The 72,089-nt window shown below is 37.4% G+C and overlaps 3 protein-coding genes across 3 annotated transcripts; 1 reads left to right on the top strand and 2 right to left on the bottom strand.

The window, feature by feature from the left end:
- Nucleotides 1-20,311: 20,311 nt before the first annotated feature.
- Nucleotides 20,312-24,918, bottom strand: cd302 (CD302 molecule). Its single transcript, XM_079253868.1, has 6 exons — nt 24,764-24,918; nt 23,258-23,383; nt 23,044-23,154; nt 22,321-22,503; nt 22,121-22,141; nt 20,312-22,017 (listed from the first exon to the last, which is right to left on the bottom strand). Exons 1-6 carry the CDS (start codon nt 24,852-24,854, stop codon nt 21,815-21,817), a joined length of 735 nt encoding a protein of 244 aa, XP_079109994.1. The 5' UTR covers nt 24,855-24,918; the 3' UTR covers nt 20,312-21,814.
- Nucleotides 24,919-28,128: 3,210 nt separating this feature from the next.
- Nucleotides 28,129-43,119, bottom strand: rbms1b (RNA binding motif, single stranded interacting protein 1b). The gene is made up of 13 exons (XM_079254403.1): nt 42,852-43,119; nt 40,621-40,799; nt 38,753-38,811; nt 37,042-37,133; nt 33,901-34,058; nt 32,784-32,863; nt 32,130-32,245; nt 31,486-31,535; nt 31,297-31,384; nt 31,025-31,075; nt 30,564-30,674; nt 30,354-30,434; nt 28,129-30,233 (listed from the first exon to the last, which is right to left on the bottom strand). The coding sequence occupies exons 1-13, from the start codon at nt 42,900-42,902 to the stop codon at nt 30,162-30,164; spliced, it is 1,188 nt and encodes a 395-aa protein (XP_079110529.1). The 5' UTR covers nt 42,903-43,119; the 3' UTR covers nt 28,129-30,161.
- Nucleotides 43,120-53,614: 10,495 nt separating this feature from the next.
- tank (TRAF family member-associated NFKB activator) lies at nt 53,615-60,355 on the top strand. Its single transcript, XM_079253879.1, has 8 exons — nt 53,615-53,754; nt 54,687-54,828; nt 55,027-55,135; nt 55,298-55,368; nt 56,301-56,359; nt 56,471-56,589; nt 58,046-58,443; nt 59,035-60,355. Exons 2-8 carry the CDS (start codon nt 54,730-54,732, stop codon nt 59,203-59,205), a joined length of 1,026 nt encoding a protein of 341 aa, XP_079110005.1. The 5' UTR covers nt 53,615-53,754; nt 54,687-54,729; the 3' UTR covers nt 59,206-60,355.
- Nucleotides 60,356-72,089: the final 11,734 nt, after the last annotated feature.

Here is a 72,089-nt window from a genome sequence, read left to right as displayed (position 1 = left end):
TTTCTATCTGGATGTGAAGCCAAGTTGTTGTTTTTTGTTTTTTTTTTACCATTATTAAAACCTAAAACTGGTTTCTTTTGCTTTGATGGGCAAAATGAAGCAAAAGAAAAAAGAAAAGAAAAAAATGTGTAAGTTTTTTGTTGTTTTGTTTTTTTGTTTTTTTTTTTAAATGTTATTGTCTACCAGATGTGCCCCAAAACTAAACCATTGAAATACAGATTTTGTAAAAACTTATTTCTCTGTGATTTAGTACATCACATTTTGAGTCAAGCCTAGAAACTACAGATCTCAAACAGGAAGTGAGAAAACGCTCTTATACCATATACTACACACACAAATTAATGACAACATTCAAGGTAAGACAAATGATTGTCTAAAAAAAAGATACACAAACGAATTCTCAAATTCCCTTCATTGCAGAAATGCCCCAGTTCCGCATGTCACCAACTAAATAACACGGTAAAGAGACGGCCTAACAGACTGCTACTCCAGCTTGCTATTAAATGGTTAAATGCTTTGTTACAAAGGTTATCAGAAACTGAGGTGTTGAATAGAAATGTGCTGCACAGTTTTGTCAAGAGTTCTTTGTTTTTTCACACCAGGATGTGACTGGGTTTGCATCATTGTAATTTAGGAACAGGGAGAGGTTATAAATTAAATAGGACATTTCATTATTTCAAACATGCTCATTTTTGAGGGATGAGATGCAGTACAATAGCTCTGAGATGAGGTAGAGGCGACAAGGGCTTACTTTAATAATGAGGGGGAAAAAATTAAATTCACTGAACAGTTAATTCTAAGCTTATGATTTATGCCACAGCAGCTTCAATAGATGTGGGAGAGTCACTTGGGATATTAAGACTATTTTTATTTTGATGAACATGCAGAGAGAGAGCGAGAGAGAAACTAATTTCATATCTGCCTCTTAGCAATCTTAACACAATCCTTGTTGCTAAATCAATATTACCATAACCTGCTTTTGGCTCTTCAGACAATTAACAGCAATATTGTACCAAACATCAGTATCCTAACTAATAGATGGACCATTAACAGCTTGATAAATTATCTCATGGCATTATGTATGGATGGCACACAACTTTGCCAAGTCATTTGATGTCTTTAAAATAACAAGCTGGTTAAATGACAGGGTTTGGCATCATCCTCTCTGTGGTGAAAACACAAAACTTCAGCAGCGTATGATAACAACACAGCATGATTTGGTGGGCAATGCCTGTTTATGACAACAGGTTGGTTCATGATTGTCTGTAATGGATGTGACTGATGGACTTTATGGACAAGCAACTTATAGTTTCACAGCACACAACCACTGTGAGGCCTTTAAAAAATGCATACAAAGTTGGAAGATCTGTTAGTATAAATCAGAGCACTTTTACTTCCTAATTTGTATTGTTGCTGAAGCAAAACTGAAAATATAGACAAAATCTAAGAGACCCAGAAAATCTTCAGATAAAAATGCATTCATGCTGGTCAGAGAAGCGAAGTAAATCCCGACCATGTGATTACAAAGGAGCTGTCAGAAGCTTTAGCTGACAAGTTAAATAGCAGCACCATATTCTGTAGTTCTGATACACAAATTGCCTGTGAAACAGCTTCCACACAAACACGTCTCCACACAAACACAGTTATAAAACCTTTAACTACACAAGGAAGAATACTGGCCAAGAAAACCAATTTTTCTATATGTGGTCAGTGTATATACAATACTTAGTGTCTTAAAAAGGTATTTTTTAATGTGTAATATGACCATAATTGACTTTATGATTGCAATTATGTATATGTATAGTTTGGTCCAAAATAACCAGCAATGTGGCGACTGGCTGAGATGCATCATCACAACTGCATGTTTGTTTTCACACCAACAACCTTAATAAAATACGCTTCTGGTAATTACAATAAATGGTTTGTGTAATCTATGGTTGACACAGCCTTAAAAACCTGAAGAGCTGCCCAGCTGCAGCCTCAGAACAGTTGCATTGAGAGTCCTGAATCAATAACTTAAATTCATTATCCATCACCATCAACTGTTTTTTTTAATCTGTCACACTCAAAATATTGTTGCTGATATGATGAGGTCAGTTTGATATTTGACAAAGTAGCTGGAGCAGTAGAGTGGTGTGTGCGTGAAATAGAAAGATACTAAACAACTCAAAACTAGTAAATATACAACTTTATTGCCTCGAACTTGAGGTTCCATTACATTTTATACGTACAGGTAAAACACTAAGCTGCCAAGCCTCTGGATGACTTTTCATTTAAATATATCTCTTAATTCAAGTTAATACCTTAACCTTAATCCTGTAAGTGATAATGTGCTATTATTCACCTGGAAATCCTATTCTTCTAAAATGTTTGAACTTACAGTTTTCTTCCATCACAAATCCTCTACGGATACATGTCACTCCAGCACCGCTCTGGTCATATGTAAGCACTGTCAGGCCCTTTGATAAAAGTCAAAAAGCAACTGGCATGACCCTCACTTCCCTACTATTTCATCACCACGCCGTGACCCATGTCTGATAACGGCCAGACTAATACTGATACAAATGCTTTTAACTTAATGATAAGTTAAGATAAGTTAAGACCAATGTTTCTTTAACAGAGCAGCTATATGAGGATGATTTGAGTCAGGTTTCCGCGCATGCATCATAGGGGTCATGACAGATGGTATTGGTGTGATACCACCGGTCTTGTATCATAACAATCTTAAAGACGTATTACATAACTTTCTGACCTTAAAACTCTGTGTCCTGGACACGTTCAATGACACGGTGACATCTATTTTGTGACGTGCATATAAATAACTAGCTGTTTTGGACATGCAATGTCGCTGATTCAGCAAAGAAATGCAAGAAGATTAAAAGAAATAAAGGGAAAAAAACAAGAGTCATTGTAAGATCGTCATTTGCTGACTGGAGAGAGCTAAGACGTCAGGTAGGATGCAAGATGGATGCTGAATTAGCCGTCGGTAGTGGCACGTGTGACGGGAAAATGGCTAAAGTTCTGTATGCCTTTCAATTGATGAGATTTAAAACTGTAATCTGGATTAAAATACAAAAAAGGAATACCATTGTCGAAGACTTGATGGCAACAGTTAAGAGGTGTGTGAATCTTAAAAGGATGCACTCCTGAGTGGTTTCTTAAGTTAAAAAAAAAAAAGACATTTACTGTGTACATTCCTGGGCCTGGAACTGCCTCGGAGCATATGGGGGGGGCTGAGATACAAGAGTTCACAACTTTCATTTCCAGCCCAACATTACACTGTTTAGCATTATGGCACAAATCACACACTGGGAACTAGACAACAGGACTGTGCACCTTCACAAATATAGTAGGGAAAAGAAAAAAACTGTACCATGATAGATACAACATGATACTGAAAAAGAGTAAGGGAAAAAAAAGTGCATGAGTTAGAAACAGGGAAAATCTAAACATCAGTGTCGCTTTCATGGCTGGAAAGTTAAATGAGGGGAAAAAAAATAGGCTGCAATACAGATATGCAAATATATTTGTTCTTTTAGGTAAGTAAGCATTGCTTATCTGTTATTCTGCTTGGCTTTAGATAAAATTGCTGATATATCGGTCTGGAATCATGAAAGGAACACAACTGTGATAATTCATCCGAAAGCTGTAAATGACTGCTAACATTAAAAAAAGATAAAATATATCTACATACCAAAGACATTTATGTTTGAGCTGTACATATAAGTCTCTGTGTGCTGGTTGCTGATTTACTTCCAAATATGTTTTCCAATTTAAAAATGCTTTGCTTGGTTGTCTGCAAAATTCAGTCTTGGGCATCTGCAACCCTTCAAAAGGCTCTCTGATAACTTGCAATGCATGCAACCAAAATATGATATGAATCAATCTGTATTTGTTATAATATCACATATACTTGTCATTCAAAGCCTTCAAAAATTGGAATGTGAAGAAAAGAGAAAAACAGTTGTATTGCATGCTGACTATTCTTGTCATTGTGAAAAATGTGTTTGTTCTTCACACACATCATAGTTTATAAAAATACACATTAGTTTAGAGCGTTCATCAAATATGGATGCACATTGGACAGACTGAAGCAAACCTCAGTATTCTATATTAGAAACACAAAATATTCTAACAACAGAAAAAAAAACTTGGAATAAATTATGATCAATGTGAAGTCAAAGTGTCATTTCAAAAACTAATCTGCATCTCCAGTGGAAAGATAATACTTCTTTTCCCCACATATGTCACTCAAATCCAGATAAATCCTCCTGACTATTCAGTCTACATAAATTTAATGTGCATTTTACTGCAGAAAGACAGTCTGTGCATAACAATGAGACCTGCTAATGAAATCAAGCATCAAGCTGAAACACATACATATTAAACTGGTGCTTCAATGTCGTTTGCTTTTTTTTTTTTTTTTTTTGCATCTGCATTTACCCTCATTTTTCAGGTTCATCCAATATTTTATTCTGATTTGTTTACACTCAAGAACATTAAGCACATATTGCAGTTTTAGATTTTAGATTCTCCATGTGTGTTGTGTGTGATGAGCTATTACCAAATTAGCATAATTTGCATAAGTATAGTAATTGTTATGAACATTTCCACCTCAGCAAATGATTTATTTGGAGTCAAACAATGCTAATGAAACTGCCTTGCCAAATGAAACGTATCTATTCTCCTGATAAATCTCTTGCATGAATGTTATTTAATCCTGCTGAGTGTGAGCTGATAATTCAATTCAATTCAACTTTATTTATATAGCGTCAAATCACGGCAATGCCATCTCAAGACGCTTTACAGACAGAGGGGAAAACATAATGAAGGCCAATTCATAATAGCCTATATAAGGAAACCAACAGATAATGTTGTTTGTTACCTAAAGCCTTAGGCTGCAAGTCTGAGGAAACCAAATATCTTTATGCATTAAAACAGCCAATATGCTGTGAAAAAAGACAATTTGTTTTTATCTTAAAGATATGAAATATACATATGTTTAAGGTTAGAGATTCAATTCCATAGGGGGAAAGCAGTGATCATGACTTATGGTTAAGATCAGATCATATCAAAATGGTTTATATTGGTTTTATACAGCGAAAGTAAAACCTGGTTGGGCCTGGCAGTACTTCAAAAATGTATGTGGTTTTTGATAAAAAATGCTTTTTTTTCCCAAATAAAAACAATGAACCAGCCTAGTGACAAGGAAAAAAAAAAAAAAATGCATAAAACAAGCACACACACGCACACACACATACACACACTTGTGCTTTTTTTCCCCTGAAGCCTAATACCAGTTTTTTTTTCTTTTTTATCAACTCTATGTATCTATATGCTGTATGTATGTATAACTATATGCTAATATTAAGGCCCAATTTTAAAACATGCATTAATTAATTTTCCATACTTCGTAAATTGTGGAAGTGAAATATCCAGTTGTGTTTTGGGGATGTCTGAGAGCAGCAGAAGGTCACCGCTGCAAGCCGAGCTGATGGGGAAAATGGCGTTGATGTTCCCCAGATGCCATTTTTCTTCCCTGACAAAGACTCCATCTGCCACCAAGCCATTTGAAGCCTCCGAGTTAGAATATCAATGATTTCCTATTATTCTACAACTCAGCATTCACCTTGACGCCACCTCTAAACCTGTGTGAGTGCTGACACCACAGATCCTCTCTGAGGCCCTCGAGGGTGCCAACAGAACTCTCATCCACTTAAGTGGCATTCATGCTGCTCGAGAACGGTAAGCTTTTATGAGCACTGATAATAACAGTGTTTTAAATATTTGTATGGATGCAGGGTTTCAGAACTTCTGATTTATTCTCAGACAAACAGATGTGTAAAATCAGTTATCAAATTAACCACAATGAAATGGACGATGCCACACACAGCCTCGCTTTATAATTTTGTTATTAACATTGAACTACAGAAATTGTCATTTGTGATCTTGCAGAGCTTCAATAAAGTTTGAAAACCTCTGTTGCCTAAGAAACACATCATGTCAGAGATTAATAAACAAGCAGGCAACAAGTCATGATTAGCCAAAACAATTAATTATTTCCAATTTCCAACTGCACACCATCATAGACCAACATATTTTACAACAGACATTAGAGTTTGTCCCAAGACAGAATCCAGGCTTGACAACACAGTGGTACCAAAACAAAGTTTGGACTGATAGCTGATAGGGTATCCTCCTGGTAGGTTTCTCTGTGGTCACTGTAGTCCTCAACACATCAAGGTTAAACACTCTGCTGCTGAAAGTTGGAAAAGGGTTTTATCAGCTTGTTTTAGAAAGTTTACCTGCATTTAAAAATGCTATTCAAATACGCTGTTTATGTTCTAAAAACACTAAGAGTACCCTTTAAAAGAACTGGGGACTAAAACTGGGGCTAATTGTGCTAAAAATCAAATAATCCTGTTCACATATCCCTTACAGAGAATCTTGTTTAAAATGAATAGTTGGACAAAAATGGCAGACAATAAACTACACTAAACCATGTGAGAGACCTCTTGTACACCAGTGAACACCAGTGATTTTATTATAAAGGTTCACTCTCCTCTAACCACATTTTTAAAATTCCTTTCTTAAAGTTTCAGCTGCACCTCGTCTGTATTTTGTGGCTCAAATAAAGCATAGATGAAAGTCAAATTCAAAGGCCTTGCCCAAACATTCAGAAATTCGCTAAATAGTCTGTCTACAAATGAAAATATTTAATACAAGCAGTTCTAGGTCTCTAGCAATTGCTAAAATAATAGATCAGCTTGACGTCTTTTTTTTATTTAACACAATATTTTACCTATCACACAAGTTGTGAGAGAAACTGGAAAACAAGAAGAGAAACCTGAAAAAAATCAGTTTTTGTCTTTCTGCAACATTGTCACCTTAAACAGTGAGAGGAAATTTAAGCACTTACACTTTGCTCCAGATATTTGCTCAAAATGCTGTACTACACGTAGCTGTGTGGCACCGTCACCGTCATGCTGTTCTTGTTCAATAATGGTCAAATAACAAAGATCTCTGTAGCTGTAAAAAAGAGGTCCAGGTTGACCATATTTAAGTAGTTATTTGGACATTAACATATACATGATACTATTTCAAAGCCTTCATTTTACATGTGTGACCTTCCTGGTTGATCGGCAAAATGTTGCAGTTTGGAGCATTCTTGCCCAAATGTAGGTAAACAGATGGATATTGAGAACTGCTGTAATAAATCCTCACAGGCCTCCATTACATACAGATGAAAGGAAGAGTGCTCAGCTTTAGATGACGATGGGATTCCTGTGGAGAGGCTCGCTTTGCCTTTGCCATTTTAACTCAACTTGTCGGCATCGCTGCAGATGATCCGTGTCTTTGCAGGGTCAGAAACATAAAGAGTCTGAGTTGTTTCCTCCACATCAAGGGTGGTCGTGTACAAGTCATCAATGTAATGACACGGTTTCAGCAATCTTTATTTAAAAGATAAGTGAGCAGTTGTCTCACATTTAAGTGCATTTATATAGAAGGTGTTGGATAAGAAAAATAATTGGATATATGTAAATACACATACTTCCAAAAAATGTGACGCTGATCATTTTGATCAGCAAATACAATGAGATGATCATAACTAGGGCTACACGATTATGACCAAAATAATAATCACCATTATTTTGATTAATATTGTTATCACAATTATTAATCATAGGATCATTCATTGTGTCTGGGGAAAAAAATGTATTTTTTTTGCACCACTTGTAAACAACGTACCTGGCAACTCTACACACATACATGCATATATATATATATATACATGCATATATATATATATATATATATATATATATGCTTTTTGTGCAATTAAAGCAGGTTATTTGATATTTAACGAGCAACTTTGACCGTGGCAGGGCAGGTTGTGCACGCGACAGGGTTTGTGTATTTTAATGCCACATGTTATAAAAATGTTTGTATTTTTCACCACATCAATCAGCTGTTTAATCAAAATAGTCAATGTTACCTGCAACAGGAAAAATGCGGAAATGGCCTCTCACCACTTCATGCTTTTCCGTGTTAACCACGCCCACCTCAAATGTCCAGCCAATCCAACGATACTCAACTGGCTGCTGGTAAAAGGTGTGCATGCTTGGTAGTTAGGCAGCTTACTGAAGCCGTAACCACGTGTTTGCCCCCCTGGTGGTTGGCAGACTACTGGTTGAGAACCTGAGTGATCAGAGATGCATGCAGCAGAACTTGCATTTTTAATGTAAATATCGTTGACGATCAGGTTTATTTAATTGTGGCCACCAAAATCGTGATCACAATCAAAATCTGATTAATTGTGCAGCCCTAATCAAAACGATTACTTAGTGTGGGTACATTCATCTTTTAAGCTTCCAAGTACTGAATTTATAAAAAGAAAATTGTTCCCAGATAGTTTTATATAATATGGTGTCACCTACGTTACTTTACAGTGTATTACAAAGACTATTTGCCTTTCAAGACAGAAAATTAAGTGTTTAACAGTATGTCACCACGCAATGCAGTCAAATAACAAAATACAGCACAGTCTCTGATGGCGTAGCTACTGACTCAATCCACTCCTTTTGCCTTAAGGCTGCAATTAAATTTTTAACAGCATCTAAGATACATGTGTATAAAGCCACTACAAGTAAAGTAGGCTAAAATAAAATCTAAGACAAAACAGTAGCCTCAAGCCCAAAAATGTACCCTTCTTAGCTCACAGTTTTTCATCTTAAAACACTCCAAAGTCTCTTTGTCTCTTCCCCAGGTGATTTGAATGGGCGCTAAAGCTATAACACTAATTTGTAGAAAGATGTAAATTAATTTGATGCATGCAAAAAAAAAAAAAAAAAAAAGCATCTGTAGTGCAGCATGAACTCATTTTGTAAAGCAGGACTTTGTGAATCACAACCTAATTGGATATTGTTAATCCTATACCTAAATAATACTTGGTAAAAGGACATGTTAGACATAGTGCAGCATGTTTTTCATTGGTTAGTTTTTCCTATTTAAAAAAGTAGACTGATTCTTTTTTTCTTTTTTTTTAAGAAAAATGTACTACACAGAATAAAGGCAAGTGCAACCAAAAAGCTTACTCTCCGAATTTATTGTTCATTCCAAGTAGCAACCTCCGGCGGTTAAAAGTGAAGCCTATGCGGAAGTGCATAAAACTGCAGTTCCCCCTTCTTCTGTTAGGGGCTGGCTGCAAAACAGAGCAAATCCTCATAGACTCGCAGTTAAAAAGACCAACTTTACAGCAGAAATTAACATGTTTACAACCTGGTTCAAAAATCCTTTTTTGGTTTAATAGGTCATGTTTACCTTCATGACATTTGTGGGGGGAGTGAATTTTTTTCTAACTCGCCTGTTTTAAAGTAATTTAATCTTGAAATTTGGCATAATTAGGGGCGTGTCCTTTTGATTGACAGTTACTGATCTCCCGCTTCAAGTAAGAAGAACGTAGAACAATCGCGGCTTTTTAGCCGGTTAACAACGTCACTTAGCTTTAGCCCCCTTACCTCCATTAGCTCGTTAGCTCCTGTTATCTCTGGGTTAGCTCTTAGCTAACAGTAAGCTCGGCGTTCGCTCGATGTCAATCATCCGCCATGACGCTCACGGCTCCCCTCTCAGCTCCACCTCTTTGCCCATATTTGTATTTTTCAGGCGAGACGACGCGCATGACGCTACCAAGATTGCGACGGGAAGAACCGCCCACTGAGCTTCAATTCAGCTCTACAGAAACCAATGGGTGAAGTCACAGAGGCTCCGTCCATCTCTTTGCATACAGTCTATGGTTCATTCCACAAAGTTACTGCTCCCCACCCAGACACATTATTTGCTGAATGATATTTAATGTCTTGCTAATTCAGCATTGGCCTCCCTCAAAGCTGATTCAAATGCAACTCCTGAGGACGCTTAATAAAATGCGTTAAACCATACAGCAACTCTAATCATTTCTGAACAGGCAACATTTTTATAATATTAATTCATTGCCATTTTATTTGAAATGTAAGGAAATTAAGCTAATGCTAGCTTTACGAAATTTTATCAGCATTCTTACTTCTGTGGCGCAGTCAGTGTTTCAAGACTTAATACAGATTTTTCGGCAGATTTTTAACTGGTGGCACCCCCAACAAAGGCAAATTCCGCATCCATCTTGAATCCTGTCTCATCTCTGAGCTCCCTCCACCCAGTAAAAACCAGTCTAGAGTTGATTTATCTCATCTCTTGGTCTGTCACTTCCTCCTATTCTTTTCACCAAAACTAAAAATTCATAAAATGAAGCAGTGGATTTTTTTTTCTTTATCAATTGCATTTATGGAAAAATTAGATTAATAGAAATTATGCAGTCAAAAGAAAACTTGTTGATTTCACTTAATAACAATGCATTTTCTGTTCCAAATTGTGTTTCTAAATTGACAAAGACTCTTCTAGGCATTAAAAGCATTAAGCAGGTCTACTCCATATTAGAGAAGAGATTAGTAATTAACACTTTGCAGACCTACAGAATTCTTCATTAAAATTTACCTTCATTTAAAATTTGAATGTTTCAGGTCAATTAATGAAAAATGTCCTTCCTTGATAAAGCATCCGTCATTGTATCAGTAGAATTGTAATTATCTGAGGGTATCTTTGTTGCAGGGTAATGAGCCATCTGCATGCTCTTTACATTATCAATTTATAACAGCCTAAACTAAATCTACATTAAACAAGTGCAATTAGATAAGTAAAATAGCACATCTAACGTTTTCATAAAAGTATGTTACTCTTTCTAATGCCCTAAGTATGCAAAAAAATGTGAAAAAATTAAAAGTAACTGGCATTATAAAAATGTTTAACTGTATTATGACTGAAAACTGGTCATGTACAGTATGCACAGCAACAATAGGCAGAAATTCAATTTGTGACATTGTCGCTGCATCAGCACCTCTAGCACAGATTAAATGGGAAGTGTTTGTGGCAGCAGTGACCAGATTTTAAATGCACATTTATCAAACAAAAAAAAAAAACAAAAAAAAAAAAAAAACATTCATAAATAAATAGCAAATAGCTGCTGAAATAGCCTTTGCGTGAAATTGGAATGGTTTACACCAACAACTGGACAAAGGGTCTGCATGTATTAATCCGTATTAGTGCGCCCATCTGATTCAGAATTATGAATATGGAGTCAAATAATTAATTCTCAGCTGCCTTATAATATCAAATCCAAAGGATACAAATATACATACAAACAAGAAAGCCACAAGCATTTTAAGCTTCAACCTCATTAAAACAGCAGGCAGAATTCAATCTCAGAAGCATCAATGCTTTAAATAAAGCACTGCGACAAGCATCTCCAGGCGGAGAGAAAATAGACCAGGAAGATGAGTGAAAAAGAGTAATTTCCCTGACATATTCCTAATAATCCACCTCCCCTGTGCAACTCCCCTCCAGCTCACCCAATCATAAAGTGTCAACACTGACCTACAAAAAGGAACTCCCGTCAAGCCTTACATGTTTAAAAACATCAATCACAGCAGACAAAGAGGGTGCATCGAATTATACAGCATTAACCTTCAGGGCTTGCATATAAAGAGCAAAGATTTATTTATGCTTGTGTGTTAAGAGCCTTTGCACTGTTCCTTACAGAAAGCTGGCTGCCAAATTGATGAACCTGCAGCTCAGCCCTCAGCACGAGACCAACATCTTTGATTAATGAGTGCAAACTTGTGGAAAGGGTAAGGACAGGAGAGACAGGGTGAAAATGGGTGAAACGCAATTATTAGCTGACCCTTCTTTCATCTGGCTTTTCTAAAAGGCCAAAGCAACATAAGAGGCCACTGTCTTAAATTGCAAGAGTGCCTACAGAGAGGAATAACAGAATGTGTCTTTTGATGCTCACTTAAAAATCTCACGCCAATTAAACAGATTAACACATTTATATATATAAAAAAAAAAAAAATCTGACATGCTTAACACAGCAGAAAAGTTAAGGAAAAGAAACACACACACACACACACATATATATATATTTCCATGTTGTTTTTGTTCCCTAAGTATTGAAGGCTCAAACTGGAAGCGCGCAACACTTTTGTGTCTGCAGAGCCTTTCAAGGACGTGTGCACTGAATAAATATGAGGAAAATTAAGTGACCTTCTACCTGTGTTTTGATTCATTGGCAGTTACTGGATGCATGCACAACGCATAAAGGCTGTGATCTGATTTATTTCGCTGCCCTAGCTACTGAAGCCACTTCAATTATGAACTTTACCAGTACTAATGTTTGCTGCCATTTCACTGACACTGGGTGTGTTAATGTCACACGCTGCCTTATTATCACCAAGTCCATTTGTAAAGAAAAATCACCTTGGTACAGCAACACAAAAACGGCTGCCAAAGCACAACAAATGGCATTAAATAAGACTGTGTCCTCAAAATAAGCTGAGCACATCATGTCAAATTTTTTCCACATATGAATAGTATTGTAAAGTCTCTCATGGCAAAGTCTGAAAGCTCCTAATATGCATTCAACTCATTTATTTTAAAGAGAATCAATATAAAATACCAGGAACAAAAACAATGTCACAAGTTCCAAAGTTAAAAGCAAAAGGTTTGAATAATTAATGGTAAAATTATTTAAAGCACCTGCAAGAACATCAACTGTAAAAAAGGATTACTAAGTCTTTAACTTACCCAAGAGAAGTTTAAATATTTGTCTGATTTAAAAAAAAACATTTCTTAATATTCTGTTTAATTTTTAGTCCTTAAAATAGCTCAGTCTCTGTAAGTGAAGATGTGAACATGCAGAGCAACCCCACTTCTGTTTTTCCACACAGAGACGGGAGCATTTGGGTTCCTACAAGTCCATCACTCTGTTGGAGGTACAATCAAAGAATCCATTAATGTCAATGTTGCAAAGTGAATTGATTAATAGGTTTACTTAAGAGATCTGCATAAGTCATAGACCATCATGTCATTTCAACTTGTTTGTAGATGAGCCGTATGAAGGATAAATAGGTACGGTTGGACTGATCCACTATTTTCACTTTCGATTAGAAAAACAAATATCTGTAGTTAAGTATCAGCTGATACAGATCTGTTACTGATCCAAATGCGAACTAGGTCATCCTACAGCCATCCTCTAAATCTAAGGTTGTAAAATTGTCAGAGTCTCCATATACAAGGAGGATAAACTGTGACAAAGCAACTACATGCCCAATATGAGGCTCTTTCGCCAAGATAATCCCAAACTCTGATTTTTAATCTGGCAATTAGTAGGGCTGCTCGATTATGACAAAAATTATAATCACGATTATTTTGACTGAAATTGAGATCTCGATTATTTAATACAATCATCAAGTATTTTTAAACAATGCTGCGCGTCGTGGTGTTCTCAACTCGGTGTCGCACATTATAACTGTCTAAGGCACGGTTCCGAGCTGTTTAATCCGCTTTTACAGTTTATATAGGAACTATTTTACGTTGGCCTCGATCTACGTTTTATGCCAAACAACTGCTGTTAGGCTACAGCGCGTTTTTCTCATTCACCTGTAAAAGACAGTCGATTTGAACCAGCTGATTAATGCGTTGCTTTGGTAACGCCCCCTAACAGAGGGATACTACAGTGTTTAACCCGCCAAACTATGTATACAAAAATAATGCAGCCAGTTCTCACTGACAATGGTATAAACTATGTTGTAGTGAACTTCCACAACCTACTGCAGTTATTCTACATTGACCTGCAGCCAGAGCCGACTGAGACTGGCCGCCTGGGAGAGCTTTAGGACGGGGAGAGACTCCCGCCGCTCATTTGTTACTGTAACTGCAGAACAATATGTGCCTTCAAGTCAATCACTAAGACACCAGAAAAGTCTCTAATAACTCCAGTAAAAGTTGCTAGATTTGTCGCTAGTCGCTTTTAACAAAAAAAGTTGCCAGATTTAGCGAGAAACTCGCCAAGTTGGCAACAGTGGCTGAATGAAACCAAAGCGGCTGTGGGGGGAGTTAACAGCACAGAGCTGCAATGCCAGTGATGCTCAATTTGCTGGGAACAGGTAGTGGTTTTTCCTGGGATTTGGTTAGAGGGTTGTGCTGCAGTGAACTCTTTCTAGTTGGGAGGTGGAAGAGAAGATTTCCTCACTCCAAGTCTCCTGCAGAAGTTGCTAAAAGAATTGTTTGGGTCGTGGACGTTCTATTCCCTTGGGGAACCCAATCAGCCAAACATTGCAGCTTCTGTGTCCCCCCTCTCAGTCATTATGGTCCTTTCCCACCTCCTAAGCCACGCCTAACAACCGTCTTCCTGGTTTGTAGGTGGTTGGTTAAGTCTTTTTCAGAGGAGTTATGAACAGTGAACCCAACTCTTAAGGGCTTAAATGACTAAACTAAACAAGACATAAAAAAAGATATATTCTACCAGGAAGAAAAACCAGGATGGAGTACCTCAATAAGGCAGTTGTAGCAAGAGATGGAGTCCGGACCATCTTGAGTCCATGTATGAATAAAAAGTCAATATATTTTTTTAGTTTATGTGTTAATGTGTAAAGCAAAAATAATGTCTTAATTCCAAAAATTTATTTTATTACACTGGTGTTATTTCTGTAGCTTGAACACTTTTATGAATAGTGATTGTAAGTACATACACAAAGAATCAGCCTGATACAGATACTGGTATCAGTGCATTCCTAGTTACTGGTGAGGAAGAGTGAGACGGAAACAAATCAGTATTCCAGTATGTGCTGCTGGTGATAATGTCATTATTAAAATAATTAATCATTTAACTAACCTGCTTTTTTTTTTTTTTTTGTACGCAACATCCAAACAGACTAAAAACAAACCTAATCAGATCTAATTTATACTGTGAGAGATATAACAAAATCAAAGCTTAGTTAAGGTTTTTTTTACAGTGCAGCACATGTTAACAACTGGATATCAACACAGGCTGTTTTGAACATCTATTATGGCTCATTGTTCAACAAAGGGACATCAGAGGGATATTAACAGAAGAAGAGAAAGGGAGAAAGGGACAGAACACGAGATAAGACTAGAGTTACCATCAGACTGAGGTGAAGTGATGCATTTGTATGCAAGTTTGTAGGTGTTTAGAAATAAATTAGGCAAATGTCTTTGCATTAAGGTGAAAATAAATAACCCAGTTTAAGAACTGCACAGAGAAAAATCAGGACAATGTTAAAATCTCTGACTTCTGCCTTCAAGGTTCAACATTGTTTTTGAAACAATTCCAACAGCTATTTAACAAGACTAATGTGTGAAATGCAAAGAAAGAAAAATGACCTAAAGTTTAAACAACTTCAAAATCCACAGTGATATCATAACACCACTCCTCTCTAACTAATCTAAACCAAAATCAGTGTGGTATTTGTCAGTACCAAAGGTTTATAATTAAAGAAAAAACACACAGTTATATAAATAGTCCAATTTCAAAAGCAACTAAGTGACTGACACTTTTTGGGCATTTAACAGCGCAAAGCCCTGAAGTTAGTGTCATGGTCTCAAACTGCATCTGAACATTTTAATTTTCTTCCAAAAGGAGGCAAAAAAAACTGCCTACAAGCAAGCTTCAATACTGATGACAAATGATCTAAAAACAACATAAAGCTTAACATTCAAGCTCACAGTTGATAGGTAATTCAATGTTGCCATAACAGGGCTTAAAATCACCTCAAGCAATATGACACACTAGAACAAGCACGCTGAGGGCAGAAAATCTCGTGGTCTGACACACCATCTCTCTAACATGAACCTGCAAAATAAACCAACTGGCAACAAAGACAGATCTAGTCTGCAAGATGAAAGGACAAAATATCACAAAGAATTGCCAATCATATTGTAAAACCCAGACAACAACCCCAAACAGTCCTATTTCTACATTATGTAAAATAAGTGTCAACTAGAGGCTGTGGTTGGACACATTCACAACAACAACAACAATAATAATAATAAATTATTAAAATAAGAAAAAAAACTGTCAAGCTCCCCTTGCCTGGTTGAATGTTAATGCTAACAGACACTAAAGCCTCTGTCATCTAAGCTTTTTTTTTTTTTTAAAGTAGCTTCTATTTCAACAAATATTTTTTGACGCCATATCAAAATCTTAATGAGCATTTTTTCATACTTGTCATAAGAAAACATGAGAAAGAAGTACTCACTGATGAACAAAATATGCCAAGGAAATAAGTCTCAGATTGCTAATGGGAGCACAAAATATGATGGGTCACAGATATGAGTATAACACCTGTCATGTTAGATAACTGTCCAAGTAACAGCATTCTTTTTGTATTGACAGGTATAATCTAAACAGTCTTATCAACCAAATTAACGTAGCAATACTCTTTCCACGTTAAGCTTTCTCTGTCGGAATATTTTTCTTTAACTTTTCTTGAACACTGCGTTAAACTCATGGCCAATGTGTGGAGTATAAAGCTTAAAAGGATGTTACTGGTTTGGTTAGCCAAATGTTAGCGTTAGCCATTAGCCCAGGCGAAATGCATTTTAAACCAACACATCACTTTAAACGTGAGTAAGTAACGCCACAGCGCAGGTCGCAAACTCACCTTTCCGCTGAATATCCCGGTATTCCTTTAGAAAAGCGAAAAGGCTGAAGCGTGTACTTTACTTCCCAGTTTTTCCGCTGTTTTAGCGACCAGTAAAGAAGAGATGAGTGGTCAGTAATTGGGTCCGACTGGGAGGGTGACTGTGCGTGTCGGTCTCTGATCCCAGATTGAAGAGACTCCCACTCTCCTCCGTGACACCCGAGCAACTGGAGTGCAGTGACGTCAGCGCTACCATGCAAACTTCTGATCTCAGATCAGTAACCAAGTGGACAATCTGTCAACATCGACACTTTTCTCATCAAATGTGCAACGCTGCAAAACAGTGATGTCGAGCAGCCGCAAGTGTTGAAATAATATTCCCAAAATTTGGGATGCTGCACATCTTCTCAAAGAATATCACAACACGTTTGACTCTGATGACAACTAACTCTTTTTTTTTGTTGATTGACAGATACTTTCAAACCCTAAAGTAGACAACATCACTGACTTGGTTCAAGCATGTTATTTTACTAAAAAAAAATAATTAAAAAAAAAAAAAAAACTATGAGGAAAACTTAAGGTTTACATGTGTGCACTTATTTATGCATTTGTCAATAGATCAATATGTAAACCAACAACAAATGTAAGTCAGAAAAAATGTAAGAAGAAGCTATGAGCTTTTACTCAGGCTTTAGAATTAATCATCGTTTTATTTCTGCACCCTTATATGACATTTAACCAAATGGATACAGTAATTAAAGCAGATGTGAATTAAAATGCATGAGTGGAAAAAATGTAATCTCTTGTGCTCATTGATTTTCCTCCCTTTTAATTATATTGAATTACTGCACACACAGAAGCCACTGAAGTGACTGAGTTGGACGTCTATAATCGCATCGTAAGGGAGAATTCAATGATTTGACGAATATGACACTGAAGCTGCAATATACCTGAGATTTTTATTGTTGAGCTGAATCCTAAGAAGAGATCAGGGCAGTGTCATGTAAAATCAAAACGTCAGCCCCCCGTTTGGTCATTTGTGTGTTGCTGAAATGTAAGCAGCACGCTGGGGGAAGGGCAAATGGCCTGCCCCCTTTATAGAGGTTTTTTAAAAGTGCCATGATTACAAAGTATAATGAGATACCAGAGACTAGAGACAGATTCTGTAGCGAATGACAGAAAAGAAATTAGGCTTGTGTGTTTATTTTGTTTTTATCAGACGGCTCAGGATGCCCCAGCCCCAGGAATTGAACCTACTGCCACTCCTTTTCTCTGCCTGACACATTTAAATACAGATTTTAATCATGTCAGAGCACTTTGCACTGATCCCTTTAAAAACAAAAGCTTTCCAGCTCTGGCAAGGTATTTGATTTAGAAAATTGCAGAATCATCTCTTAAGTTTGCAGCTACAGCATGTGTGCACGTGATTCACTGCAAGTGCTCACAAAAAAGTGCCTCATGTGTTTGCTCTTAATGCAAGATCACAAGCGTGCACTCAGGACTGCACTGTTATCTTAAACCGAATAAAGAGGTGAACTTCTTCAGCAACAACTTCGGATAAAATGAAACAAACAGAAAAAAAAAAAAAACAGTGAATATTATGTGTTGTGACAAGCTTAAGCTTAAAAATGTAAACATGAAGTATGATATATGACATCAGCTATATAAGGTGAAAAAGAGTGACATGTTGAAGCTACAGTGCATCTATAATGACTTGCCATATATAATCTGTTTTCATAGTAACTTTGTTTTCCTGTTTTTAGAGCATGCTCCTGGATACTTAAAAGGGAAGAAACAAGATTTCATGAAGCTGCATGCTAGAGGTAGCTGTTTTATATTTTTGCAGGGGACATGGGAACATGAAAAGACAATGAGCTCAAATAGAAACAAGTGACATTAAGGAAAATTGAGAGAAAAGGAGCCAAGTAAAAGCTCGAGTACAACACACTACTAACAATAGTTAGGTCTATTTTGCTCCAAGATAAAGTTTTCTTGCAAATAATTTGTTAATTTGCGTCTGATGAATTTGCGAGCCAGTTTTATTCCATCAGCCATATGTGATTTATCATATCATGCATACCAATGTCCATTTTAATTAGTTATTCTGGGTCAGAATCAGCCTTTTCCTGCTGCACGCAGTGGTGTGGCAGATGTGTGAATGGAATTCATTTGCTGTTATTGGAGTGAAAATAGACCATTACAGCCTTTGTAATGAGACAACAGTCCCTCTGTGATAATAAAATACACATGTCCCAGTTACACTGAAAAGAGGTTGCAGAAGGTGTCAGAATGAATGGCATCATTTAAAAAAAAAGTAGGTAATTTAGATTCAAAGGGTTAGTTGTGAAAAACTTCCAAACCTTTACACCAAGACATAAAAAAAGGTTGACCGTAAAAATACTCCCTTTTCTCTGCTTTACTGTTAATTGACAGACTTGAAAACTTCCCAGTACCATTAACACCCATCTGTGTGAGCTCATTCACTGACCTTGAATCAGATCATTTTCAACCTAAACAATTTCATTTAAACAGATAAAAAAAAAGTTGTGTGCTTTATTCAAGGACTGTAATATGAGACATCGTTTTGCCCTTGTTCTGCTGATAAACAACTTGATAAATGTTAAAACAATATCTGACTATTACTGTTTTATAAAGGTCAAGGTGTAAGGACATTACAACCAACTATGCAGCTGATAGTTGTGTTGTTAGGGGAATCATTCTGGCCGTCAATCACTGCAAAACTGACAGTAGTTTGTGTTTTGTTGTGGGATTGTTTTTCCCATCATATACAAGTCAGGAAATTTACCCGCAGGATTTCCTCTAGAAGACCAGCATCGTTTCCATTGTGGTTTATTATCTGATGTCTCTTGTGTTTGAATAGTTGCAACAGAAATATTTTCTCTGAGTGACATCCTTCCATTGGGAATGTTTTTTTGAGGGAATTTGTTCCATAAAAATGTCCTTTTGTGGATTATTTTCTGACGGCAAGTAATAATTCTTGATGTCTATATATCACATTGAATTATGGAAGGAAACGACTCCATCTCTGCATCGAATAAACAAAATCAGACTTGATGTAAATGTGTTTCAGTGTCCCATCTGGTGGCCGAAGATAGAAATTACCTTGAACGCTTCAGAGGGAAATGAGGTTATTGTTAGATCTCTATTGATGTGCTACATGCCTAAACGCTGGTCCACATCCGCATTTAAGAATTCATCACAAGATGCTTCGAACATCAAAAGAATGTCTACTCAAAGAGGCATCTGCAGCCTAGATTTGAAGCAAATTTGTCAGATGACAGAGTTCTTGGAAGTCTAAAATTGGATGTGGTTGAAAGGACGATAAAAAATAAAAAAATAAAAAAAATATCCTGCTGACTTCTGTCAGTTTCATTTCATCTTGTCTCACGCTGAGATGTCAAAAGAGCCACTGGACTTCTAGAAGGAGCGACACTTTTCAAATGACAGTGATTTAGATTTCCTTTCAGCTCTAATTAATCTCCGTCCCAATTCATCTTTTTCACATTAATTATGCATTGACATGTATAGATTTAGTAGGAATGTTCTATACAGAACTGAGGCATCAGCCCTTTTACTTAACTACAAGGACTTTGGCTGTGCCCTTATTAACAGAATATTTTGGGAAATAGCTCAGTATTAACAGGAGGATTTTTTTTTTTAAAAAGGTCAAAAACTCAGATTGGACCACATATATTCCACATTCAGTAACATATCGGTTTTAAAAGTATATTGAAAATGAAGGCTTTATTAATTTTTCCATCACACTGTTTAATATTGAACTTTAAAAGGGTATAAAACTGCAATAATTACTTTTTAAGAGTCAAACATATTCAGAATGTGCCAAATTTATTAGAAATCTGAAATACTGCAGGGGTATCTCCTGAAAATTCTTGCCACTTAATGACATTGCATTAAACAAATGCATTTCAAAGAACTGAAAACTGGCATTTTACATGAAAAGAAAATACAACAGTGAAAAGATGACCTGTGAATGCAGACAGTCCTCTCGGTAGCCCTCGAAGGTTCCGAGATGGGAGAGGTTTACTGGGGATATTTGTCACAGTAACAAGGTATCAATTTACCAACAAAACATATGAGAAAAAAAACAAAACAAGCCAGTATAAACCACTTGTATCATAACATGGCTCACGTAGCACTATTCACTATTGTCGTCTGCATGCTCACACACTTCCTGTTAATTAGAAGCAAGAAAGGCTGCCAGATACCCTGAAAAGGTACTGTGGTAAAGGTGATGTCTGGTACTAAAAAAAAAAAAAAAAATCATAGGAGCTCTTTATTTAATAAGTTTTAAACCCAGAAGACATAGAAACTGGTTACCTCTGTTACAAATTGATTTGAGTTTTCATATAATAACCAGATATATGGCTATACAGTGGAGGTAATCTCATTTGGCTCAAGCCACTTCCATGAGCGACACATAGTGTGTGATAATCTTGACTGAATACTGGCCAAAAGAAGGTTCCACTGATTTACTTATATTTATCAGCAAATGACCTCCAGAAACCTGGATAACGGCTTTAAACACCACAGCAACCTGCCTTCTGTCAGAGTACTCCAGATATTTATCAAAGTGTTTGTGCCACACATTATCTAAGAGAACCCACAGCAAAAATAACTCCAATCATATCCAGGATACTGATAGTTGCTGCAAGACGCTCCAAGTCTTTCAAAGGTGATTTATCTCAGCTTTGATGACTGCGTGTTGCTTTGAATTTATACATAAAAAGGATTAAACATCAAGATATGTTCATATCTGTAGCATAAACTGACCTTCATCATTTAGTTTCAACTTAGCAGGGCTGCAACCTTAAACCAGTGGAAATAACCTGAAAGAGAAACTTTCCATTTGGTGACTAAAAGTGTGAAAATGCTGCTCTTTTTCTAATCTTTCATCGTTTGGCAAAACTCGTTTTAACATTCTGAGGAGAAAGTGAGATCCAAAAAGTGAATTAATGCCTCATATACAGCATTATCTGACATAATCAGAGATTTACAGATGATTCATTAGTGTGTAGGATTTAAAAAAAAAAAAAAAAAAAGCGATAGTGAGATGCTTCTGTGCTTTAGGGAAGAGGTGAGTACGAGTCAGTTTTCTCCCAATCACTTTTCAATATTGAGCCAAAGCACGTGCTCAATCCAAAGTGTTCAAGCAACCAATATGAGAGCAGACTTTATCTATGTACAAAACACCCACCCGGTGAGGAGGGTCTGGTGTTTGGTACTGTGGAGGACAGAAAGTTTTTCTATGGCACGTTGTCACTCTCCTCAGCCTCTATCAAGCAGGACTGGTCCGTCTCCAACACTCGGTATGGAGGGTGGTACTCGAATGCTGTGATGATGGTGGAGCCAACAGCGTGCTTCTGGTGCAAAAACCAAATAGCTGCCGATATTCCCAAGATGGACACCACGCTGAGAATGACCACGGCGGAGAGCAGTGCACTCGGTTCTGAGGGGAACAAGTAACAATGCAAGGAAGTTCTCAGACTATGAACTCAAGCTCACAAGGGATTTATGCATTGAAACAACAGAAAGCTCAGAGGCAGACTTACTCTGTTTGGCTTGTTCTGCTTCTGAAAAGCAAGAATCACACACAGGATGCACGGTGAAACAACAATATAAACAATCTCTTCAAAGGTCACAGGTTTAAAACCCTCACACAAAGTTACACATTAGTCTTTGAAATGAAATCTTTGTCATGAATTCAGAAAAAAAAAAAAAAAAAGTTTTAAATAAATCATTTAAATCTTACCCTGAGCTATTTCACAGACCACTCCATTCTCCACTTCGTGTGAACAGCTGACATTTTCCCACTTTCCTGAGTTGCTGTGCAGAGCTACACATGTATCCATAAGCGGAAGGTCTGAAGAATCAGGGCTGTATTCCCAATTTCTGAATGTTACTGGCGTCTCACTAAGCCACCTCATGTTTTCACCTCAAGAGATACAACAACGAATAGTTAGGGCATTTATTTGCTTAACTCAGTGCTCTTCATCCAGTATTCAAAGAATGTATATAGGCCTATAAGATGGGGAAAAAAGGGTGGTGTATATCTTTTTCTCATAATTTAAATCCATTTTAATGCCTTTAAATGTGCCTGATACGTTGGCATTCCCAGCTGTGGCTCCCATTGCTGCTTCAAAATTAAGAAAATAATATCCTTGTATTTAATAAAAATTATACAAATTCCTTGCCAATTTTCCTCATAATTATTTCTGATGCCTCTTATAGGCAATGAAAACATGCCATCAGCATTCTTAACTCAACAAAGTGACCGATCCACAGAGGTTGACTTGATCTGCTGTACTTTTGCTTTTTACATCTTGTTTACCTTTTCCATGTTTTAGTTGTGTCCTTATTTATTGAATCTGTGAGGTGCAGATGCATGTAGATTGTGATGGTGAGCAGAAGAAAATTTTCCTCATTCTATTCTATCCATCATGTTTCCACAGTCCTCTGGTCACATGACACTTACTGTTTGTGTCATAATACATTCCAAGCCACACGTTCACATTTCCCTTCCACACATTTGGGCAATATTCAATCACAAAGTCATTCTCTTCAGCGCTCTGGATGGTCAGAAGTTCTATAAAAAGCACAACAATTATGACAACATGCTCAAATGTATGTTAAGGATACACCTTATCCGTAAAACAAACAAAAACAAACAAAAGGGATTGCTTATGTACCAAAATTCTGGCAAAGTGATTTTGCTCTCTCAAACGTATAGCTTTTGATTTCGTCTTCTTTTCCATGGACAAAGTGGTAACACCGGTCTTTATAGGGCACCCAGGTGCGTCCATCTGCAGGACAATCTGAAAGAAACAAAGAGCTGGCACCTTACCTACAATACAATACAGAAGTAATTTCACACGTTTTGTTATTCAAGCCATGTCTTTTTTTTTTTTTTTTTTTTTTTTTTATTCAATCTGAAAAAAGAATAAATTCTGAGCTACAGTTGAATATTTTGACAAATACTGAGCTGTTTGGGAAAATACAAGTATTTCACAAACAGCCAGTTCCCTTGCTGTTAGATTTACCCAGGTAAAGGTCAGTTTACACTACATATTTGCTAGGATTTTACTGTCTATTTTTGGGGTGGCACCTTGGGAGAAAGTCAGATTTTAGGGGTGGCTCATGACCCTCAAGTCAAACTTCATGCATTGAATAAACTAAAATGGGCACAGTCCATTATTGTTTTGCTTCGATTTTTGGATTGCTTTTTGATGGTATAAATCAGAGCTTCCCAAATTGGTCCTGTGAAGGTTTTCAATGTGTCCCTACTCCAACGCACTTTGGTATATAGCAGGGGTGCCCAAAGTCGGTCCTCGAGGGCCGCTGTCCTGCAGGTTTCCCATGTATTCCTGTTCCAACACATCTAGCTTCCACTAAATGGATCAAACAGCCAATGACGTGCACAACTGATTAAGCTCTACTACTAATTAATTTGAATCAGGTGTGTCTGAGCAGGGATACATAGAAAACCTGCAGGATTTTGGCCCTCGAGGACCGGAGCTGGACACCTCTGGTATATAGCCTCAGAAGAAATAAATTAACTACTTTCCATTTAACTGTCTTGACAACACAACTAAAGCAGAAACTGTCAAAACAGAAACTTCAACAACTTTCTGCTTAGTTTCAACTTGTGATATCGGTTCATTTACAGTGTACAGCTTTTCTGAATTTTCTAGAAAGTTCCTCTTCTCATACAAGTTTCTCTTCTCATACAAGTTTTTGATATTATTTGAAACCCGCCATTATCGTTCCGAGTTGCCAAAGCAGCTAAAAAAAACACAACTCTCCAGTGTGAACGTGAACGTAACCCTGCTCCTCTGAAGGAATTTTCTTGTGTTTGTTACAAATTAAAGAGGGTATAGGTTTTAATACAGATTATAAGACAAAATTGGGGGTTGGAGGAGTGGTGTTTCGCAACATACTTTAGCTTAAAAACGAGCACGTTGCGCACGCTCCGAATCTGCGCAGCAACAGTGTCTGTCGACATTTGGGAAAGTTGGTAAAGAAGCAACAATGTGCATTTACATATCTGTAAGCGGTGTTATCTGCTGACACGCGTGGAAGCCTGCTCCAGGAGCAAAGTTCACATTACAAACCACAGACTAACTCCATGTTAAAAAGCAGCACAAACGCGTCTCTCCACAGAAATTATCGCAGTTTGGCAACGATTTCAAACTTACCTCCTCCATAAGCCAAATGCAGGCGAACACACAGGAAGAAGAGGCAGCTTAACACTGTAAAGGAATGGTGACTTTCCTTCTGTGACTCCATTTCGGAATTTAACGCAGCACTAGTTTTGTCTTCTGACTGTTGCCCAGATCAAGTGTCACCTACAACAGTGAGATCCCACCCACTCGCTCGCTCCCCCACTCACCCTGCGACAGCAATACAGCCTGAATAAAAAGGAAGCACACATTCGCCACGATATGATTTATTCTGCAACAATTTAAACTGTGTTACATAAACTAAAACAAAGAACAGTAAAACCGTGTATCCATAGAAATATAAGAAATATAGATACACATACGGTTTTACTGTTCTTTGTATATGTTTTAGCTTATGGAATATATATATATATATATATATATATATATATATATATATATATATATATATATATATATATATATATATATATATTTATTTATTTATCATTTTTATCATCAGAATTACGCCCCTTGATAGGTAAGGAAGGTGTGCAGCTACAGATAAGTTACTTTGGGGACTTAGGTGTTAATTTGATGGTAATTCACCAGTCTTTAAAATTACATTTGAACCAAACAGTCTGTGATGTGCACATAGAAACCGGTAGATGGCGCTGCACGCGCAGGGTATTGCAAAATGCCTCCCATACAGGAAAATGTATGCTCTGAAATAGTCAGGGCCATGCTTAAAGTTGAACAATTTTTTTCTATTAGTACCTCAGTTTGTCTGTATATTACCATAAAGGAAAATGTTTTAAAATTTTTAAAACTTTTATTGTGTCAAGCATATTTTTGCAGCCACACACCAATGTGTATTTATTTGTACCTGGTTAATTAGCTTTTCTTGCCTCTAAACCTGACAGTAATTTTTTAAAATGTTGAAATGAAAAGTTTTATTGAGATCTAAAGCATCAGATGAGAGTTGCATTTTATCTTTCACTCTTGCAAGAAAGTCCCTCTATCTGCAGAAGCCTGTCAGGTGTCTAAATGGAAAACGTGTTATTCTGCATCCACATCATTTATAGACATAGATATGGAATAGCTTTTCATTTGAGCCAATCTAATAGAATATAAAAACAAGTCTGACAAAGTGCGTTTAGTTTCTGTCCACAGTATCACCACTGTACAGGATTAAGCATAGAGACAGAATAATTACATATGCTCATTACACAGGCCTGAACCACAAGCATGTGTCAATCCAGCATACTGTTTAGCGAGGAAATGTGCAGTTGCAACATGTACAGATTGTGGTTTGATTTGGTTTTGCTGAAATTAGCCTTTATATATCATTTGGCATAAAAAGTTACTTATTTCAGGTGTACTAAAGCATCCTAATACCATCATAATGTTGGCTTTATGAACTGTGGCTGCCAGTGAGCTGAACTGTCCCTCTTCTCTTTTGCCCAGATACCCACATCCATAACTTCAATAAAGTTCCTTTCAGTCATTGGACCTGTCCCAGGTTTTATGAAAAGTGTTGCTGGCATCAAATCCATAGCTGTATATTTTTCTTACAAAAAATGTCTTAAAATGTATATGTTGTGTTTGCTCTATTTTCTATAATCTACAAAGGTTAAAACAATTTGAAATGTAATTTGTCACTGTTTGACAGTTTCCGAATCCAGCTGACTCATTGCTTCAGTTTAATGGGAAAATTGTTAGTTTTTATTACACAATTTAAAAGGTTTTACCCCCAAAAGGGGTAAAAAAAAAAAAAGACCATTGTCCAAACAATACTTGACATTGCAATGTATTGCAAGGTTGCATTTGATGCAATTTGATGACTTGGATTTGGTACTGATGCAATGCAGAAATGTATCTGAAGATATTTAGCTGCTTCAATAAATGCTACTGTAACAATCCTTTCTGAACAAAGGACATCAGTGACTAGGAAAAAGCTGGGTTTTCCACATAAGGAAGCAGACATTGGAAGGGGAGGGGGTAGGAAGGTTGTTATTCGGGGGGAAAAAAAGAGGTTTTAGGCGCTTGTAGGCGCATGTGGCACAAAAACAGACAGCTGGAGCGTGAGTTTTGCTCCTCGTCTGGAGCTTGTGGCTTCCTGTGGGGTGGCACAACACCCTGCAGGATACTGCGGGGGGGGACCCATCTGCCACAATGAGGCCAGCTCACAGACGGCTACAAGTGTGCCCCCTTGCACCCGCCCTTCACTATACCCTTTGATATCCAAATCCACCCTTTCCAGGTCATGCATGTGGTCAACCACCATGTGACAGTGTTGATGTAGTACTTACAGGGTCCTCACCTTCTGGGTTGAATGCAGAGCAGTTCATAAATATTGTAGTCCATTTGAACACTGCAAGCCGTTAAACATCTTGCTGAAAGGAATATGCTTGCAGCGTTTGCTTTACCATCCTCAAGACAAGGCTGGGCTTAAGTTCAGTTTTTAAACTGATCGATTTGAAGACTTGCAACAATATTTGATATAAATTCTATGCAGGAAAAAGGACATATTGTAAATGTAACCGTTTAAAGCCCAACCCAAGAAAAATTCATTGTTATAATTATAGTTAAAATGATTGCAATGCAGGAAGTATCCACCAGGGGAGAGATGACAAGTACCAGGTTGGGTGGAACTGGGGTTCGAGAACATTATTTCCCATAAAATGATGCAAAAGGTCTCAGAAACTATGTATGAAATATGATAAATATGGCATTAAAGTCTGTGATGGACTGGCGACCTGTCCAAAGTGTACCCTGCCTCTCGGCCAATGTTTGCTGGGATAGGCTCCAGCTTCCCTGTAACCCTTAATTGAACTAAGTAGTTAAGAAAAAGGATCAATGAATGACATTTAAGAGTTAGATTCAGGAAAACGTTACCTTTGCACCCTTGCCCACCCCACACCCACACACCAGTTCTGTGAAAGCAACCTGACTTTTGAAAGCTGCTGCAACCTTACTCTTTTCATGTCTATTTGATATAAACCATAAAGATGTTTAAAGCCGAGCTAGAAATGACAAACGTATACATTAAATTTATTATTACATTTGTTTCTTGAAAAAATATGTTAGTATATGTCAATGTACACGTCTCATAGGGAAGATGTTTGTCGAGCTCACAAATGAACACCTACATATTTTGTTCATTGCAATTGATTACTCATTAAAAATAATGAAAGACAGGTCAAAGATGAATGTGGGTGTTGTAAATAAGTGTTGCAAGAAGTTTCCAAACTGATGCAACTTGTTTGATCAGGTGTGTACAAAACTCACTATAAAGCCCCTGAAGCCTCTCTAAGAAAGAACCACTAAACTCGCATATGAAAATAACTTTTTTTGTTTTTATTTATTAAAAAAAAAAAAAGAAGGAAACACAGTAACAGAATAAACCTTGAGAAACAATCCACTAAAGGAAAAAAAAGTTTTGGGCCTCATTACAAAACAAAAATACAAAGGAGAAATCCGTTGAACTGTACATACAAAGTTACGTTTGGTAACTTAGGCACAAAAGAAAAGAAAAGAAAAAGCAACTTTCATACAGCTCTTTGAAAATCTGTTATTCTCTCAAGTTATCTGTACAAAACTCTTCATAAGTTAGAACTTTTTTCATATAATTTAATGACTGTTCAATATGATGCTTCCCTATATGAGCAGTTTTCTATTATGCACCTCATCAACTCTTGACCCAGATACCATGGCACTTGGTTCAGACACCACTAGCAGCATAACCCTCACAATGATTGCATGACTCATCAGTGTCAGGCATTACACAGACGTCTATAGTAAAGTCACAGTGGCTCTTTACATCTGTTGCACATATTCCAGCTTACTACAAAGGAAACGCTGCGTTTTCACAACCCAAGAAGAAAGCTATGAACATGTTTTAATGCCACAAGGCTTTGTTGTTTTTGTTGATTTTAAAATGCTTTGGATCCGCCTGCCATAAAAGAAAGGGGCTATAACTCAAAATTAGAAACATTTTGCTTCCTCCCTGTTTACAACTACATGTCCTACAAAAATACATCTGAGCAAAAGTAAACAGCATTCAAAACAACCTGATAGGAAACAGCTGTTATTGACCAGCTCCTGAGTGTGATATTTGGTCTGAGAGGATGGGCTGGACCTGCTAACCCAACCAAATACAGAGGAGAAAGAAAACTCTGAGGTAGATAGGTGGTCTGACTTATGATCAGGTCGAATTACAAGCTCGCAAGAGGACACCCTAACTAAAAACCTTGCTCAGAATTATTTTTAAAATAACATTACTTATTTTTTAAGCTCTTGTCTTAATCTTATCTGTAATGTTGCATTTTAATATTTCTGTTAGTGTGTCCACACTATTCTAATATCAATGAAAACTTTAAATGTACAAAATAAAGAAAGGCACGCTGTTTAAGGTGTAATGTCCTTTGCTGAGACACTTCTGTCCTGGTTAAAAAACAGGACAATTGACGCCTTTTTTTTCTGTGTATTATCTCACAGTCTTTGGTGAAGAAAACTACCACAGTTGCGGCCCACTCTACCAAAGAGCACAGCTCACCACATTTAACTCATTTATTTTACTGCCTGAGTCCTTGTCTGCTATGATCAGGCGCTCATTTTTCTTCAAAAAATTATATGTCTGCGTTTTCCTGTTTGCTCTTTCAGGTAAAACTGAATACATATCCCATCCAAATCACAATCGACATCGTCCAACATGCCAAAGAGAACAACAAACAAAATACACAAACCCCGTCTCATTTCCTCCTCCCCATATAATTTAAGCTAACCTAGAAGACACGTTTTTAAAAGAGCAAAATAAAAAAGAAAACTCAAATGCATTCCAACATCATAAAAATGTAGGGCCTCTTTAATAATAAATACTTACTTCAATAAAATAATAGCTGTCCAATTTTTTTGTCTAACATAGTTGTGGTAGGAAACGGCACATTTAAAAAGTTTTACTGTATTTATCTGTGTTGCTGATCTCGCCATTTTCTGGTTGTGGTCACTAAGTGATGATCTGCATAACTGTGTCAAAGCTATTAAGGCAAAGTTTAATCAGACCACAAGGCCAATCTGAGGTCCTAAGAGAAATCACTTTACATCAAAACAACACTTCACACAGCAAGCACAAAACATGTTCAAAACATCTGGGGGGGAAAAAAAAAAAAAAGTAACAAATAACATTCATTACCATGCACTTTGTACTCGTCACATGATTCTTTCTTGTATCTTGTGGCAAAACCTTGTAAAAAATAAACGTTTTCTAGTATGAAAATAAAAATTTAAATAAAATATGAATCATTTGGTATCTTCTGAAAATGACACCAAAAATAGTCTCATTTAAACATTTGCAAAACCTGCGCAAAAGGTCCACTGGGTTTGTAGACAAGATTTTTTTTTTTTCAGCAGTTGTCCAAATGTTACCTCAGCACTACTTGGTTTGTTGATAGGAAAAGGGAGAATGACTGCTGGATGAGTCAACTTGTGACTGTGGACCATTTTCCTGGAAGACAGAGTGAAAAAAACCCAATTCTTTGCCTTTGTCATCTCCGTAAAGAAATTCTAGTTTTACACGGGGATAAAACGTTCACTAATGAGGACACAGTGTTGTGACTGCACATACCTCCACCGGGACAGCTGTCGTCTGTATGTGTGCATACTGGGGGATGTAAGCTCCTTGCAAAGCTGTGCTTGAGGCCACAAACTGCAAAAGCAACACATACACAACATATTTATGCTGTAGTAGTTTTAGGTTTAGTAAAACACTCTTTATTACCAAACACAGCCAGATTGTGTCGAAGCTAACTTCTAATCCAACATGGACTTTTCTCACCGTTCCTGCGCCGCCTATCGAGAGGTGACCCATTTGCTGAGCGAGGGGGGCTATCATAGAAGTGGGCTGCAATGACACAGATGGGTCCATAGTGGGCGATATCACTGCACCCTGAAAAACAGAAAGAGCATTAAGAAGAAGCAATTAGATAATGATAATGTACTTATCTCTGTGTCTGAAACTTTTAAAAACAAGCTAAAAACATTTATGGGAGTGGATGCAAAGCAAAGAGAAAATATAATGTTAGGCTCATGTTGTTTGTTGTAAAACGGTTAGAGTCTGTCATTGCATGCACTGCTTTTGTATCACCCTATGTGTGTCAGTCAGTATACAGTAAAAAGTGTTTCGGTTCTGTTACAACCACAGAGGGAAATGTTTTAGAGGAAACAGGAGACAGAAAAGGAAGAGGGAATTGTGATGAAGACAGTGTCGATGAGTATGTGCGGAGATGTTGTGCTTACTGGATGCTGCATGATGTACGGCTGATGAGGCAACCATGAAGGGTTCTGCACCTGAAACATCAACAAAAACACACTGTAAACACACTGGCACTGTGCAGATGCCACATCTGGTGATCATGTGTGACTTTGCACAATATTGAACAACTGCAGCACCCTCTGTCTTACATTTCACACACAACTCTGAAACTCCAGGAAAACAAACAAACAAAAAACATTATTGCTTTTTATGGCATTAATACTGCATATTCTTCATTAAGGCAAATTATCCAAACCTGATAAGTTGAAAATGGAGAGCTGTAAGGAGACATGGATGTCTGAGCCATCATCCTGCTTGAAATACTGTAAGGTGGTGGAAAGAATCTGTGGACACAATTAAACTTGTGTTCATAAAATGACAAGTGTGATGTGCATTAGGAACAAAGAGCACAAGAGTGCAAATGATATGTTTTGATCTAGTTTACCCATTTTGCATTGCAGCTGTACTGGGGTCATATGTGAGTGTCATTCCAGCCTGAGGAAAAGAAATCACAACTTTAGCCTCTCAGCTGAAGCCTTCAGTTTCAAACATCTCTAAATAATGGTGATGGTGGCTGCTGACAACCATGATGAAAGGAGCTTGTATGTTTAGTCTAAGCTAAGCAGGCTGCTCCAAAGGTGTGAAAATATGAAAAGAGAAGCTGAGCTGATAGAGTGGAAAGACTGGAGGAAAGACTTAAGGTCACCACTAGTATGGACATGTGGTCCAAGTTGCCAGCAGAGGCAAATGTGGGTGTTTTCAAACATCTGTTTAAAAAGCTAAACACTTGCAAAACTTTGACATTTTTAACTGAATGTCTGTGGTTAATCTCAACAATCATATGTTCATATGGATATCCAGACTGATGTTTGCGTAGTCTGTGTTATAAAATGTTCATAAAACAGTGACAGTGGACAATTGGAGCCTAGAAGGCTTTGCATATTCTTACATTTTGGAGATCTCAAGGGGTTCGCAAAATATTACCATTTGCACAGGGTATCTTATAGATTGAGGGTTCTTCATGTTTGATCAAGGATTGTATTCAGTTAATGGCTGAGATGCTGTAGCTCCATCCTGAGCACAACTTACCAGTCTGGAGTCACTGTCCCTCGCCCAGGTGCGACCATTCTGGTTAAATTTACTCTGATTTAGTCTCTTTTTCTGGCCCCCATCAGCAAATTTGCACAACAGTGGCTCTGACGGCGCTAAAGGAAGTGGAAAAAGTAGAACGAATATAAAGTGAAAGGGTTTTCCTTAACATGCAGCATACAACCAATCAAACACGCACATTGTTGTCTGGCATTCTTTTCTTTGCAGTCATTCAACCCATAAAGTCTGTGACTACACATTTATTAACCACTCTGGGAACAGAGACATGTAATTTGGCAGCTGTGAAGCTGTAATCCCCTCCCCTTCCTAAAGGAGGCAAGGCCAGCAGAGACTATCTAATAATCCAATTAAAAAGCTTAGAGAGGGAAGGGAGGCCACAGAGAGCCGCTTTCTCTTCATTTTCTTTGTCTGTGCTCTGCCACTTTTGGCTGAGTTCATATGAGTTCTTTAACAGCAGACTCACTGACTCCAGTTGGCAGCACTAATCATCTGACCAACCATTCATCCCACTGATACGGCTCCACCCACAACAAAGCATAGATTATAGCCATCATAATACAACCTGCTTCCTTTCACATTCATTTTTAATAAACTAACTGCAGTTGACCTATAACATTGTTATTATAGTCTTACCTGGAACACCTGCAGGGGTTTTAATAAACTTTCCATTAAAGTGAGAAATGACTGCATCACATTTTTCTGTTGACTCCATCCTGCGGTTACAGAAGACAACAACGTAAAAGAAAAAAAGACACAGTGCATAACTACATCAGTGACTACAAGCAAGCAGAGCAAATAGGTGCTTTCTTGAATCTTCTCCCTTTGCAGCTTGGTGGAGCTTTTGATGTTCTAAACACGATTGTTATCAGCCGATCCATAGCATGTGCAAATGTAGCAGAGTGCACTTGCATGGGCTTTGCCATTTGGCTTAACACACCTACAGGAGCACACCCACATACCAGTGATGCACAGCGACTTTTTGTTTTGTTTTGTCAGAGATGATCACAGCTTTGCCTGTCAGGTATTTTAGTAAAATGTCAGGTTATACAGGTACGACAGGCGGAAACCAGCATTACCACAATAATGAAATCGTCCAGTCATCTGGATTTAACAAGTTTGCAGGTCTACATTTACGTGAGGCTTCTAAAGCCATGTTACTTTTAGAAATGAAACAAACTCTGCTGCTAAGGGTATGAAGATGTTCACGATCAGATCCACAACAGCTCAAAGAAAAGACTTTCTTTACAAAGCTTTAAACAGTGTCGGAGGAGTTGTAGGCAATATTTAAAAGAAATGTAACTTTGAATTTGCGTTAGAAAAGTAGATTTAGCTTAACCAAGTTGTATTTTTTTTTTATAACTATTGCATTTCCCTGTAGATTTCCCTGTCTAAAGTTATGAAAGCGAGACTGCCGCTTGTTTCCATTTCTGGTCCTGCCATCACTTCTGTTGTACTGGTCTCTTCCTGTTTACCATTGTAAAATACCACTTTCAGCATTTAGGAAACCCAAAAGGAAAAAAAATGTCTCTGCAAACAATATAAAATGTTTGACAAAGGTCGGAGGAAGCAGACAGTAATTTCATAGATGCCACCTATTACTGGAATCTATCTGAAAATCTACTGGCATCTATTACGTAGGCATTACTGGCAAGAGTGAAGACATACTTAAAAATATTTAGATAAACTGTAGTTTAAATGTTGAAACTTTTCATAAAGAATCTGTCGAACAAGCAAAACAAAGAAATCCAACCTTGCAAAGCCCACTCCTCTGCTGACTCCACTGGAATCTCTCAGGATCCGTGTGGATATAACTTGGCCAAAATGCTTCAACATGTTCTCCAGTTCCTGCTCATCCATGGACAAAGGTAAGTTGGAGATGTATAAGTTTGTGGGGTCTTGTTCTTGCTGCTGTATGAAGAAAGAAACAGAGGAAGAATCTTTAGGCTATTAGAAATGTTTAGGCACACCTGGGAAACAGAAAAAGATTCACTTCCATGACATTCACACTGGAGTCAGTAATGTAAAAAACAGCTGGAGGAAGACAGACGACAGATTTTACCTAAACTATCACTGGAAATGGCTATACATCTAGCATAAGTCTGGGACTTGATTTATAAGGTTACCATGTCCCGTTTATCTTAACATGCCCTCATTTTAGAGGGTTGTAAGACTCAGTACAATAAGAAGGAATTTAAGCACAGCCAACGTTGCTGAAATAAGATTAAATAACAGGTAAAGTTACAGATAAAAATGCTGAAATGCAGAACATAAACATGCTTTTCTGCAGCTTTTACGTCTCCATTAATGAAACTGGTAGCTTGTTAAAAGAAAGGAAACCAATCTCCTGTTTTCTTTTATGCTGCCTGATCAGAACCGTCTCAGACAGATCCAACTTCTTTCAAGCTGTTGGATCTGCTTGAAAGATCCAACAGCTCTTAAACAACAGTTTCCCATCTCCTTTACTCGTGTTACCTCAGTGATGTTTTAACCACAACAGCTCTTCTTTTTCTACGCTGACTTAAGACATCACTGAGGTAACACGAGTAAAGGAGATGGGAAACTGTTGTGTGGCCATTTGCAGCCACCTGCCTCTGAAATAATAATGGGAGAAAGAACAATGAAGGGTGTCTTGGCCAATGAAAACAGGAAAAGGCAGCTTTTGTCAATGAGACACTTAACTCCAGACACGATTCTGCAACAGTAAGAAGTTAACATGGAAGGCCCACATTTTAAAATTGTGTTTAACTTTTCTTTTACATGTACAAAGATTAAACATGAACTCCTGGTTTTTTATTAAAAAACACAAAATAGCTTCAGGAGGACATCTCATGAAGCCCCACAGAACCCAAGACAGGGAAATGAGGGAAGGGGCTGTTGTTACCTACAAAGCACCATGTGGGAATTCATTTCCCTGAATAGTTTCTGTAACCATAACAACTCCCAATTATTTACTTTCAATTCTGCTTTTAAGAAACAAGTGTAACATCGAAAATCATCACCTAGCTTGTCTTTAAAGCTTCTTTAAAATATCAGCAGACTGAGTCATTATAACAGCTTCACAGCGTCTCAGTTGAGCTGAGCAACCCCAGACTCCAGCCACGCAAAACAGACGAGACAGAAGAGAATGATCAGACCATCTGCAACATGTTGACAATATTTATGTCTGTCTCTTCAAATACTTTACGCTACAGAGTACATCAGGGGCTACAACATACCACAAAAATTCCCAGCAGTAGGTCTACTGAATTTGTTACGAAAGAAATAAAGCACAACAAATGTTACTATGTCTGTAGTAAAAGGAAGTCTCTTCAGTTAATTCATCCCATTTATTCTTTTTAACATAATAAAAATACTTGTAGTAGTTGGAGTCAGAGGTTTGAGAGAAACAGAGGTTCAAGTTTCTTTTAGTTGGGAACGGAAAAAAAAAAAAACCTCCCAGTCTTACCAGCCATGCTACAAAACTACATTCCCATGTTAGATAATTTGGTACATCACCCAGCAGCCAACTCCACCAGCCTCAATAAAACCTTATTATCCAGTTGTTCCCAAACATGTTCAGCAGGGCGCCCCTTTTATCCATAATCATGATGTCAGTACTTCTACACACACACTGACATTTACAATTAAATATATTGAGAAATGCGTAGCAAAATAGCTTTGTTTAGCAGAGAAATAGTCTTTTTTTTTGCTGCTACTTCAATGATTCTAGTTAATGCAATACTTGTTCCAGAGGATTCACCGTACTGAGTATTCAAGTAGTATGCTAGCTAACGTCAAGCTCTGGCTTTTCGTTTGTTGCACTAACAAGTTCTCCAAGCCTCTGAGAGCATGCAACTCACGCACAAAGAGGGCCATGTGCATAGAGGTTGAGGGGAGGAGTTACAAAAGGGATTTGAGTTTTACAGGCATCTTACAGACATTTTACAGACATCAGCATTCAATTGTTTAGATCAGGTCGGTTGAAATGATTGGATGGTGTTTGTTTCAGTCTTGTCCTTCCACAGGTGACTACATTTTTATATTTTTGTATTAGAGCATTTGATTAATTGGCTCCAATCAGGGTGTGAAGGGCATTTTTAACCAGTAATAATGCTCCTGGACAACATTTCCTACCCTACCATTAAGTAATTAACGTGAAGGTAATGTCAGATATCTATCGTGCTGCAGTTTGAATGTCTATATATGCCAACCACCATGTTTCTCCTAATGGTTGGACAAACCCTAGCATCATAATCAAATTAAATGAAAATAAAGTGTGGTTATAAAATGTGAGAAAATTACATAAAAACTAGATAGTGAAACACCAGGGTGCTGTACAATGAGAGTGGAGGTGTTGTCGAGGCAGTGCACACACAGTGCTAATGTTTTGCCAAAAGAAAGAAGTGACTGAGACCACACGGTTCACTGACTGTCAGAACCTATATCTGTTTAAATGTGTATAAACTACAGAACCCCACTGCTTCTGTAACTCTGCAACCTGGAACTGAAAATTGTGGTCATGTTTTTAAACCGAACACAAACAGGACAAGTAAACATAGCAAGATTCCTCCTATAAGCTTGAAGACATCAATAAGCTGCAAACAGTAAATGTCTGTAAGAATAAATTCTTTCCTAAAGTGTTTGATGCATGCAAATTGTTAATTAAAACAGGAAATCAATCATAGACATGATAAATGTACAAATACACGCCTCAATCAGGATTCAGCTAAGCTGGTCAGTCTACAAACCAATAGTTGTGCCACATACACCCAGCAGTAAGGGATTCCTGTCCTGCTATTCAATACTACATGGATTAGATTTAAGTTGCCTTCCCAGCCACACGGAGGACAGCAGTGTTTCTGTGTGACTCGTATGCATTTGATATCGGGATTAGTTTGTAACAAATCCTTACCTTTGCCATCTGAGCTTGGACACCAGTGGTCTTCAGGGCAGCAACAGCCTTCTGAGCTGCGGCAGGGCTGTCAAAGTCCACAAAGCCATAACCTGAGGTGACAAACTGCACAGTAAGGACAATGTTCCATATTTGACACAGACAATGGTGGAGCCACCGTGTTGTTGCCTCTCGGTGACTGATAATAAAGGGCTAAACGTAACAAAGCTACACATAAAGTATGTCAGGTCTTCATTTTAAAGTATGCATACCTCTTTATCTAAAAACTCTAGGCCATGCTAATGGCTTGTAAATAAGTGGGGCTTTATTTGTTTATTGCTGTGGGGAAGGTTTTTAAAAAAAAAAAAAAAAAAAAAAAAAGAGCTGAGGATGCAGATACCATTGGCTCAGGTCAGCTCTTTGTCCTGTGGGGTACAAACAGGGTACACCTATAGCCTTTGGTCTCTACTGCTATATTTAACCTCTTCAAAATATACTGGGGTGAGTGTGTAAGAGCTCTCTCACAAGAGAAACAGATCACAATGTTGCATAAGTTTTTAGTTAAATCCTTGCCTTGGCTGTAGTATAAAATCCTAGAAGATATTATTTAGTTAACACTTAAGTTTCTTCAATTTAACAGTAAACAGTTATTGCTAAAGCCATCTCTCGGGTCTGTTCCGACGACAGCCTTACAAAGTGTGTCGTTTTACTAAGAGTCTTTAATTAACTGGCAGCTGTGTAATCCAAAGGAGTGTGACAAAGCAATCTCTTGATCCCATCACTTCTAAAAAAACACACAACATCAGTAAGTCCCTCTATCATTAGGTAGCCAATCTACTAGAACTGGGCCAAGGCCAACCACGCCACTCAGCAGGAAGACGTAGCATTGACCCATTCTTCCCAGGAAACATGCAAAACAGTGACACACCAACAGACAAGGGCTGTGGCTTAAAATAACATGAGCTGGGAGGCAGCTTTCAGCAGACTGGTTGTCTGTTTCCTGAACTGCCCAGATCATCTGAAACCACAGAGCTGCTGAATGGCTTGTTAGAATCCACACAATGGAAATATATCAGTTTTAGGACCATTTGGAGAAAATGTAATGGTTTTCTTTCTCGCAGTGAAGGATTTTTTAAACATACCTACAGTTGTGCTCATTTGTATTCATATCCTTTCATTAAAGAAAAGGCTAAATTTACAACAGTCACTCAAATAACTTGAGACTTAAAAAAGGAACAATAACTAAAAATTTGCAAAAATATAATTTAGTAAAATAAGACACTGTTTTTTTTTATTTAATTGAGTTGAAGAAACAAAAAAACAAACAAACAAATTGGTCCTGGACAAATTAGAGCCCTTTTCTGTTGAACAGTGGGACAAAATACCTGTCGACAGGTGCAGAAGTCTGACTGAGATGAACAGAAAACACCTGACTGTAGCAGAAACATTAAAGGATTGTTCAACAAATTACTAGTTTATGAGTGATGTAATATGTAATAAATTATCTTGTTTGTTTGCTTTTTTTAAAAAAATATTTCTATTGAACCAGAATTAGAAAATAATGTAATGATTTTCATAAAAATTTTAATTTATTGTTACTTTAGTCAATTTGAGCTTATTTTATAGGCAGCTGTTTTTTCCTTCTTTAATTAAATTGTATGAATAAATGTGAGAAAAACTGTATTAAGAGAAAAAAGGGAGAGCGCTAAAAAAGCCAAATAAGAACCCTCACCTTTACACTTATTTGTAGTCTTGTCTAGGATGGCCTTTGTTGATACTATTTTGCCATACCTAATGAAGGAAGAGAAAGAAGAAACATTGTTAGCAAGACTTTGCACAAGACACAGCCGAACACAATCACACACACACACACACACACACACACACACACACACACACACACACACACACACACAGAGGATTGAGCAACAATTCATGACATCACTGCAAAAATATGAGAAACAGGAAGTGGTTTCTGTGGAGTGCTGAAAAACCCCACCACGTGTGCAAAACACTAATCTCAAACAGTCCCCTTTTCTCAAGACAAACTAAACCACTGAATCAAACTTTATCAAAGAAAGTTGTTCTTACAAAAAGCTGGGTCACTTGGTGAAGCCCCTGCATTGTTATAGAAATTAAACACTACCTTCTTTAAACATGCAAAAGCATCTAAACGAAAGAATATCAAATTACAACGTAATTGCTTCCATTTTTATTACTTAGGCAAGCTTTTTCAGTACAGTACATTGTTAAATTTGGGCAAACCCCGTCTCACATTAAGATGGGTTCAGAGCTTTAGTCTTATTTTGGTTGTTGGCAGAGTTTCAGCAGAACTGTTACAGATTACATGGAGACTACAGGAAGCTGCTTGTGATATCATCGAAAAGAACAATACTGTTATTTCTCAATGGACACACACACAAAACTAAAAAATCCCTCCTAGTTATGAATCTCCTAAAAACGGCTTATGTGGTTATAAACATATTAAACATTACTGGCTTTGTGCTGGATGTGATAAGAGTCTTGGTTTCCTGGCTTCATCAAACTAAAGGAGGTTTAGAAATATAATGTATCAGCAAAACTGGAAAAACAAACCAAGACATAACAACATACAGAAAACCCACAGTTTTTTTCTATATAGAGTTTATGGACTTTATGATGCATGAACTAAAATCCTAAATTACTAAAATGTTGTAAAGATAGTAGCTGTCTTTTGACCTTTTGACTTATGTCATCTGCAGTGGGAATATACAAAGGCCACAGTGTACCCCGCAGTCACCCAATAGGATATTTCAACTAAGGATTAGAGTTGATGCTAAACCGGGTGAAAGAGCATGAACTTGTGACCTTGCTGTCTTCTGAACATCTAATCTCGAATCGCGTGGCAATGGCATGTTTGCTCTTGCAGTACCATCAAAATGTAGGACATTTACCTGCACTGGGCTCAAATATGAACTTTCTTCACACCAATGTAGGTTTGAACAATATACTCTTTTTCTAAGTCTGAATGCATATGAAAATAGAACTCAAGTTTGCTCCCTAGCCACACAGGAAGTGGTAAAACAGAGCCTTTGATGTGACAGGCATATGCATCAAAACTATTGCAAATGACTTTCTCTGCATCCAGGAAAGTTTGATAACATTTAGATCCAAAGTCTCTCCAGTGTAAAACCAAACAAAGATTAATAAGTATATAAAAAAATCCATGAAAAGATTTTTTCATCTTTCAAACATGCCTTTTAGAAGTTGTTTAGAAAAGTTAAAATAATCAATTTCATTGTGACCCAAACAGTGAATGGGGAATGTTCTTTTATTGGCCATAAGAAACCTAAGAACACTTTTGAAGTCATATAAACTCCAAAACTGCATCTGAACTTGCTAGAATAATGAATAAAATTTTATTTATACTGTGACAGTAAATCCAGAGCACTGTTTGCACATTGGTCGATTCCCATCTTTATAGCTTCTCTGCTTTCCCATATTCTCACCTGTTAATGTCAATATGTGACTTCCATTGCAAATTGAAATGAGACTGAAAGGGCAGAAAAAGTCAATGAGAAATCAATAACAGATGACAATGGGGAGAAGTGTGGCACTCACGGCTGACAGATCTTGACCAGGTCATGGTCTGTGGTTGAAGGGGACAAGCCTCGGATGTAGAGATTTGTTTTGCTGAGTTGGTCCCAGCCTCCAGTGCTACTGCTGCTGCTGTTGTTGGTGCTGCTGTTGGCGCTTGGGCTGGGTGGAGCCATGGGATGTGGCAATGGGACAACAGGTGGCTAAAGAAAAAAACAAACAAACATGCATTCATGTGACTGTGTTGGGTCAAATTCACTAAATCAACAGATCATATAAGACAAAGTGTTACTGACAACATTACACCACAATTACAGACATCATGAGCGGTGATTTATATTTGCAGAGCAATCTCAATCACCCCTCCACAAGCAGCACAATCGGCCCACAGGGACCTGTTTGTGAGACTGTTGTGAGATTGAGTGTTGCATATATGTCACAATGCCCCAAAAGGTCAAATGAAAGATTTACAGACTTCTCTGAAGTAGAGCTAGACTTCAATATCTTCGTACTTTTTGCTAATTTATCTAAGACCAGTTTGATCTTGTTTAAGCCTTTCTTATAAATCAAGACTTTTTGGAATTGCATATTGCATAGTCCCAAGGGGCAAAGCTTGAGCAACTTTGTACCATACGCTTTTGAAGCTCAGACATCCTGGTCTGACAGGACTTTTCCCTTCAGGGATTTGTCGTCCTCCTCACTATCTGATAGTGATTATCCCCCAACCCCCCTCTGTGGAGAATCACAAGCTGAGAGGAAGCTGATGGAATCCCAAGCATGAAGTGGTGACAGGATTGAGCAACCCAAGTCGGGATTTCAGCCAAAGGGATCTTCTCTTATGACCAACTGGTCAACTGCCTCACATGCCTTCAGCATGAAGCAAGTCTGACCAAGGGCTTTTTCTTTTCAGTTGACTGGATGAAAAAGCTTATTTGCTCCATTTTATACACCTGCAAAACCATCAATCGTAAACTGAATTTCTAAATCTTCATGTTGTATTAGAGCTTAAAAAGGACTAAGTAGACAAGTCAAAAGACTTATTTTCAAATGGCTAGAAGTGAAAAGCAATTCATTCATGTAAAAAACGGCTAGACTAAAAAGTGCAATAAAAGGTTTTTGGTTTGAATTTGTGATAGTTGCGATGTTGATCAGATATGTGACATATGTGAAACGTTAAAGTAAAAAGAGAGGAGAGAAAGCAATTTTGTGGTTTTTCCACAGCAGCAGTCGTCAAAATGACAAAGGCTTTGGCAAGCTGCAATAATAACAACACATATTAGATAACATGCCAGAATTCTTTGTACTAAAAGACAGAGCCATGCTCAGTGATAATCTAAGTTATTACATATGTACAAACACACAGAAACCTGTTTCAGTTTTCCAAATCTGGAATTTGGGAATTGCAAACCTGTAGTTTTTGCTGGACTGCAAGAGAATTTTGCTTTCATAGAACTGCTTGACAACTCAGATGCAAGTATATGAGAGTCTGAGAAAGGGAGAGGATGGCATCTTATCAGCCGGCTCCAGACCAGCAGAGCTCGTCATACCCTGGCCGGAAATATGCAGGGTTTCCAGTAACAGGCATCGCCCATGAAGCTCGAGCCACAGGATAACACCCTGAGCAGCACAGAAAATGCTCTTTCCCTAATATTTTTTATAGAGTGGATTTTCTTTATTTAAGAACAATTGATGCCCAGTGAATTCATGAAAGGACCACAATTTATATTGTGAAATGTTGAGAAACAGAAAGAAAAATACAGCAAGAAAACACAGGAGATTCATTTATGGTATGCATATGCCAAACATAAAAAATATTAAATGACTTGTTATACAGAGAGTCATTGTAATGAAACAGAAATTACACACAATAATTCTGGTCCAAATAAAAAAAACAAAAAACTAATACAAATAGTTTTTATTATTATACTGATTAAATGGCTATTATATGTGTTTATAACTTAAAATCCAGAATTTTGAATGTGATGGGATGCAGCTCCCCATCAGCCATATCATAATGTCATCAGTCTGTTTGGTAGCCTACAGCTGAACCTGGACCACGGCCCGGACAGCAGGGGCTCCAATTATACATAATGGATACTGCATTATAAAAAAAAAAAAGGACACCTCGCCCGTTTAAAAATAACACATATATTCAGTTTATTAATTTATGACGCTGCTGCCAAGCAAACCTATTTGGCAACTTTAGCTTAGTGGATGTCTGAAGTCTGGTTTTTAGTAAATATTTGTGTGTTTACCTGTTTGCGATACGGAGTCCTAACTGAGTTTCCAGTATTAGCAAAAATCATCCTCAGTTGAAACTTTTACGTGAAATTAAAAAGAAAAAAGACTACAAGCCACATCTAACTCCGCGTAGGACTTCAAAAGGGGTGATAAAGATATCCTCTTTAATCCGCTACAGGGCAAGAAAAAAGGTTTCTGGTCATACTTGCTGAATACATGTCCGCGTTACCGACTATCCGGGAAGAGAAACCTCCATATATCGTCCCAACTTGGGCTGCCCAGCCCCGGTTCTTTCACTGGCGGCTTCTTTGACTTGCAGTCAGAGCTACGCAGGGCTGACGCTGGGAGAAACCATTTTATCTTTCCCTGTTGGGTGGCGGGGGGGCGTCATCAAGAAAAGTAAGATAAATACAAACCAGTGTCTATATGTTTTATGCAATTCATGCTAAAAAAAAAAAAGAAAAAAAAGAAAAAAAAAAGCGTGATATTCTTGTAATTAAAATAAAATATTCAAATACGAGACTAACATCGTCGTTATTTTTGTATAAACATAGCACATTTACGTCGTCTCCACCTACACTGTTGTTTGTTTATTCTAGGCCAAATACCAAACGTTCCACTGTGCCAAAGGTGGTCCTGAACGTGATAGTTTGTATATTTTTGTGTGAAGAGGGGCAAGTAAAATCAAGTTCTGCGTTTAGGATTGTAAGTAACTGCATATAACAGGGATATTTGACCAATATAACATCCAAACATGCAACTGTTTCGGCTCACATAACCCGGAATAAACCCCCGAAACAAACAAACAAAAAGACTATATGTTGGATGACTGGCTGCATCGTTTTCCTCCAATTTTTAAGCAGAGCTTTTGCATGTCTACATACTGCTGCTTATTTTCTCTTCATAACTCTGAATCGAAGGAAAAGTCGTTTTTCTTCTTTCTTTCTGGCACAATATTTTGATTGATCCTTGTTTGTTTAATTCTAACCACCTGCAATTTCTGTATTTACCAGACTGTATTGCAAACGTTTTATTCAAAGAAAATGAAAATACTAAATAGACTTCTTTTGTCAACTTCAACCATTATTCAGAGATTAATATTTTTTTTTAAATTTTTTTTTTTTTTTAACTGAGGCACATTTTTACATAGTATATTTGCAATGACTTTTATGGAAAAAAAAAACCATTTACTTATCCCAGTGGAAAAGGCTAAATTTGATTATATTTATCACTTTTATCAAACATATACTATTTAACACATTTAACACAAAGAAATTAGACATAATTTCAGTGAATGAATCATGACATATATGTCAGCAAAATCAGATCACTTAAGAAATTTTTCCTATAATTTCAGCAGATATACAATCAGACTGACTGGGACATTGTGTGCTAAAGGGGATAATAAAGTATGTTAGAATCCAAAACAAAATTCTACTTTCCTTGTGTTGAGTGAGGACAGAATATGATTGTATATTGCAAATTTGTCAGAAATGAACAACTTGTCTAGCTTGAAACCACAGAGAACATTGGGAAAATATGTTGTCCTACTTGTTTGTGCAGCAGTTCTTTTATGGGAAGGTTTTGCAACAGAATGAAACTTTTCTGGAAAAGGTGGTTTCTATTATAGATTTTGTAGCCTATGACACTCTAAAAATGACTGATAGGTTAGTTATGGGGTTAAAATGTGTTATATTTAGACAGGAAAGACAGGCTCCCAGCCAAATGCAATATACCAACCGGTGACGTCATTAGAAAACAAACGTAGGTCTAGCTTGCAATAGCCCTGAGACATTTATCTCTTTTGTGTTTCTGCCTATAGTTTGGATGGCAGCTGTTTTGTATGAGTTAGGCATAGTATCTTCTTTCACCGACTCATCAAACTGCAAAATGTGCGATAGAAAAAATATGAGTTGATATGTGTTATGTTCTGGATGTAAAATGATCACATGTTACTTTGAAAGCAGTAAAATGATCCTCTTAATTATAACAGAGCCCATGTAGCGAAGGGTTGAGCGATAAGTCAACTTAAATGAAACAAAAGGTCAGCGCTCTTGTAGGGAAGTTCACAAGGCCAGCATAAGTCAATGGCTCAGGCATTAGAGGACAGGGAGTGAGGTCTGATTCAGCACTCTGCTCAGGATGCTGGGGGCTGGGTGGGTCAGCGTACACAGAGAGGCAATTGAACCAGCTTTTATGAAACTCAGAAAGAAAAGGTTATCTCTATTACCTGCGTTAGCTGCATAAAAGAGACTTATTCACAGGAAAGCCATTTCAGTTAAAATAGAAACCACGAAATCACAATAAAAAGGTTAGTTGTGTATGAAATGACAGTGGAATAACAAACACTTTGGCAGAGTGCATGTAATTCTACTGAAAGACATCTTCATGCCTTGTAAATGCTGGTTCAGATTGCACATTTATAATTAATTCATCAAGCACAAACATGCATAGGTGCAAAGATTACATGATCACCGAAAGAAAAAAAAAAGCCCCATACACACATACATTATGCACACATACACACTTTGGGTATTTCCAGAGGAAATAATCGAGTTAGGTTTTAGGACATTGTACTACTTCACTAGTTGTTCACACTCTTCCCTGAAGTCTTGAAACACAACAGCAGCTGCAGGGAAACTGTGAGTAAGTTTTATATAGATGAATTGAAGATTTTAAATGGGCTTGGGTAAATTTGTTACAATAAAACAGACAAGTAAACAAGACAAAATGTGAAAGCCATCTTCAAGGTGCTAGTCTGTCCAAATATTTCCCTAAAAGATTATCAGGTCCCTTTGTTGTTGAGTGTGTTTTAGATCAAGCGTAACAATTATTGCATAAATGTTGTTGGTGTGTGAGTACCAGCGTCACAACTTTAGGTCTGAAAGACACATCAAATCCTTTAATCTTATTTGATTAATTTCCCTATGAAATTCTTATTTCTCTTCTGGAGATCCTGTGATTTGGAGGATTTTACAAGCCTATGTGGTCCCTGCTGAAACATTACCACATCCATTCTTCTACCTCCTAAGCATTTCAGAACATGAAATAATTTTGCAATATTACATTTTTTATATTTGTTTTTTGCATAATACATGATGGGGCTGCACGGTGGTTAGTGGTTAGCACTGTGGCCTCACAGCTAGAAGGTTGCTGGTTTGATCCTTGGCTGGGGCGAGGTTTGGACAGTGGCCTTTGTGGAGTTTGCATGTTCTCCCCGTGTATGTGTTGGTTCTCTCTGGGTAATCCGACTTCCTCCCACCGTCCAAAGACATGCATGTTAAGTTAAGTGGTTACTGCCCCTAGGAGTGAGTGTGAGCGTGAGTGGTTGTTTGTCTCTGTGGCCCTGCGATGGACTGGCGAGCTGTCCAGGGTGTACCCTGTCTTTCGCCCAAAAGACTGCTGGGATAGGCTCCAACTTCTCCGCAACCCTTCATTGGATTAAGCGGTTAGGAAAATGAATGAATGAATAATACAAGATGAAAACTTGTTGCTAATTATGTAGGATTATATAAGATTTTGTATCTTTGAAAGGTTTATAATCTTACCATTCTTGAACATGTGAAACATTGTAGCAACATGTAAAAAACAGGCACACTATGATTTCAGGACAGATTGCAACCGCTGTATTTGCCCGAAAAAAGGCAATTTGATCATTTTTAGGGCTTTTGTAATGAAATTGCTGCAGACCAACATATCTAGTTCACATTCTGGTGTAGAACTGTACTGCCATTACAATGCCTTGGAAAACTATGTTACAACCAATTCAGCTTTATTTATATATGTAGTGCCAATTAACAACCAAGTCATCTCAGAGTACTTTATAGATAACAATCAGTTCAAGTCAATCAATTGTGATCCAACTGGTATTCATACAACCCCCCCCTCCAAAAAAAAATACCAAGCTTTGAACATTTCACAGCAAAGTTGAATCCACTATCTGATAATGGGGAGAGTAAGGCACAAGTGCAAACCTACTGAGACACAGCTATCTACAGCGACTGAAACTGACAGCCCTGGAAAGGAAGGCGCTAAACGCTGCAAGTCTTATGTGATCTGGTTTATATAAATCAGTCACCACATGTACAAAGCTGAAAAAATAATGTGGTCCATTTATGACAACTAGAACAACATTGTGCATTCTTGCTTATTTTAGAGTGACATTACATTACTGTATAAAACATGTATCCTCTTAATAAATGATCTTACATGTAAGTTTCTGAAAATTTCTACACATTTCAGGAATTGTTGTTTTTGGTCTAATCACGTATTAGAGGAAATAGCAGCAGGAAAAGCTTTAACTGCGGTGCATGGCCTTTATTTTGCAAGAGTCCCACTAGTACAAAGACAGTTCTTTCAGGCTTGACACTGACATAAAGAGCAGCGCCGCTGGGCTGTTTCATTGTGTACATTTTGCGGCTGAGCAACTCTCCAAACTTTATTGTAACATTGTATGGTGCTGTTTGGCCTCAGCATAGTGCTTTTGTCTACACTGTCACCGTAGCAGTAAATGCTTTCTCCTGACTATGAAGTTTGATCATTCAAGTTTGCTTTAGTAGTGACAACACTAATAACTGATTTCCAAAAGAGTCTTGAAAAGAGGCATGAGGGTAGGCACAGGCTCTGCGGATGACATATGTCTGTATTTTGCCCACAATTAAAGGTTAAAAGTAAAAGAAAGACCAAATAAAAAAAACAATCCATGGTGTCTTTACATAACGGTGACATAAAACTTGTAGGGATCTCAGTCAAAGACCATTGTACCTATCAGTTTAAATGGGACCACAGCTTTGAGGTGACTTTTGGCATATATATTTAGAAGTGCTGCACCTCAACTCACAAGAAAGTGAATAAACTCATTTTATAATGTGTGTTCCAAAAATCTGTTGATGAATGCATTAAAAGGGAAGCTTTATGCTGCTTTTGTTTCAGGATAATAGAACCAGAGTGCTCCTCGTGGCCATGAGACTTTCCAAACCCTCTTTTAACCTCATGTAGCCCTTCACCCCCTTTAGCTTGGCTCCATCTAAACCAGCTCTTTGTACCATTCTACAGTCATGTTTCCAAAAACTGAAAAAAAAGCTTTTAAAAATGTAAATGAAACCCAAAAATCAATTAAACCAATGGTCAACAGAAAATGATCAAAACCTGTATATCAGAAGGTGAAACCTTTATTTTAAATTTGATGCTTAAAGCAAGTTTGAAGAAACTTGTTCATGAGCAACACGTTTTGAAAGTGGGAGCGCTGAGCTCCATTTGAACATCTCAGCTAATCAGGTGCTGAGAAAATTCACTGGTGCAACATTTATTTTCTACTTGAGCTTTGTGGTTTAGCTTTTATTTTAAAGAAAATAGGGAGAAAACTTCCTCTTGTTATCAATCAGAAAATTCTATAAGCATGCAAGAAAACTATGTAGCAGTATTACTGCTTAGATAAAATCTGTTAATTATGATACCAACTAATAGATAATATAAATATGACTTAACCCATGCTAATGCTGGCAGGTCTGTGTCAATTTTTTACTCCTTCCCTGTATAAGCTTTATATTAAAAAACAAATAAATCAAAAGCTGTTCTACAGCAGGTCTTTCAAGGCCGGGAGCAGAGCACAATCATACATCTTTTGGATTACTGAGTCAAAAAACTCTCAGATTTTCAGCATATTCATCTTCTTACCTCCATTAATCATCAAAATGCTGGAAGCCTGTGAGTTTAGAGCGGTCTCTAAAGCCACATTTAGCAGCTTTAGTTTAGAGTGGAAAGTGGAGATTTCCATTTATTTCAGAATGTAATTCTGCTACAAGCACAACAATACTAAACAGTGCTTTTATTATGTGATCTCTGATCATCTTGAAGCTATTGTTTTTTTGTCTCTATTATTTGCCTTTCTTGTTGAGTTTGTGTGTCTCTCGCAGGCAGTTTTCTTTTCATTCTTCTTCACCTCCCTCTGGGTTCCTGAAATCTGATCTGCGTGTTTCTCCCTACATTCTTCCTCTCCCCTCCTCCTCCATGCATGCCAGATTCTTCAGCTCTGCCCTTTGCCAGATCTCAAGTTTCTGCAGACCTACATCAAATTGTTTATTTTGCTAGACATGGAGGAAACATGAATGGACCTTCATTGGCCGAAGATTTACTGCTGAGCCCGGCTCTAGTGTTTACAACAGGACCCTCTATAACATCAAGCTGGGGTGTTATATTGTAGGTGATCAGTGTTTATACATGGTGGTATTGTTGGTTCATATGATTTGCTAAGCTAGCTAATTCCAGACATTGTGGATATACAGCCGTTGATTTGGGAAAAGCTGGGAAAACTTGATTCAATGCAAAAAAAGAAAAGCAGTCATTCTTACATCAACCTTTTCTTCCATGCATTTATTTTGTAGCAGAAAGTGTGAGCACAAGATGGCAAATCTTTAAAACCGAAAGTTTGAAAGGGATCTGCAAATTACTGCTTTTACAGTGTGTAATGTCATTAAACAATTTAATGACTCCAAAAGAATGTAAGTGCAAGCTTAAGCAGGAAACCCATGATCCCTGATTCGTCAGACAGCACTGTGTCATGAAGTGTATTATTATTAGTCGAAACAGCCATGGATAAGGAGGTCACTGTATAAAATTTTTGTCAATCTCTACAATGCAATTACATTCTGAAAATACTTGGAAATTATTGTTGTGGTTAGCCAGATCAGTAGTCCAGTTTTTTTCTTTTCCAAGAATAAGAAATGGACAGCATGTGCACAGGACCAAAGACAAAGAGAACCATTCACAGTGTTATCAGCAACCAGACCAAAAGTCAGGCTCTGTGATGGGACAGACTTCTATCAGTCCTCTGCCAAGGATAATCTATACCTACATGATGGTAACTTTGCAGATAAATACACTTAAAATTTTAAGGATAGCATTTCCCTTTAAGTTCCCATCTTTACAGGGGCTTCCATGTTTTAATGTTTCATATGTACACATCCGCATTATTTCACAAAACAATGCAAAACTCCATTCTACTCACATTACAAAGGCGTGGCTTAAAAAGAACCTGCCTGCAGTCCTGACCTGTACTCAGCAGGGAATAAGCAAAAGACTTTATCAGGACAAATGTGACAAGGATGACCCTGTAGCACACCATAACTCATGTTTGAGGGACACCCTTTATGCCTTTATAAAACTAAAACAATTATTTTATGCATGTTCAAAGAGTCAAAGCTTATTGTGGATCCCGCATTTGCACCAAATCATAACTGCAATTATCTCCTGACATCCCATTTTTAAATAGTATTATTAGTATGAGTAGCAGTAGCGGCAGTGTTACTAGTAGTTTGCCTAATTTCTACGCCTACTTTTCTACTGTTTGACTTTACTCTATATTAAAAGATGATTGTTTAAAAGAAAAAGCATGAACAATCTGAACTTCATTTAGTGTAAAATGAAACAAAATCAACGTAAATATAAGAATCATGATAAGAATCTACTGTTTTTCTTTACTTTTTCCCATTTTTAAATTTTATTGACAAATAAGTTGCACCCTTACTATCCAGTGGCAGTGGCTCAGGTGGTAGAGCGGGACATCTAATGTCTGGAAAGTTGGCAGTTTGAACTCCTTGGGAAAGACACTTCACCCTTCTTGCCAGTGTGTATAAATGTTTTGGTGGTGGTCAGAGAGGCACACTGACAGGCTCAGGCAGCTGTGGCTGCACATGTAGTTTACCATCACAGCGTATGGATAATAATGGAAAATTCTAGTTTTTTGAGTGCTGTCTGCAATAAAACAGAATATAAAGCTGATCCATTATGATCTCAATTGTTTGTATTTTAACTTTTTAATCCTGAAATAGCAGCACAGGGACGTAGTGGTTTCTTCCCACAGTCCAAAATCATTCTCATTAGATTAGTTGGTTAGTCTGAACTGACCCTTGGAGGGAGTATGAGCATGAATGGTTGTTAGTCTTAATTGTGTCTGTGTTGGCTGCATGATAGACTTGTGATCCATCCAGGGTATACCCTACCTCTCTCCTGATATCAGCATTGATAGGCTCTCTGCTCAACTGAAAGCATTCATTGACATATGTGTCTGTTGAAAGGCGAACTGACTGTATGTTTGAAGGTACTAGCATTCTGTAACAACGTGAAGGCCTCATTGTCATCCTGATCTTCCAGTTTGAATGGTCTAAAAATCTGAAGACAGAGTGGTTTTACAGTACAGGAAATGCACATTGTTGGCGGAAATGTAAGATAATCGATGATATGCATCTTTCAGCCTTAGTTCGCTGCTAACAGTGTTGCATGACGGATCTTTGTGGAGGCAGTTCTGATGTACGGGTCATGCAAGGGGGAGTGAATAAAATACTTTGGGTTGATTCATTCTTTCGAGGAAAAAGAGAGGCATCAATATTCATAAATCCATTTCACCATGTCTGCAGTCTTTAGCATGGTCACTTCTCAGCCAAACATGCCATGTACAGTTAATAAAAATGATATTGTAGAACATTTGTTTAATCTAATTTTCTGATATTTTTTTGAAGCACATAATGTGCTGTGCAGCCAGCTGAGTAATAGAATTTCCTCCTCGGGAAATATTAACAGAGGCTGAATTGTGAACTAAACAGAGAAAGAAAATGGTAATTGAGGTGAATGATTGTGTGGTCATTGAAATGACTCATGCTTAACTCAGTGCTCAGTTATAACATTATTGCTTATCAGTATACCACAGTCTGAGTGACATTTTTCTCTACCAGAACCACAAGACAAGGGTTATGTCAGATTGCCAAGAGTTCAAAGCAACCATGAAAAAGTATGTGAAACCTTTAAGTTATCCTCCAGTTCTCTGAGAGAAAGTTGTGAATTTGAGTTGTTTGTCATAGTCTGTGTGTAAGTCGTTCTCAGTAGGAGCAGAAGGTGAAGCTGGAATGCCAGCCTGAGTCAAGGATGACAGTATCTGTGAAAGAACTTGGGGAAGTGACCTCCGGAGACGCCCGTTCTTATTGTCGCAGTACTATGACAGATAGGTCACATGAAGGTTTGCACTAATTCTGACTTACAATGGAGACACGAAATGTTAATTTATACATCTTCTATGTCATTTGTAAATGCTTTTGTCAGATGAGGAAACCGAGGAAACTTGTTTGCTCCAACAGTACTTGCAGAGTGTATGTTTTTCCTTTGAACAATAATATAAAAAGTCTTGAAGGAAATATGTTTAAAAACAAACAAAAACATCCAAGTGCATACACTACCAGCCTGGACACATTTTCCCATTAAATCTAATGGAAAAGTGTGTTCAAACGTATGACTGGTGGTGGAAATTATGTAAAAGACCCTTACCTACTTGTTAAGTTCACAAAGTAAAGTAATAGTTTTTCTGCCTCCAGAAGATAAAACAAAATCTTCCTCTTCCTTTTGAGAAACTCAAGTCACCATGTGACTTAATAAAATGTCACTCTTAGCTGCCATCTACTGGTTACTGTTTCAGGTTGTGCCTCCAGTATTTAGTTGGTTGGCTGCAGATACATTTATAGACAAGGCCTGAGATGATACAGATAAAAACATATAACCCTTGAGTCATGCACACTCATACCTTTGGATTAAAAAAAAAAAAAAAGCAGATTCATGTGCATCTTGCACTTACTGCTTATGATGATTGCCAAAAATGTTCCCATCATTGTCACCAAACCTAACTGTATTCGTGTTTAAGCCCATGACAATTTTTGATATGCTGTAGGTTTTGGCAGCAGGGCTTTTCTGTACAAGAAAAGAAATATGTCAAAATAAAGGTACATGAGAACTCAAGTAGTGAGTGAGTGTAAACGTAATTGCATTTGAATATATATACCTAATTTATTTTGTATTTTACAGCCATGTTTTAAAATTATACACTGCCTATTGTAGTCTAAATTTTAGTTGATGATAAAAAAAAGTGCATATACTACTATTTCATCAGCTGAACTTCATGTTTATTACTTGTAAATACAATTAATTACACATTTGATAAGGGTTTTGCATGATATGCAATCTTTTAATGTTTAAAAGCTTCACGATAATAAAGCTTTCTAAATAAAATTATGCTAATAAACTTCTTACATTATAAGCCCAGCTGCTAAATATTTGACAACTTATTGCCCGTTATAAGGGCCGAAAGAAAAACAAACACAATCACATACTATAAATATGAATAATAATGATAATAATGATAATTGAACAGGACTTTAATGTCAACTATTGTTCAAGCTTTAGAAACTATAAACACGTAAAGTGTATTTTAGTTCAAACATTAATGCATTAATAGAAGTTATTTGAAACTTTTTTCTTTTTTTTTTTTTTTTAAAATTTTATCATTATCATCAGAGAGAGATCCCTAAACACCAGGAACATGCTTATGAAGTGAATTACTGAATATCTGCACATTATTTATTTACTTGTGTATTTATTTTGCTTTTTTCCCCTAAAAGTCTGTCAGTGGCTTAATGGGTTAAATAAATTGAAGTTCTATTGAGAGAATTTGCTTTAAAGAAGAGAAGAGAAAAGAAAAAACCAACAACATATGAAAGCAGTGCAAAGTAAAAATGAGCACAACATAAGTGAATTTTGAGGGCAGTTCTCACAGCGCGACGGTCGGTTTACAGACGCGTTGGCTGGAAGAACCCTCAACCAGCTAACCACCCCGCTCTCCTCTCAGCTCGGCGCTGATTGGTCCGGCCGGAGCAAAGGCGGAAGTCTACAGAGCGGGGATTCCCCGAGGGAAGTTCCCAACTCAACTAGGCTATGTAAAAAAAATTAAAAAAAATAATTAAAAAGAAAAAAAAAAGAAAGAAAGAATTTTTTTTACTGCCATATCCTCTCCGCCGCCCCGTAACTTTGCATCGGAAGATTAGGGGACAACGCTGCGGTGGTGTCAAGACAACAAATTCGTCTTTAACTCGAATGAAGGTACGAGGACTGTTATACTGGCAGCGAGCTAAATGGCTCTTTCTCGGTTGCTTTGCTGAACACCGGCTGAATGAGCAAGAGCTAAGCAGTCAGCAACTGTTAAAAGAGTAATGAACTGTGTGAACTACTTTTTAATATGACAAAATGAGACACTGCGGTGTCCCGTCAGGATTCAACGTAAGTGTTAATGTTCATTTCTTCAGCTCGTTGTATCGTAACACTCATGCCTTAGTGTGTTTGTACTATCACTGACAGGTAATAACTGTAGCTGTGATATTTACCATGGATACTGCTCAATAATTGATTAAAACTTCTTGGTAAGACTGCGACGACCTTGTTAAGCATCCTTTCATCACGAAGAAGTTTTGCAGCAATAGATAAGCTGGAGTTATCTCTGAATGTTTCACATGTACATACAAATCTTTGTTAACAGGAATAAATTAAACAAATGGAAGGATTGTACTACTGGTGCACTTATTCTGCATTATATTGTACATTATCCATTACATACACATGACACGAGTGTCATAAATAATTTATCACCTTCTAGTAGTTTTGTGTCTAATCATAATTCCTCACAGATCAAGCACAAGGCCTCAATTTTAGAAATGTGAGTTAAATTTTTTTTTTACCTAAAAAACAGAGAATATTGATGATAACCAGCAGGTTAATCATCATGATTGGCACAGTTTTTGTCACTGCATTACTTGTTATACTATCTGGCCAAACAATTCAGCAGCATTTCAGGTGTTTACAGTACGCAGTAAAGTACACAAAAGTAAGTTAAAATATCATAAGACAAACAAAGAAAGAAATAAAAATTAAAATGCCATTATCTGCATGATTTGAAACAAGTTAAAAGGGTGATTAAAAAGAGTTTGTTGCTGAGAATGTGATCAGCTTTGTAAAGCGTTTTAAAATTGTACTCTTAGGGCTCATGTCTGCTGTGTCAGTGATGAACCTGGAGCACAAGATATGGAGAGGAACATTGGAGACCAGCTCAACAAAGCTTTTGAAGCTTATCGCCAGGTCTCCATTGAAAAGGACAATGCTAAAAAGGAGCTGCAGAAAATGGTAAAAACACAAGGAGAGTTAATGTGTGAAATGAGCCAGTCATTGCCAACGTTAATGCAACATAGTATGTCTGACAGCAGCTTGTGTTGCCTGCTTTACAAGAGAGATTTTAGCCACTTAAAGTGGTGTTATATGTGTGTTGTGTGTGTGTGGTGGTATGTTAGTCCCAGAAAAATAACAGAAACCATCTGTTTACAGACTGAATATTATGAACGATACACTCAAGAACTTCAAAAGCAGATAGAAGACCAACAACGCTTAATTTCTGAACTTGAAGCTAAGTTGTCAGCAACAAGACACTCATCAGGTTAGTGAGAAGGGCAACATGATCTCTCTACTGTAACCATGTTATTGATTCTGTACATTGCACATTATGCATAGGAATAAGCCCTCATTGTCAATAATTTTATGATCCGTTTCATCCCACATTATGTAACACTGATGAATTTCTATTTCATGGGGTTCTTAGAAGAGATGAAATGTGAGCCTTGCAACCATCTCCTGGAAGGGGGCAGCACTTACAGGAAAACACAGTACCCGGTATGTTCACAGTTATATAAACTGTCAGCTGTATTCATGTGTTCATTAAATTAAGGATGTGGATCCAGTAAAAAAGTGCTTCCTGTCACTTGCATAAAAGTTGATGCTACTTCTGCTTAAAGCTCTTGCTTCTGTTTAAATCAGAGGTGTCCAGCTCCGGTCCTCGAGGGCCAGAATCCTGCAGGTTTTCTATGTATCCCTGCTCAGACACACCTGATTCAAATTAATTAGTAGTAGAGCTTAATCAGTTGTGCACGTCATTGGCTGTTTGATCCATTTAGTGGAAGCTAGATGTGTTGGAACAGGAATACATGGGAAACCTGCCGGACAGCGGCCCTCGAGGACCGACTTTGGACACCCCTGGTTTAAATGGTTGTTACAGGAATGTATGTTGCATTGGCCTCTGCAGTAACTCTGAAGGCCAAAACGCTGTTGGTTCAAGCATTGTCTTTTCGCATGCAAGGTTTCATTTATATTTATACTTGTACTGTTGGTAACCTTTCCTCCATCTGAGCACCTCTCTGTTCAGTATTTCTTGGTAATTCTGATCCTTTTTGAGAGACATTTTGAGAATATTCTAAGATATTTGCTCTTTCTTGCTTCTCCAGCAAACTGTTAGGAAAAGGCATTTCTAACATTTGATCAAATTTCAGCATGCCTAGATCATTTGTTGTTGACTGTTAAAGTGTGGCCGACAGTGCCGCTGTAACAGCACACACATGTTGTGTCCACTTTTACTTCACCAGATGGTGCTAGAGGATAATATCGTTGGGCAGCTGAGCAGCTTCAGCTTTGTCATAATTGTTCTAAAAACAGGAAACGTTTTTTTATTTTAATTTTGATGAGCTATTAAAACTTCACTCCTATCAGAAAGCCTGCCCTTGGATAATTATTGTTGATGATAAAAACAAATTCAATTTCTCTTTTTTCAGGAGAATATGGGCAGTGTTGCTGTTGTTCCTAATTCGCCAGTCAACAGCACCGTTGACTAGTATGTGTCTCTCCTTACAAGACTTTTATAAAAAAAAAATTATGACCAACGCAATTTAAAATTGATATTTATCCACTCTCATATTTGCTTATTTGTTCATTTATTTGTCAGTCAGGACATGCTAGAGGCATTTGAAGCAATTCAAGGAAAATTCCGACAGATCCGGTCTCTAACCAGAAGACAGAAAGATCACCTGAAAAGATTCAGTGGAGGACATGATGCCTCAAATGGTAACATTGACCTTTGTTTTGCATAGCTGGGACCATTTTTTTTTTAAAAATTATAATCAAATTTTTGTTTGTGAACATCATACGAGCTCATGAGCTTGCAAGCATTTCCTCAGTTTATTTCTCTTTTATGTGATGAAAATCCTGAAGCAGAACTTTAAGAAAAGGGTGGCTTGCCCTTGTGAACCACAGCAGACCAGTTCTCAATACAAGAACACATTTACTAACATCACTGAGTCATGCCTGAGATTTTCTGTGCATAGCAGCATTTCATATTGTATAAAGGTTGTAAAAATGTTTGTTTTATACAATGCAAATAAATATAGCTTATTTAAAAAATGCCAAAACAGACATATTTTTTTGTCAATTCCCCCCCCAAAAATTGATATTAAATGTTTTTATACTGTACTGTTTAAAAATCAATGTTTTAATACTGCTGTGAACTTAAACATTTAATATGGCAACTGAGGCCTGTAGAAACTGAGATGATGTGCTTAAATTTTTGCAATTTATCTGAGTATTGTATAGTCAGATCTTGAAATTTTTGCTTACATCTTTCCTCCTTGGCACAGTGTTAACACACATTTGAATGCTCCAGTACAAAATTTGTGCTTCATAGCAGGGTTCTGACCCACTAATGAATTAATCAACCACATTCTTTCTCATCTGATGTTGTTTTTAATGAACCTTAAAGACCTAAAAAGGGTTGGACATTTTTTTTTTACATTATTTCTTTAGATATAAAAAATTAGAACTGAAAGAGAGTGCACTTTCTTTCCCATATTACTGGATATTTGTTATTCATAAATAATCTCACAGTTCACAGAAAAATGACTGTCTGAAGAAGTACTCGCAAGAAGTATAACTTAATGGTGTGGAAAGAATAGTATAATCCCCTCGGGGATGAATAAAGTATCTTTGATTTGATGAAATAGTCATAAATCGAAAAAGTTAAAACTTGTCCCAAAAACTAGTGTTAATAAAAACAGAACAAAACAAAGCAAACAAACAAAAAACATGCAATATACTAAAATGTGCATTACAAACTCAATAAAAAAAATCTTAAAGACAGGTCAAATATCTGCTATGTTTAAAAAGTAATAGTTTTTCTGCCTTCTGCTGATATACATGTTTTTTTTAAATATATATCTATCTATCTATCTATCTATCTATCTATCTATCTATCTATCTATCTATCTATCTATCTATCTATCTATCTATCTATCTATCTATCTATCTATCTATCTATCTATCTATCTATATATATATATATATATATATATTGTACAAACATGTGGGGGTCTTGATAAGTTTTAATGAAAAGTAGGTATTAAAAAGGTGTTTTTGTTTACCTTGTAATGTGTAAACTCAGAATATTTTATTGTGAAAGGAAAAGGTGTGGAGAAGGTGTCCAGTGAGGAGCACTGCTAAATGACTTTTTGCTTGTGTTGCCCGACAGATCAGCGGTTTTCCATGCCCATCCAATGCACAGACCGCAATGCGGAGGCAGAGAGACCCTTTCCCTTACCTTTAAGGCCAGATGTGCCTATCCCTCACTTGCCTGCACCTCTGGCGCCCCGTGGTGCCAGCCAGGAGGAAAGAGACTTGGTAGAGTCTCTCACCAAACTCAGTGTCAAGTTTCCACCCCCTGCGGACAGTGAATATGACTTCTTGAACAGTGCTCCAGAGAGAAATACTGGTCTGGCCATGCCTGCGAAGCGACCACTAAATAGTGTCTCTTCCACACTGACAGAGGAGGAGGTAGTGGAACTGCCCGTGCCTTTTGTCTACCCTACGTCCCCCTCCCACTCAACATCATCTTCACCCTCACAAGAGAGTGTGCGGGGACCCCAGCAGGTGAGAAACACAGGACAAGGCCTGAGAAAAGTTGTAGCAAATTATCAGTTTCTGATTGGTCTTTGCTAATGGAGGGATAAAACAGTGTGAAGTCCAAAAATATCCCCTTGTTAAACTAGAGACATATTACTGTATAATGTGTGGTGGTTTTTCCTTTTTTTCTTTTTACTTGAGCATGGATGCTCTGGTTATATTTGGCAACTTTACTTGAAAGTGTGAGCCAGATGGAAGTTTATTACTGTGTCTGAATCTGATCTGTAACAAGATTGATGGTTTAGTGGGATTTTATCGCTGATGTGTGAATTCCAAATAAAGAAAATTGTCAATGATACGCAGTAAGATTTAAAAGTTGGTCCATCTTTTCAATGGATTATTTAACAGAGGACGAGCTTTTTTGGTAGTTTGGATAATCATGCGAGTTGCTTTAAAGTCTTACTGCTATAACGAATATAGTTGACAAAGGACATATATTTGTGTTTAAAGCAACAGATACTTAAACTTTAAATCCTTGTGATGAAGCATAATTTGACAGAATCAGTGATTGTTTAGAGCATAAATAATCCAGTTTCCTCTGGTGTATCTTTTTCGCAGTCTGTCTGGAACCCTGGGCTGTGTGATGGAGGAGATGTAGGGACAGAACCGGAGACGCCTGCAAGTAGCAGTCCAGATAAATGCGCTTTCTGCCATGCTGTGGTTCCTCAGGACCGAATGACCATTCACCTCTATTCACATTTCTCTCCTAAGAATGAAGCTGACAATTGACAGTGGAAGTAGACGGGCAAAAGTCTGAGCTGCTTCATGTTTTAACAGTTTCATGGTCTACTCCAGCCGGCCATGAAGTATAAGCGCTGTACAGGATTTCAAGACACTGCAATAGGACTTGAAGCCTTTATTTAATATAAAAATGGTACACTTTGTTGCCCATATTGATTCTTATTTCCATCTCAGAGATTTTACAAGATGCATGGTGTATATGAGTAATAAACCAGTATTTACTCTTGGAACAGTTTTAATCATTTGAATTGTTTTCAACACGCAGGAGCAAGACTCTGTAATAGGTCCCTTTGCTTGTAAAACTACTAATCTATAGATAAAACGATTTCCTCCTTAAGAGAAGTGTTAGAAATGACAGTATGCATCAAAGCAGACTGGTGGATTCCTTACTGATCCTCCACACTGAACCTGTCCAATGCAATCATGTGTGCAGCCGTACATCATTCAAGGAGTGGAGATATTTCCAACTCTGAAATCCATTGCAACTCACCGTGTGTTCAAAGAGGTTGTCTGCACTGCAGCTCATTTTTCAGTTCATGACAGATTGCTTGGCTGCCTGTAAAGTTATGGCTTTGTCATTTGCAATATTTAAATGTGTTTTTATGGTCTTGTTTATTTAAACGGTGATCTGAACAAGATATATTGTATTCCTTCCAACAATGCTATTTGAAGTTATGGGATGGAGGTGTGCCAGCTTTAAATTACAAAAGGTTAAAGATTATTGACAAGAATGCAAAGTTCTTTAAATCTTTGAAAGAAAAAAAAAAACATTAAACAATAAGTTGTAAACAGACCCTTTCACTGTGTCAATCTGCCAATTTGCTAAACCTGACTTTTTTTTTTTTTTTTTTTTTTTTTGTTAACCCTTTAATGGTTTGCTTTCTGTTTGGTAGATCAATATTTCCAGTGACTACAAGGCATTTTATTCAGTTTTTTGTGGAAAAAAAAGCCTCCCTGAGTCATCTCTACCTCTTGGTTTGGGTATATGTAATGCTTTAGTAAGTATATGTTATCCCATTACTTTGTCAAGTTTTGATCATTATCATGTTGACCACCACTATTCTTCTTCTTCTTCTTCTTCTTCTTCTTATTATTATATTGTTAACCATTATCTCAACCATTTGTTAAAAACACCCACTGATTCTTACTCTTCTTGTCCCAAGAAAATGAAAAATAATGAAAACAGACATATTTCTCCATGGCTTTTTGTCGTAATGCAAACATTAAAGGGTTAATAAGGCATAACTAGCGTCTGTCTTTATGGTTGTTTATTCACACTTTCAGAAAGATTGCAATGATTTTCAGCACTCAGTGTAACGATGTTTGAGGAAACTGGGACGCTATGTGTTGAAACACTTTGTTGTGCATCAAGCCCTTGTTGACCTTCAGATTTTGGGCTGGTAACACTTGTGCTGGGTAGATGAGTTGGTGTGAAGACTACAAGAAATATAAATATATATATAGATATACATGTTGTATTCACAAGTACAGACCATTATAATTCATGTCCTACAATCAAATACACCTCCAAATGTGACCAATTTGTTATTTAAACCTGAAATGATTTGTTGTCACTGAGCCCTTCAGTCTGTGCTATAAATAGCCCAAAAGGGTGATAAAAATTGATATTATAATGTTATAGACTATTCTCAAGTAATGAGTCATCAGACTAACATAGAGGAGCACACTTTAAATGCCACACATCAGCCACTTAACAGAAGAGTGAAAATACTTGCCATTTGGTGTATATACAAAGGTGAATATTACATATTGATGTAATGTAATGTGTCAAACATTATGCATGTTTATTTCAGAGTGACATAAACCACATAATTCTACATTTTGCATCACATCATGAACACTGATGAGGATTTATTCAGATTTTTTTGGCAAATACATATCCCTAATGATCCTCTCTGCTTAATCTGTGAACAGTCGAACATTGTGCAGCTTGCGTGCTTTTCTCTCTGGGATCATGAACAGCTGTTTGCTCATAATTATGTTGTCATTCGTTGTTATTTGGAAGAGGAAACCCGCACTGACAGCTAGTTTTATTTATTAATTTCTGTCTGTTTGTATTTTCTTACACTATATTCATTCACTGGTATACAAAAAAAAAAAAAAAGAAAAAACAACAACAAAAAACTGTAAGTACATTTCGGGGTGTTGATATTGTCATCATTTTCAGTAGAATATAATATCTGTCCGCCTCCATGGGACGTCTACTCAAGGACTGGTAGACTTGAAAATCTTTAAGAGCTATAAAAAATAAAAGGGGCCAAAAAAAAAAAAAAGATATGGATTGAGATGGAGAAGTCGCAGGCTGATTACAAGGTGTCAAAATTGCCAGGAGCAAGAAGGTGAAAGCAATCAGGGGTGAGAAGAGTGCAGCATTCGTGAGGGGCAACTAATTATCCATCTCATTTGTGGAGGGAAGCATTCGAGGCAGCTCTAGCCCACTGAATGGTGACAGATTGGTGCGGAGGAGAGGGGAGGTGTTAGAACAATGGAGCCCAGCTCACCATCATTACTGCATGCTAATCAGCAATGCTTCTGCACCACCAGTCGGTGTTGCAGAGTTCGGAGAGACAGGGAAGTCACTGGCTTCAGGGGACTTTAGCCATTTCTAAGAAGAAAGGAAAGGGAGGAAACTGACTTGCAATCTCACTATTGACACTCTATCACTGCTTATTTGAACTTGTAATCTTATGCAGCCTGTTTTGCAGCCAGTGATATCAGCTGTTACTTATAATATAGTTTTAAAGTGAAAGGGAAAAAATAACAGGCTGTTAAAGGTGATGTGTGCAATATAATTAGAACTTTTACAAATAAATGAACAAATAAACAAATACATGTTACATAAATATTAAAATTTAGCAATGTATGTAAGAGTTCTTGAATATTAGGTTAAATACATTTTTAAAATGTGCCTGCAGCTGCATATCAAACTTTATTTTATTTTTGTGATGGTAACACTTTTTAAAAAAAACACATTTAGGTGTTATATAGCTTCATATACTTTATGGCGTCAGCAGTAAGTTGCATTCAGTTATGCCACATCATTAAGATTATGTACGTGTTACATGTACATGCCACTTGCTTTGGTAACTATTAACAGTGATTTGAGCTCCATCCTGTAGGGCTGATACATTATATGACAAAATAGTTTCTTGTTTTTGTGCTAGGCTATTTAAAATCTGCAACAACAAATTTATTCAAATGGTTCATGTCTTATAAGGGTGAAACTTAAAATCTAATAAAGCAAAAAAACAAATAACACATGAACAAAACAAAAGTGGTAATAGGCTACGGTATCGACTGATTGCAGATAACTTCTGTCTAAGCCCAAATTGTCTCCTGCTGCTTTCCTATGACTGTTTTCTTACACAATTATGTTAATAAGTCCAATCATACGCAGCAAATATAAAAATGTTGAATTTTTTTCTCTACGGCATTGCTCAAAATTTCATATTATTACAATGGTTTACACATGCTTTACTTGATTCTAAAGTTAGTTGAAATAATGCATTTTCACAGTGATCTTTAATCATTGTTGTTGATTGTGGTGCTACATAGTTTAGGGGGGGTGGGGGTGTAATCCAATAGATTAGCAATATCATGTGTTCCTTCTAACAGCCAATTTGTGCATATTTGTTTTTGACATGAAATGATAGCATCTATTAAGTGCTTGAGCAACAAAACAATTTAAAAAAAAACAAACAAAAAAACTCAGCCCTATAAAACAAACATACCTTTTCGTCAGCCGGTAATTGGATTATAATTGCAACAGACAATAGACGGAGACACCATTCCACTGCATCATTATTTTCAACAATTAGACTTTAAAAATGTTGAACAAACATTTATTAGACTACGCCATCACCAAGAAGACATGACATCATAAGAGAGAGAGAGAGAGAGAGAGAGAGAGAGAGAGAGAGAGAGAGCGCGACTGTTCAAGGATTTACTCAAACTAAAACAAAACATAGAGCTAGCAAGTGGATGAAGGTCATATGGCTAGAATGCCCTCCTCACATCAATGTCATTTAGACAATTAACAACTCAGGAGAGAAGCATATTCAGCTGTCTGTGCACTGGTCACCATTGGCATGAGTGAATGCCAACTCTGGTGGCGTTGGGAGCTCAGAGTATCACCTCACAGTTGTCTTGCCATGCGTTGGGCTCCTTTTGCTCTCGGTGCAGGAGTGGTGTATATCTGACTTTGTGTTCGATTAAATGTGTTGAAGCCGTTGCTGCCTGTGTAAAGTCTCAGAACGGCCCCCTCTCCATTGTGTTTGTTTCAGTGCTGGTCTGAGAGCCCTGATTTCTGGAGCGGAGATTTGGCAGTCACAGCAAGTGATGACAGAGGCAGTGGTGAGATCGCACCCAGAACCCCAAAGGAGGCTCACATTTCAGGCGGATGAGAGGTCCATTCAATACACAAAAGCACTGATCAGTGGGGTTTGATGATGCTATTTTTTCAAAAGATCACATTATGTTCAACTTCTCTCATTTTCTTCCATAGATAATGAAAGTGTTGGATATTTGTGAAATTCTGATTATTGGGGGACATTTGACCCCCAAGTGGTTCTAACCATAAGTCCAGCTCTAAGAAGCCATTCTCTTTTCTTTTCAGCATTAGATCAGTGTAGGTTGTTTTTATTTTTGACACATGGGGGTGGGATTGAGCACATAGATGTTTGTGGAATTGCAACTTGCAATTCAAGGGTTAAGGCAGCATGAAAGAATCCATTCTCGATTTAATGACCTAGCCTTGCTGGGCGAGGACGACAGGGAACATGCTCTTGACTTGTACTGAATTTGCCAATTAACACCTCCAGTAACAAGCTGCCTCTGAACATCACCAGTGCGGAGAGAGGAGGAGCAACACTCATGCTTTGTTTTTAAGCCTCTGATCCTGTAATGATGGGGTCTGTGATTTCTTCATATACAGAAAATTATTGTGCTTTATTCACATTTTTTTGCGGATTGTCTTTCCTCTGCATTGCTCTGAGATCAAATGAGCTCATGAGCTGCATAGTTACTAACAATCAGACTGGCAATAAAGTTGGAAACATTTTATTTTTCCACATGCTGCTTGAGTCCTAAAGTAGTTATTGGGCATTCTATTTTTTGCACACAGCCATATGGCCCTGTGCAGCTTCAATTAGACACATGGCTGGTATCTAAGATACATCGTGCTTGATTAGCTTTGTCCTTTCTTATTGTTGCACATGAAAATACTAGACAACGGCTCTGTCTTTGATAGATTTATCAGGAAGATTTTCCCTTGAAATGAGGTCCCCATTCTAGCCACCCCTCTGGTTTCACACATGCTTATCAGACTCCCAAATAACACCTAGCACAGGTGTGAATATCAAAATCCCCAGTGAAAATCACAGTGGGTACTCTTGTGTTGTATTTGGAGTCCTCTTACATGCAGCAGTGGCTTTGCATTGGGCCAAGATGCTACTGGCTAACAGCTACTGCAAAAACACCTCTGGCTAAGTGTAAGGTGGACCTCCTTACACCAAATGCTCTTAATGACTTAAAAAAAAAAAAAAAAAAAAATTCCACCTGCATCTAATTGAAAAAGGAGCCAAAGTGTACAGTAGCTGGTTACTGGCCGGTAAAATCACACCATAACACAGAAGCTTCACAATTCATTAGCAGGTACTTTCACAATATACAATAATTGAAAGATGATTGCATAATTGATAGTGGTTCACACTGTAGGGAAAGAACTCCGATCCGTCTAATGATAGTAGTAATAAAGTGAAGTGGTTTGAAGATGGTACTACTTGAGGTGTGAGCTGTGTACATTTGTGATGACAAAGGCCTTGTCCTCACACTTTGTCAAACATAACAGATACAAACACTGTGAAGATGTTAGTCATACTCATGTCAGCAGAACTGAGGAGAATCACAAAGTACATCACGCAGGTTAGCAGATCGTGGCACTTTTTCTCATGCTGACCACCCCTGTAAACTATGTAGAAGAATATGAACCTTATTAAGGATGCTACATACAAATGAATTCATTTATTCAGTGTTAAGAAACCATCTGGCTTCAATCGAGCTGAAAGTCATCCTGGCAGGCCAGTTTCCTGACTGACACCTCATAGAATCAGTGGGAGGATGGCTTAATTTGCCGTCTTTGCTCAGCTCAGACCACACAGTTTATCATCTCGCTGCACTCCTGGATCAAACATGAACCGAATAGTCTTCCACAAGCTCCAGTTACCTCAACTCTTTGTTGCACACAATCAGCATAGCTGCTTGTTATTAGTCCTAGGTAGTGAGATATAACACTTTTTGTGTTCTCTTTGTGGAAGCTGTAAAAATGGCACGCCATATGTAATACACTTGCTTGCTGTTGGTCTTGCCAATTCCCCCAAGATTGGTGATTCCTGTGCCAATGCTCACACTCTCTCTTTGTCCTTGTGATTTGATTGAGCTTGTTGGATTGGTTTCTTTTTGATGCTGTGTCTTGTGTTTAGTTGCTGATTCGATGGCACTAGCGATCCAGTTAAAACAACCTTTCTGAACCAGAACATACGTGTTCAGTTGTACCTCAAAGCTACTGCTAAAATGGAAATTCAGAAAAAATTAAATGCCTGAATGCAGCGAAGAGGCATCCAAAGCACATCAGAGGCAGATATATCAAACCAAAGCTGTCTCTATTAATGTTTTTCTTCTTTTCTAATTCTGCACAAAACAAATTGGCTGCATATTTTGTTCACACCTTGCTCAACTTGGGGATAGCGAGCGCAATTCTCCCTTGTCATACCTGTGACAGCAACCTGCAAAGTGCTCCCAGTGCCCTAATCTGCAAGGTAGAGACCTGCTGCTGCTGCATGTAGATGTTGTTTTCTTTTTGAGTAGATGCTTTTCCCTGTGGTTTTTACATTAGCACACCCACCCGAATCGCACAAGGTAAAAGAGAATATGTGAGAGTCTCACAAGCTACTCATTTTTTTTCCCTCCAAAACATGTTTGCATCCAGTAGAAAGCAATAAAGGCAAACTGATGGTGTTTGATTAAGAAATGGCAGTCAGACAGTGATTTTAGCATCAACAGATGGCCAGTAGATTGGTTTAAATGAGTAACACCACTGCCTACTTTAAGAGTTGGCTCAAGTAGTAGGGTAGTGTACTACTGTCATATCATATCTCCTTGTGTGAATGATGATGTCACCATGATAGATGCTACTCAAGTGGGATCAGACCTACTCAGTGATGCCGGTAGAGACCTGCTCTGGGAGATCCCTGTCTGGCTGCATTATTCAACAATACTCCTTACCTCTCCCAGGGAAAAAGGGCACTCTTGAATATTTGAAAGATGGATTTGATTTTTTATTTACGTGTATAGATGTAGATGGGAGAAGGGGGGAAAAAATAGAAATAGTGCCAGTCGGTGCAGGCTGGATGGTCACCAAGGCAACTTGCCGAGTTTCGCTAACTGATCGACTGTACGGGACTTCTTGGCTGTATCACTGGGGGACGGTTTGGAAAAGTGTGCTACATCGAGCGCCTTTTGACTGTGGCTACGTGTTGACAGTTCATTGATCATTTTAGTTTCACAAGTATGTGTACCAGTTAGTTAAGCATTGGACTGTCACTTAGACATTAATATGTTTTGTGGCTAAATGAAATCCTACTATTTCCATCCCCTTTGAAGTATTCCTTTACATGGGGTACTTTACAGCTGATTTTAGAAACTTCCACCTGAACACCATTACATTCAGTCAACAGCTAACAAACTGAATATTGGTCCCAGTGGATATGAACCACTTGAGAAAATTGTGAATTATAGTGGAAATCTGGGTAGAGTTTGGAAAACTGTGTCTGCACAACCAGACCTTAAAACATGGTCCTCTTGGTATGGAGGAGAAAGCAACTCTGTGAAACGTCATAAATATGTCATATTATTATAGGTATCTCCTGGAATTCTGAGCTTATTTGTTAAATTGAATGAATCTATGTTTCAGTTGCAGCAAAAGAAAGGAAATCTGCTCATTGATAACATAGCAGACTTTGTACACAATGATAGCCAATCATCAAATAGACAACATAAAAAAAAAAAAAAAAAAGAAAAACCAAGACCCATGGGTGCAGAACCACTGCTCAAATCCTGATGAGCCAAGCGGAGTATTGATCCATCTGGCTCTGAAGACACTGTCATGTCACCTTTACATTTAAGTGTTATCTTGTCAGCTTCAAATGATCTAGCTGTCAGATCTGGAACAAGCCAGCCTGTGTGATGTTGCTTTGTCTCTAATTGTCCAGCTTTTCATACAGTACCATGTGCTTGAAGGATATTAAAATCTCATGTTTACAGTGTAAGTAAGTATTCATCAGATCTGTTTTTAAGTGATGATTTAATCATATATTGCTTTATGATTTGCAACTTTTCAACAATAGTCTACAGTTTCAGTATTTGTAGTTTGATTTAATTCATTTCCAGCTCTTTCCTGGTGCCACCCATTTTCTTGGATAATTAAATAGACAACTTACAGCAGAGCTCAGTTCCAGCACAAACCAAGTGCAAATTGCTACAAATTTGATTCCCTTTTCTTCTCCAGCAGATTTATCTTGTAGTTAAAGTGACAATCCAGCCTTGGGAAAAAGGCTTGAAGGGATGAAATTTTAAAAGCAAATTCCCTTCTTTGCTAACATGCCTTACATAACTCCTATAATAAAGTGACTGGTAAAAAAAAATAATAATAAAAAAAGGTTCACACTAATATTTTGTTGGCCCACCTTTCGCTTTGATTAGTATTTGCTGTGGCATTGCTTTGATAAACTTCCACAATGCAACAAGATTTATTTCCATCCAGTTTTGCATATATTTTTCTCTAAGCTCTTTTACTGATGATGGGAGAGTCTGACCACTGTTAAATGCCTTCTCCAGCACATTTTCAGGATTCTCAATGGAGTTCAGGCCTGAACTCTGTGGTGGCCAATCCATGTGTGAAAATAATGTTTCATACTCCCTGGACCACTACTTTCCAATTTGAACTCCATAATTCCTGGCATTGCCATCCTGGAAAATGCCTGAACCATCAAGGACAAGAAAAAAAAAAATCAATTTATTGAATAACCTGCTTGTATTCAGGTAGTCAGATGACCATTTTCTTTGGGTAAATAATGCTGTTGAAGCTAGACCTGACCAGCTGCAACCCCAGATCATTGCCCTGCTCCTACAGGCTTGTGGGCACCACTTCATCTGCGTCTCCTTCAACACTGATGCACCCATCACCCTGGAACAGAGTAAATCAGGACTCATCAGACCACATCACCTTCTTCCATTGCTCCAGAGTCCAGTTTTTATGCTCCCTATTAAATTATAGACATTTTCTTTGGTTACTCACTTGGTGGTTTTCTTATGCCTACGCAACTATTCAATCCATTGTGCGCGTGGAAGAGCACTGTCACAATTAAACATTACCCACATGCAGAGGCCAGGCAATGCAATACACCCAGATCATAGCAATCAAAGCATTCACTTTGTACAAAGTACAAATCGTACAAATGAAATAAAATAAAGTAATTAAAAAAAAAATGCTCTGGGAGACATTTAAGGCTGGTGAGCTCTTTAAACTCCTGGACGTAAAGATGCTATAGGTGTTAGAGAGCTCTGGTGAGGGTGGAGTCACCTGTTTTTAATAGTTATATCAGTGGTTTGCAGGATTCTTTTAAGTTTATGCATACTTTTTTTTTTTTTTTTTAATATAAAAGCTCTTTAAAGCCTCAGTAGGTTTATTGCTTTCTGTTGCCATATCAGCTTTCTCATTGGGAAAGTTTGTTAAACTGGACTCCACATGTTTGTTTGCTGCAGCCTGGATGAGTGGTGGAGACATGAATCATGACACATTTATTTTTCATCTCAACTTGGAACATAGTTCTCTTCCCTGTAGAATTCAGGACTGATCATTAACCTTTCCTTTAGTTCCTTCCCTTGCCTGGTCACATTTCCTCTCTATTTGGTTCCTGGCCCCATATGCCACTTTCCTATTTCCTGCCTGCAGACAGCAGGGAGTAGCTCTATTATCACCTTCGTAGAGCTGTCTTTGAATGTGAGAGGCAATTCCATTTCACTCAGCCATGGGGAGGAGGAGGAGGATGAGGAAGAGGAGGAGGAAGAGAAAAGACAGCACACCATAGAGAACACAAAATTGGTTTAGGTTTGCTTCTTATGGCTGAATGTAAAACTATTTTCCTTTTAGCCTTTATTTCAGAGATAAGGGAATCTGTTGCCAAAATGCAGGTTTTTTCCAGTATAGTTTCAAATCAGAGCAAAGGTTAAGTGCTGCGTATCATGTCTGGTTGTTGTGTGAACACTTTATTGTAAACCCCATTTAGAAGTCATCCTCTGAAATATTAACAGTCCGAAAGCAGCTATATTACACTGCTGTGAAGCTGTGCTAAACATATCAAAGATGGGTCTAATGCCTTCACTCTCGAGTGTGCTCACTGCATTTTGCAACATTTTACTTGTGTTATTTTTGGGCTTCTCAAAGCCTTATTCCAGCTTTTTTCGGCATTCTCGTTCTTTGGAATGGAAGGGCTCTTGACAATATTGCTCCTGGATAAATTAAACATGAGTTACGCAGAGTGATAATCTGTGGGCCTCTCTTTTCACACTGCATTCCCAATGAGCTGCGTGTTGGCCTGGTGTTGTTGCCTGTGATTTTAATGAAGATTATTCTTGTAACACGACTGTCGCCTGTTTGCTTCTATATTCTTCCCCAAATATTTTTTTCCTCAAACTGAGAATTTGGTTTGCTTTTGGGTGATCTGTACAACATTTGTGGTTTATTTTAAGAGTATTTCCACGGCAGGTCAGGTGGTTGCAGACTTGTAAATAAGATTTTTTTTAAAAATCTGATAACTGATTTATTGACCTATTATGTTTGGATTTACCATTCATCATCTATTTATGGAAGAATAAAATGCTATACAAAGCTGTGATGTTGTAATTAGTACTTATTTTCTTCTTATTTAACTAATATACAGCAGGCTTGTGTCACAAAAGGAAAAGCTTAAGTCATTGTTTTCTGTTGTTCAGGTTTAGGTGGATGTGCTCAGAAAACCTTAGAGAATCCCCAAAAGGGGTAAGTGCACACTTCTGGGTATGGCTACTCCTAAAATGGAACTGATGTTTAATAAATAATTTCAACGTCACAAACATCAGCCTCACAATCACAGCGATTCAATGATATTCATTTGGCATAAGTCAGTTTCATTTCTGTGTGCTTTTCATCAGAAATGGCTTAAAAAGTAGAGTTAGTCTGAATTTTTCATGCCGTGGGCTTACTCGGGGACAGTGGCCATGTTCTTCACTTGCAGACGTCTGAGAGTGCATGGCAGCAGAAATAACAAAATGGTCACAAACCCCAACTGCACTCCCTGGGTCACACAGGCTCTTTAAAATTTAACAAGACCAGCAACAAACCAAACAGTTGATAACAGATCAGAAGCAGGTGATAAAAGAAGTTTTGGTAAAGACATTAGCCCTTCCTCTGACTTTGTGCTTCCTGATATTATATGCTTGCAATTTGTTGAGCCACACGATGCACATCCGAGAACGGGAAGCAGTTTTAGATATTTCTCTCAGGGATTTTTGTACCCAGAGGAGCGCAATATTTCACAAGTGTTACTTTGCCACAGAAATGGTATTAGACAACATTCACACGTTTGTAATTATGCATGAATTTCACATAGCATCCTCTTTATTCACACTATTCTAGATTTTTGAGCTGTGCAGATGTAGATCTTTATTGATAGAACTATGGTGATTTTCCATGGAGCTGTATAAATCGCCATACTGTCATTGTCACATGAATTAAAAAAAATAAAATAAAAAAAACAAAACAAAAAAAACCAACAAAAATAAAACTGATTTGCTTTGCCAGGTGCACAATTTTAGACCTATACTGATAAAGCACATTTTATGCTAATCTTAATGAAATCACACCTTTTTGCTGTAAAAGGAAATTTAATAATAATTACTCCGAAAGTCTTTATATTCATTTTTGTCCTTTTGACATTTATGAAAGCCAAATTTACTGATTAAAATATAGATATCAATAACACATTAATAAGAATACACATAGACTAATGAATTGTGCACTAAAAAAAACCCAAAAAAACCCAACAAATTAAAAAAAAAAAAAAAGTTAAAAATGAGTATAATTATGGCATTTTACTGGTGTTTTTTTTTTCATTCAGACTTTCTTGCAGTAGAATTTTATATTTTTTAATGAGACATTTACAACGTACTGTGTGTGATTCATATCACTCCATAATTGACTACAAAGAGGAATTTAATATTCATCTTACTTTTTTTCTTTGTATTTTTGATAATATTACTGACCACTACACAACCACTGCGTGTTATCACTCCATTGCTAGTAAACAGTGATGTTGGAGGGTAAGTCTCCTCAGGTTTGCTCAGCAGGTTAAGCTGCAGCTGCTTCTCAGCACAGCATTATTAAAGCTCCTTGTTACATACCTGTGTTAAAGTGGGGATCATCATAAATTCAGCAGTCCTGCGCTTATAATGTCAGAGTGTGTGTGTGTGTGTGTGTGTGTGTGTTGGGGCTACTGGATAGAAAAAAAACACTCTTTCATAAGATGACAAATTACAATCATCTACTCTTATTGGTTAAGAACTTTGTTACTTATTATTAGTTTCAATGGAAGGGTGCCTATGTACAGTCAATTTAATCTGTCATTAAATACTCTGAGATATTAATGTAAATCTGATATAAGTCCCTAGTGTAAAACAAAAACATAAAAATTTGTTTTTAATCAGCTGCAATTAATTAATCTGCTATTTACATGAGTAAAACACAATAATTAGAATTT

This window comes from Telmatherina bonti (genome assembly GCF_933228915.1).
Source record: "Telmatherina bonti genome assembly, chromosome: 15".
Lineage (NCBI taxonomy): Eukaryota > Metazoa > Chordata > Actinopteri > Atheriniformes > Telmatherinidae > Telmatherina > Telmatherina bonti.
The sequence above is the reverse complement of the archived record's forward strand: the minus strand, read 5'-3'. Positions and strand labels throughout refer to the sequence as shown.

Coding starts and splice junctions, on each gene's coding strand:
- cd302 (XM_079253868.1), bottom strand. CDS start 24,854: ATGGAGTCACAGAAGGAAAGTCACCATTCCTTTACAGTGTTAAGCTGC. Junction 22,142..22,320: donor GGTCTGTGAAATAGCTCAGG/GTAAGATTTAAA, acceptor CTTGCTTTTCAG/AAGCAGAACAAGCCAAACAG. Junction 22,018..22,120: donor AGCAGAACAAGCCAAACAGA/GTAAGTCTGCCT, acceptor TGTTCCCCTCAG/AACCGAGTGCACTGCTCTCC.
- rbms1b (XM_079254403.1), bottom strand. CDS start 42,902: ATGATTTTTGCTAATACTGGAAACTCAGTTAGGACTCCGTATCGCAAA. Junction 34,059..37,041: donor TCCAAGCTCAGATGGCAAAG/GTAAGGATTTGT, acceptor TTCTTCATACAG/CAGCAAGAACAAGACCCCAC. Junction 30,675..31,024: donor CGTACATCATGCAGCATCCA/GTAAGCACAACA, acceptor TCTGTTTTTCAG/GGTGCAGTGATATCGCCCAC.
- tank (XM_079253879.1), top strand. CDS start 54,730: ATGGAGAGGAACATTGGAGACCAGCTCAACAAAGCTTTTGAAGCTTAT. Junction 54,829..55,026: donor AAAAGGAGCTGCAGAAAATG/GTAAAAACACAA, acceptor ATCTGTTTACAG/ACTGAATATTATGAACGATA. Junction 56,360..56,470: donor GTCAACAGCACCGTTGACTA/GTATGTGTCTCT, acceptor TTTATTTGTCAG/TCAGGACATGCTAGAGGCAT.